This window comes from Muscardinus avellanarius (genome assembly GCF_963383645.1).
Source record: "Muscardinus avellanarius genome assembly, chromosome: 19".
Taxonomy (NCBI): Eukaryota; Metazoa; Chordata; class Mammalia; order Rodentia; family Gliridae; genus Muscardinus; species Muscardinus avellanarius.
In genome coordinates, this window is record NC_137805.1 from 47,697,688 (window position 1) to 47,769,389 (window position 71,702).

The 71,702-nt window shown below is 46.5% G+C and overlaps 2 protein-coding genes across 2 annotated transcripts; one reads left to right on the forward strand and one right to left on the reverse strand.

Moving 5' to 3' along the window:
- Positions 1–9,041: 9,041 nt before the first annotated feature.
- Positions 9,042–42,806, reverse strand: POFUT1 (protein O-fucosyltransferase 1; the record flags this gene model as incomplete). Its single annotated transcript, XM_080716874.1, has 7 exons — positions 9,042–9,230; positions 13,822–14,064; positions 17,070–17,262; positions 31,994–32,106; positions 35,018–35,200; positions 40,493–40,614; positions 42,674–42,806. 7 exons carry the CDS (start codon positions 42,804–42,806, stop codon positions 9,042–9,044), a joined length of 1,176 nt encoding a protein of 391 aa, XP_080573000.1.
- Positions 42,807–50,245: 7,439 nt separating this feature from the next.
- PLAGL2 (PLAG1 like zinc finger 2) lies at positions 50,246–57,972 on the forward strand (the record flags this gene model as incomplete). Its single annotated transcript, XM_080716106.1, has 2 exons — positions 50,246–50,505; positions 56,742–57,972. The coding sequence occupies 2 exons, from the start codon at positions 50,246–50,248 to the stop codon at positions 57,970–57,972; spliced, it is 1,491 nt and encodes a 496-aa protein (XP_080572232.1).
- Between the last annotated feature and the right edge of the window lie 13,730 nt (positions 57,973–71,702).

Sequence of the window (71,702 nt, forward strand, 5' to 3'; positions counted from 1 at the left end):
GAGAGCTTCAGCTACTTAGTGAGGCCCTCTGCAACTTGGTGAGACCCTGTTTCAAGATAAATAATAATAATAATAATAATAATAATAATAATAATAATAATAATAAATAGGGCTAGGGGTATAACTCAGAGGTAGAATACCCCTGGGTTCCATTCCCAGCACTGAAAAAAACAATATGTGGCTTTTTTTTTTTTTTTTTGGTGGTGTTTTGTTGCTGGGGATTGAACCACCCAGGGGCATTCCACCTCCAAGCTATACCTCCAGCCCTATTTTAATTTAATTTATTTTGTGGCACTACAGCCCCAGCCCAATTTTAGCTCCTTGTAAGTCCTTTTCCTCAAAAGCCTAATCCTCTGGAGGTAGGAGGAGACTCTCCTCGCCCGCTGATTTCTCCAGCAGCCAAGTGCTCAGAGCTCCAGTTTCCGTACAGCGGCTAGGAGAGGGAGGCCTCACTCTGAGCAAATACAGTATTGAAAAGCCAGGGGGAGGCATAAAGCCACCTCACAGCGCAGCGCCCTGGGCACCAGAGCCTCAGTAAAGCTTATTTATTCCCCTTTCTCTGGCAAAGCATTTGTATGCACTTTGCAATCTCCCTGGCTATTCTGTGCCAACTGATGGTTCATTGTTGAAGAAACAGCTTCAGAAGATTATGCAATTTCACAAAATAACATCGCACGATCATTATCAAGCACCTATTATGTGTCAGATACCATAGCAATATTCTTTTTAAAATTCTAACACCAACATTACAAAACAGAATGGAGTTAAGTCAGTATGCAGGTGTCACCAACTGGGGCCAGCATTAAGATACACGATTTTTGCAGGAAGGGGTGGTGCATGCCTGTAATCCCAGTACTTGGGAAGCTGACAGGAGGATCATGGGTTCGTGACCAGCTTCAGCAACGTAGCAAGACTCTCAGCAACCTAGCAAAACCCTGTTTCAAAAAGAAAATAAATAGCCGGGCGTGGTGGCGCACGCTTGTAAGACAGGAGGATCGCGCAGGTTCAAAGCCGGGCGTGCTGGCTTAGGAGACCCTGTTTCCAAAATAAAAATGTAAAAATAGGTCTGGGAGTGTAGCCCGGAGGTAGAAGGGTTTCCAGGAACCCCAGTACCAACCAACCAACCAACAAATCAATAAGCCAGGCGCAGTTTGTAATCCCAGCATTTGGGAGGCTGAGACTGGAGGATCTTGGTTCAGGGACAGCCTCAGCTACTTAGTGAGGTCATTTGCAACTCAGTGAGACCCTGTTTCAAAGTAAAGAATAAAAATTAGGGCTGGAGGTGGAGCTCGGAGGTAGATTGTCCCTGGTTTCCATCCCCAGTACTGCCAAAAAAAAAAAAAAAAAATCATTTTTATTTTTATTTTTTGGTGGTACTGGGGGTGGAATCCAGGGGCTTTTCTACCCCCAGGCTATACTCCCAGACCTATTTTATATTTTATATTTTATTTGGAAACAGGGTCTCACTAAGTAGCTGAGGCTAGCTTCAAATCTGTGCGATCCTCCTGTCTCAGCCTCCCAAGCTCTAGGATTACAAGCGTGTGCCACCACGCCTGGCTTAAAAAATTCATGTTTAAAATAGGGTTGGGTATGTAGCTCAGAGATAGAGTGCCCTTGGTTTCAATCCCCATCATCAAAAATAAATAAATGAATAATAAATTTAAGACAAATTAGGGCATAAAGAGAATAAATTTCATCTTAATACTTTAGAACCTGACTTCAGGGTTAGATGACCCTACTAAAGATTTTAATTCCATCTAACACATAACTTCACACAGACAAAGGACTCGAGTTGCACAATTGCTAGTGGCTGAGATGGAATCTGACCCAGCCTCCTAGGCTGCGGTAGAGTCGGTACATGGCGGCACCAGGACAGAGTGTTCAGATGCAGGGCTAGTCTGCTCATACTATGGAATATCGTGTGGCAGAGAAAATGAATGAAAATGAGAGAAGTGGTGAACACTTGTAATCCCAGTGTCTCAGGAGGCTGAGACAGGAGGACGGCAAGTTGAGGCCAGCCTGAGCTAAACTTAGTGAGGCTCTGCCTCAAAATAAAACAAAAAGGACTGAGGGTGTAGTTCAGTGGTGAAGGGCCCCTGCGTTTGATCCCCAGTATCAATCAATCAATCAGCCCATCAATACCATGAAGACAGTGTGAGTGCATTTCAGGTAGCTGAGGCTGACTCTGAGGTCTGCTTTCTTCACACAAGGACCAGCAGTAGCAAGTGTACAGAGGTGTGAATGTCAGCGCGGAGGCTTTGGCTAGAGAATTATTGGCAGGATTAAGGACAGACTGGAAAGAGACTGGTCTCTTCCTGCTACTGTACCTACCTCCTACATCGCCGTGGACACCCTCAGAGTTGAAGCCCCTCCCGACTCCCCAAGGGAATTAATGTCAAGCGGATCGCGGTGGTGCCAGCCTTATGTAGAGGTGGGTTTTAGTGCGGGCGGGGGCACACCCCTGGGCGCCGCCCCCAGGTCAGCTGGTCACTGCAGCGGAGGGAGGTTTCTGGGAAGCTCTTGGTCCCTCCCTTCTCACTGTTTACCTGGGGATGGTTGGCGTCCTGGGCTGATGATCAATAAAGGATTAGATGTAAAAACAAACCAAACCTGCTTGCTGGTAAATAGTGTTATTTCAAGGGAAAAGTCTCAACCCTGAAATAAATCAGGTCTCAAGCAAGAATCTGAGGATTTGCCTTCAGGCTGTGGGTTTTTTTTTTTTTTGCTGTCAACTCCACTAAGTATAAAGAGTGAGCGGGAGCCGGGCGGGGTGGCGCACGCTTGTAATGCCAGCATTCGGGAGGCTGAGACTGGAGCATCACGGTTCAGGGCCAGCCTCAGCTACTTGGTGAGGCCCTTTGCAACTCAGTGAGACCCTGTTTCAAAATAAAGAATAAAATAGGGCTGAGGATGTAGCTCAGAGGTTGAATGCCCCTGGGTTCCATCCCCAGTACCATAAAAATAAATAAATAAATAAATAAATAAATAAATAAATAAATAGCTGAGGAGAGGAAGGGAGCGTTCTTTTCAGGCCAGGGAAATATTATTATTATTGCTGCTACTGTTGTCATGCACTGAGATTCTTTGAGGTGGACAGAACAGTTTTCATTCTTTCTTTTTGGTACTGAGGATTGAACCTAGGGGCATTCTATCTCTAAGCTACACTCCCAGTCTTTTTTGAAAAATTTGAGCTGGTCTTGCTAAGTTGTGTGTGTGTGTGTGTGTGTGTGTGTGTGTGTGTGTGTGTGTGTGTGTGTGTTTTACTGGGGAAATGTGGGGGGTATTGGGGATTGAGCCCAGGGGCAGTCTACCTCTGAGCTGTGTCCCAAAACTATTTTACTTTTATTTGGAAATGGGGTCTCACTAGGTTGATGAGAGTCTCACTACTTACTGAGGCTATCCTCAAACCTGTGATCCTCCTGTCTCAGCCTCCCAAGTATTGGGATTACAGGCCTGCGACACTATGCCCACTCTGGCTCTGTGTGGGGGGGGCTGGGATGTATTGGGGATTAATCCCAGGGGTGTTCTGGGGTAGAACACCCAACTGCCCTATTTTGTATTTTGGAGCAGGGTTTTGCACACTACTGAGGCTGCCCTTCAACCTGCGATCCTCCTCTCTCAGCCTCCCAAGTACTGGGATAACAAGCATGTGCCCCTGCCATTCTTTCTTTCTTCCTCTCTCCCCTCCCTTCCACACTCCTGAAGAATCTATGATATTTCAGGGCAGTGTTTCCTAGCATTGCTTCCTTTGAACATCAGTTTCTTCATTTCTGCCTAATTCAGTAGCTACTTGGTTTTTTTGTTTTGTTTTGTTTTATATTTTTATTTGGAAACGGGGTCTAAGTTGCTGAGAGCCTCACTAAGTAGCTGAGGCTGGCTTCGAACCTGTGCGATCCTCCTGTCTCAGCCTCCCAAGTGCAGGGATTACAAGCGTGTGCCACCACGCCCGGCAAGTAGCTACTTGTTTATAAAAAATGTCTCTATTTACTTAAGTAAAAGGTTTGATATAATGGCATACCCCCCCCCCCCCGCCGCCAAGTATGTGAGAGACATCAGTTATACAGTCAGCACCGTGGAGCCAGCTCCTCACCGGGGCTGGCAGGGCCGGCCGCCGGCCGGGTGAGGCTGCAGAGGACCTCCCTACTGCTCGCTGGCGGACACAGACCCGTGTAGTTCTGGACGCCTCCCTGGAGACTCTCATTCAGCAGGCCTGGGATTATGCATTCTTGTCTTTTTTGTGTGGTGCAAGGGATCACCTTTAGGGCCCCATACTTGCCAGCAGACACTGCCGCTAGCTGAACCTCTGACCCCACAAGGTGCCGCATGTCTAACAAGCTCCCACAAGTAAGACCGCGAGGCTGCTGGTCCCGGATGCCGATGCAAGCAGGCCTGGGCTGCTGGGCACTGAGGTCACGTGTGAATGCTCGCGAAGCGCAGGTTCCTGGGCACTGCCCACCAGCCACTGGGGTGCAAAGCATTCACATTACCTGTACTCTTTTGTCGTCCTGGGGATTGAATCCAAGAGCATTCTACCTCTGAGTTATACTCCAAGCCCTACTTTATTTGAAACAGGGTCTTGCTAGATTGCTGAGAGTTTTACTACTTGCTGAGGCTGACCTCAAACCTGTGATTCTCCTGTCTCAGCTTCCCAAGTACTGGGATTACAGGTGTGCACCATCATGCTTGGCTACATTATCTTTATTTATTTATATTTATTGATTTTTCTGTGGTACTGGGGATCGAGCCCAGGGGCATTCATGTCTACCTCTGAGCTACACCTCCAGCCCTATTTTTTTTTTTTTTTTTTGCGGGTCTGGGGATGGAGCCCAGGTGAATTCGACCTCCAAGGTACATCCCCTGCCCTATTTTTTATTCTTTATTTTGAAACAGGGTCTCACTATGTTGCAGAGGGCCTCACTAAATAGCCGAGGCTGTCTGCAAACCGCGATCTTCCAGTCTCAGTCTCCCGAATGCTGGGATTACAAGCCTGAGCCACCACGCCCGGCTTCCAGCCCTACTTTTATTCTTTATTTTGAAACTAGGTCTCACTAAATTGTGGAGGCCTCAGTAGCTGACCTGCAATCCTCCTGCCTCAGCCTCCCAAATACTGGGATTACAAGCATGTACCACCACTCCCAGCTTTGGATTTTTTTATACCTTATTTTGAAACAAGGTGTAAGTTGTGGAGGGCCTCACAAGTTACTGAGGCTGGCTGAGAAGCTTCTTATCCTCCTGTCTCAGCCTCCCAAGTACTGGGATAATAATCATGCACCACCACACCTGGCTACAGTATTTATTTTTTTTGTGTGTGTGATATCAGGGATTGAACCCAGGATATTCTACCTCAAAGCTACACCCCAGCCCTATTTTTTTTCTAAAAATTAAAAGTAAAATTAAAACTAGACTGGTAAATGTTGATAATTGTTAAAACTGTGAATTCATTTTATTACTCACAATTGTTGTATATATTTGAATTTTCCATAAGTTTGAAGTCAAATCCAATGGAAATTTTATGCAATTATTTTTGTGGTGCTTGGCCCCCATTCTATTTTTTTTTTTAAGCTATCTTTTAGCTATGTCCCTAGGCGTTTGTGTGTGTGTGTGTGTGTGTGTGTGTGTGTGTGTGTGTGTGGTATTGAGTTTGGAAACCAGGGGCATTCTACCTCAGAGCTACACTCTCAGCTCTATTTTTTTAGTCTTTTGTTTGTTTGTTTGTTTGTTTTTGAAACAGGGTCTCACTTTGTTGTGAAGGTGATCCTCTGGTCTCAGCCTCCTGAATGCTGGGATTACAAGCATGTGCCACCACACCTCGCTCTCCCAGGACTTTTTATTCTTATTTATTTATTTATTTATTTATTTATTATTTAGTGGTATTGGAAATTGAACCCAGGGGTATTCTACCTCTGAGCTATACCCCAGGTCTATTTTATCTTTTATCTTGAAACAGGGCCCAAGTTATAGAGGGCCTCACTAAATTGCCAAAGCTGGCTGCAAACGTGCAATCCTCCTGTTTTAGCCTCCCAAGTACTAGGATTACAAATGTATGCAATCCTCCTGTTTTAGCCTCCCAAGTACTAGGATTACAAATGTATGATACTGTGCCTGGCTCCTTTTTATTTATTTTGAGGCAAGGTCTTGCTAAATTGCCCAGACTGGCCTCAAATCCTCCTGTCCCAGCATCCCAAATACTAGGATTACAAACTGTGTGTGTGCAGCACTGAGGATGGAACCCAGGGTGTTCTACCACCAAGCACACTCCTGCCTTATTTCTCATTCTTTATTTTGAAATAGGGTCTCACTGAGTTGCAAAGGGCCTAAGTAACTGCAATCCTCCTGTCTCAGCCTCCCAAGTACTGGAATTACAAGTGTGTGCCACCACACCTGGATACAGGCAATATTAAAGTCTTATTTATAAGAAAATGATGAGAGCCCGGTGTGGTGGCGCACGCTTGTAATCCCAGCATTTGGGAGTCTGAGACCGGAGGTTCGCAGTTCGCAGCCAGCCTCAGCTATTTAGTGAGGCCCTCTGCAACTTAGTGAGACCCTGTTTCAAAATAAAGAATAAAAAATAGGGCTGGGGGTGTAGCTTGGAGGTAGAATGCCCCTGGGTTCCATCCCCAGTACCACAAAAAAGAAAAAGAAAATTATGAACTTTGGAGCACCCCTCAATGAAATTTTATAGCTAAAAACATTTACTCAGGCTCTATAGTAAGGAAAATATATTAAGTAAAACACTCTAAACATTAAATTTCATTTATTTCATGATTAAACTATGCAAAGATTCATATCTTTAAAAACAGGCGAATTAAGCCAGGAATGGTGGCACACATTTGTAATCCCAGCATTTGGGAGGCTGAGATGGGAGGATCAAGGTTCTTAGACAGCCTCAGCTACTACTTAGCAACTCAGTGAGACACTGTTTCAAAATAAAGAATAAAAATTAGGGCTGGGGTGGTGTAGCTCAGAAGTAGAATGCCCTGGTTCCATCCCCAGTACCAAAAAATAAAAAAATAAAACTCTCCAAGGAGACTGTCAGCTTGGTATGGGCTTTCCGTTTCTTCAGTGACCTACTCCTCCCAAAACCTGGCATGGCAAACCCACAGCAGGCCCCCATGGCTAGTATCCACTAGCAGGGGCTCCACTGCCCTCAGTGGGAGTGTACTTTGTGAACTAAAGGCAGTGAGGCATGGTGGCCAGCACCTGGCTTCAGGTCAAACTCTGGCTCCCACCGGCACAGCCTGGGGAAGATGGTGAGAATCCTCCAAGCAGGCATTTTTCCTTATGCAGAAAGAAAGGGATAATTAATTCCAGGGCTGGAATGGGGCTAAACAGGAGAGTGCCCACAAAGCGCTTGACAAGCCCCGTGCCTGGTACAGGTATGTGTGCAACAAGATACAATCAAATTAATCAACAGCCACTTGTTTATCTTTGTATCTTTCAAGTTTACAATGTGCTCTTATATATATATGTGCTTTGGCTGATTTGAGCATTTTAACAACTTGTCGGTTTTATTGCCATCTTACAGGTGAGGAAGCTGGGTCAAAGAGTAAAGTGTCTGCCCACACAGCACATTTGACTCTGTCGAGGACTCCAGCACCTTCCCTTCCAGAATGTAAACTAGTATTATTGCTGATGTCAATCAGGATGGTTTGCATGGCTCACTGCAGCCCTAGACTCTTACTGCTGAGTGCACTGCTATGCACAGCAAATGAATCCAGGTATAAACCCAGCCAGAGAGCCACACTCTCACACCAACTGGTGGAGCCAAGGGATGCACAGGCTCCTGTGTCTGCTGCCCTTCCTCTGGGGGAGGCTTGAGTGCAAGTATGAACAGATAAGCCCTCTGGTATCCTGCCCGGGATTTAAAGCACTTTTTTCCCAAGCATTTCCTTCCAAAGCAGTCAAGGGAGAAGTCCCTGCGTGGAGCTCTGGGCCATTTATCCAGGACCAAAGGCCAACTAAAGTCACACTGATAAGGAATTTTAGAACTACAAAGAAAAAAAAAATCACAGGATCCAATACCATCTGGAGACCAGAGAAGCTCACAACTCTGATAGCTCACGCTTATGCTTTGGCAGAGATTACACTGAATAGGAAGAGGCAAAGGTTGATTCCAAAATGGAATTTGGTGGCTCCTGGATCCTGGGAGCCTTCGATGTGCCAGAGGCTTGGCAGATACTCCTTTTTGAATGGTTGGTGTGAGGATTCCAGCCACAGGATGAGGGACAGGGTAGAACTGGCTCTGAACATTAACCCAATGGCAAAATTCTACCATTAGGCCCTTTGAGAACAAAGGTTCCTGTCAGGTCCATAAGCCCTGATGCATTCTGAGGCCCCGATGTGGCAGCCACCAGCCATCAAGACTGAGACGAATACCACGGACGCCTGGCTTGATGGCATGTGCTCTGTGCCAGGAATATGCTATGTGAGGAGGAGCATCAAACACCCAGAACCCTGCAAAGCTGTAACTACCCTCAACGGGCAGTGTTTACAACAGAGAATATTCACACTCCGAGCCCTGGCGAGGGCCTGGGAAGTGGGAGGACAATGGTTCTTGTCAGACAGCGGAAATGGGTCCGAGGGCCACTTTGGGGGATACCTAGAAAGGCAGCCAACAGACCTAGCCCAGCCCTGGCTTCATCTACATTCAGTTAAGGTCACTTTCAGTATCTACGCTAATAGACTTCACTGATTTTTAAAAATAAGGGCAAGTTCTAGGGTGATCATGACCTTGTATCAAAACTATAAAAATCTCTTGTAAAAACCTCTCTGGACAGTCCAGTATCCCATGCTGCTCAGAGCAAGGCAGACCAAAGGAGAGAGGCTGGGATGCTCTGAAATTCCCAGCAGAAAGAACACGCAGTGGGGAGATGCTCTGATTCCGAGGAGCTTAAAAGCCCATGTCCTGGGATGGAGCACCTCCCTGACCGGGAAGTCCCTCGTCCTGTTTGCCATCTCTGGCAGACGAGTGGAATGTGCTGTGGTGGGAGCACCTCTGCCAGGCAGGACCAGCTCGGGCTGATGACATGTTCCAGCCAGGGTCAGAACTCGTCCCGCAGCGGAGGGGGACTGTCCATGCCGAAGAAGGAGGACTGCCGCCCCTGGAGGTCCCGCTCCCGCTTCACGAAGGCAGTGAAGGAGGAAACACAGTTGCCAATAAAGTGGTCAGCTTTGCCCAGGATGTACAGGTCGATCTGGGCCACCTCAGGCCTCAGGCTCACCACCTTCACCTGCAGGAGGAAGGGCAGGGTGCATCAGTGGGGTGGTTCAGGACAAGACGCAGCTTGGCTACATGCTATACTCTCAACGTTTTTCTCCTGGGCTGAGGTTATAGACAGGAGGAGGAGAGAAGATGGAGATGTGGAATGCGGTGCCTGGAGAAGTGCTGTCCAGCAACGGCTCACACCTCCCCTGAGCCCTTGTCTCTAGCTCCAAAGGCACCATTCCCATCTCTGCCTCTAATACTTTAAAATTCCAACCAGGGCTGAGGATTAGGGTCAGCTCAGTGGTACAGTATGTGCTTAGTGTGCACAAGGCCCTGAATGCAATCTCCAGCACCAAAAAAAAAACAAGAAAAGAAAATCTTGAGTGGATGCTCAGCCTCGGCTCACATTTCACCTCCCTCATATAGCTCCCTGCTGGCCCCACCAAACCTGAGGGTGCAGCAGACACTTCCTACCCATGCGGTTCTGCCGCCTCGATCCCTCCCTACAAGCCCCAAGTCCTGGCCAATCTATCTCCAAAATCCTACCCATGGAGACTTCTGAGGGCTTGTCTCTGCTTGGGCCGCCATTACCTCCCACCTGATCAACTACAACGCCTCTACCCTTGCTGCTGCTCCTGCCTCACCACAGAACAGCCAGGGGAAACCTTATTTACGCATTTTTTGGTACTGGGGGTTGAACTCAGGGGCATTCTACTCCAAGTTACACCCTGGCCTTTCTAATTTATTTTTGTTCTTTTTTATTTATTTGTTTATTCTTTTGTGGTATTGGGGACTTTTTTGGGAAGGCACTGAGGATCAAACTCAGAGGCATTTTACCTCTGAACTATACTCCCAACCTTTCCTATTTTTATTTTGAAGCAGGGTCTCGCTAAGTTGCTATAACGGGCCATGAACTTGCAATCCTTCTGACTCAGCCTCCCAAGTACTGGGATTAGAGGTATGTGCCACCATGCCTGGCTGGCACTGTGGACTGAACCCAGGGGCATTCTACCTTTAAGGTACACCCCAGCCCCATTTTATTTTTTATTTTGAAACGGGGTCTCACTAAGTTGCTGAGACTGGCCTGGAATTTCTGATCCTACTGTCTCAGTCTCCCAAGTATTGATATTATAGATGTGTTCTACCATGTCCAACTCAGGGGAAACTTCTGAGCTACCTCTATTTCTGTCCTTCATGCACCCCAAGCTGAATACCTGTAATGGTGTCACAAAAACGTGCCCCACATGGTCCCAGTTAGGCCACCTCTCACCCCTCCTTCACTCCTTGGACTCCAGCCACTACTCACCAGGCTCCCTTCCTTTCCTCCTCAGGACCTCTGAACATGATGCTTCCTCTGTCTGAGGTACATCTGACTCTTTTTTGTTCTAGTACTAAGGACTGAATCCAGGGGTGTTTTATCACTGAGATAAAACTCAGCTCTATTTATTATTTGTTTGTTTATTTATTTACTATTGTGGCACTGGGAACTGAATTCAGGGGCATTCTGCCTCTGAGCTACACCCCAGATGTTTTATATTTTATTCTGAAACAGGGCTCATTAAATTGCAGAGGGCCTCATGAATTGCTGAGGCTGGATTTGAACCTGTGATCCTCCTGTCTCAACTCCCCAAGTACTAGGATTACAAGCATACACCACCATGTCTGGCTCCTTTTTATTTTTATTATGGGATAGGGTCTCACCAAGTTGCTCAGGCTGGCTTTGAACTTGTGATCTCCCCACCTTAGCCTCCCAGGTAGTTAGGCTCACAGGTGTGGGCCAGTGTATCCAGCTGGGGTATACTTCTCTTTACCTGGTTGATTCCTGCTTATCCTTTACTTTCTAGCTCAAGGGCATCTCCGTGGGGAGGCCTCCTGCTCTGTGTCTCAGAGGACTCCACTGCTCTGCTTTGGAGCACGCCTCTCAGCTTGTAGTTTTTACTCCATCGTGGCTCTCTGATTAACATCAGGTCCTGTGCCTGACTGAGGCTAGAGCTGTGTCAGTGAGTTCCTCTGAGTTCCTCCCAGAGCCCGCCTCAATGAACACCTGCATGCCTGTGATCCCAGCACTCAGGAGGCTGAGACAGGAAGACTGCAGCTTCAAGGCCAAACTCAGCAAGTCATGAGACTCTCAGCAGCTTAGTGAGACCCTGCTTCAAAATAAAAATAAAAAGGGCTGGAAGTGTAGCTTGGAGGTAGAATGCCCTTGGGTTCAATGCCAAGTATTAAAAAAAAAATCTGGTAAAGTCAGGCATGGTGGCACACGCTTATGATCCCAGTACTTTGGAGGCTGAGACAGGAGGATCACATAGGTTCGAAGACAGCCTCGGCAACTTGGTGAGGCTCTCAGCAACTTAGTGAGACTCTGTTTCCAAATAAAATATAAAATAAAATAGTCCAGAGGTAGAATGCCTCTGGGTTCCATCCCTAGTACAAAAAAAAAAAAAAAAAATTGGTGACTGGACAAATTACTGAATGCTCCCCCTCCCCCCAAAGCTCTTGAACATAGTTCTCTGCAAAGTCTCTTCCTGGGTCTGAACTGAGGCTGGAGGGCAGGGCTACACTTTTTATCAGTGTCCCTCACTGAAAGCACTGGCCCACTTAAAGGAGCAGCAAGGCTTACTGCAGAAGGGAGGGAGGGAGGGATCTGAGCCCATGGAGAAAGGGCTGGGAGGGGAAGGCAGAAAGACTGGCAAGGACAGGAAATAGAAAACGGCAAGAAGCTCAAGGTGTAACAGACACATCAACTCTAAAGCTCACAAAAACTCCCTGGGACTCTCCACAGGCGAGATGGGTGTGGGCAGAGTGGGGCTAAAAGCGCTTTGCTGTTTCCCTGAGATTTCTGATGTAACAAAAACCATCTTCTTGCTTTTTGGATTGTAGCAAAGAAATAATACCAGTTTAATCATGGCCAAAATCCCCCAAACAATTCCACCCCCACCCTGAAACTCAACCGCGGTGTCAGGCCCACTATAATTAGCTCTGGGACCTCTGGGTAAATTTTGTCCCTTCTTGGGACTTAGGCTTCCTCAGCCCCAAGTGGCAGGGTAGGGTGAGAGGACCCTGAGGCCTCCCAGCACTGACTTTCCATTTATTAAATGGGTGGGTTGGAGCCCAGAATGTACTGACCCAGCACTTCCTCCACCAGAAGGAGCGTCCTGTTTGTGTCAAGGTGGAAGAGAAGACCCTTGACATAAAGCCAGTGCTCCCACTGCCTACTTTTGTGTGTGTGTCTCTCTGGGGATTGACCCAGGGGCACTCTACACTGAACTATATCCCCAGACTTTTTCATTTATTTTTTAAAAATTTAAAAGAGGATCTTGCTAAGTTACCACATACAGGCTTCAAATCTGCAATCCTCCTGCCTCAGCCTCCCAAATATTGGAATTACAGATGAACATGCATTATTATTTTACTGATACATTCTCATTACCTATTCTTCATTGATAGAGTAAGCATTTAAGCATATTCTGCGGATTGACCCAGGGACATTCTACATCTGAGGGGCTTGATTAATTGCTGAGGCTGACCTTGAACCTGTAATCCTCCTGTCTCAGCCTCCCAAGTACTGAGATTACAGGTATGTGCCACCATGCCAGGCTCCTTTTTATTTATTTTTTAAATTGGAACAGATTCTTGCTAAATTGCTGAGGTTGGCCTCAACCTGCAATTCTTCTGTCTCAGTCTCTCAAATACTGGGATTACAGGCCTGTGCCACCACGCCCACCTCTATTCAGTCCTATTTATTTATTTATTTATTTATTTATTTATTTATTTATTTATTTTTGGTGGTACTGGGGTTCCTGGAAGCCCTTCTACCTCCTGGCTACACTCCCAGACCTATTTTTACATTTTTATTTGGAAACAGGGTCTCCTAAGCCAGGGCGTGTGGCTGGCTTCGAACCTGCCCAATCCTCCTTTCTCTGCCTCCCAAGCGCGGGGATTACAAGCGTGCGCCACCACGCCCGGCTATTCAGTCCTATTTTATAGATGAGAAAATATGAGCAGAGAGAGGCTAAAAAGCTTTGGCCATGTTTCTCAGGGAACAGAACCCAAGACCTCTGGCTCCAGAATGTATGCTCTCACCCCTCTGCTAAACTAGATCTTTTCCCAGCGCCCACTCTTTATGTCTTCGTTCAACAAACTACACCACAGTTCTAAACACTAGTGATAGTATGGAATGTCTCCGCTCCCAAAGGTTACCAGGCTAGACATCAGGGAATCTAAGAGTGGCTTAGCCCTGGATCCTGTCTGTAAGGAGCCCACACTTCTGGGAAGAAACAAGGACATGTTTTTACACTAGTCTCGGATGACTCAGAAATGCCTCAAGAGAAGACAGAAAGTGGCTCAAGCACTCCCAGTAGGAGCACATCACTAAGCACTCCCAGTAGGAGCACATCACTAAGCACTCCCAGTAGTAGCACATAGCTACAGAGTGGCGGGAATACTGGAAAGAATCTGTGGAGACGTGCAGGGTGGGGAAGGAAGGAAGGATAGGAACTGGAGAGGGCTGTGTCCAGGCAGGAGGAGGCAGAGCACCAGCAGCACGCAGTGGGAGCAGTGGGATGGCTGGCACTTAATTTACTTTCTAGCTGCACTCCCTCTTCACCCACACATACCTTGTCTTTGAAAAGCTGCTGGATCTCAGACACATAACTCTCAGAATCAGTGGCGATGTAGACCGACTGGGCATTCAGTGCCCTCACCCAGACCTTCACGGCCCGCCTGATCTCCTTCAGGTCAGGGAGGCACATGGTCATGGTGAGGGGGGATGCCGTGCTGCGGCTGTAGCCCACACACTGCGGAGAGGCCATGAAGTGTGGGCCCGCAGTCCCATCCTTCAGCATGGTGCAGGCATTCTTCTACAGGGAAGAGGAGGGCACAGAGTTAGAGCACAGCACCTGTCCTGAACCCCAATATCAAGAAATGGTGAGAGCCGGGTGTGGTGGTGCACGCTTGTAATCCCAGCATTCGGGAGGCGGAGACCAGAGGATCGCGGTTCGCTGACAGCCTCAGCTACTTAGCAAGGACCCTCGTAACTCAGTGAGACCCTGTTTCAAAAAATATAAAAACTAAAAAAAATAGGAAGCCGGGTATGGTGGTGCATGCTTGTAATCCCCGTGCTTGGGAGGCGGAGACAGGTGGATCGTGCTGGTTCAAAGCCAGCCTCGCTGGCTTAAGAGACCCTGTTTCCAAATAAAAATATAAAATAGGTCTGGGAGTGTAGCCCAGAGGTAGAAGGGTTTCCAGGAACCCCAGTACCAACCCCCCCCCCAAAAAAAAAAAATATATATATATGAGACCAGGAGTGTAGCTCAGAGGTAGAATGCCCCTGGGTTCCATTCCCCAGTACCGCATAAATAAATAAATAAAAGGTGAGTGGAAAAGGACAAGCTACATGAGAGGAGACCAGCTAGCGTGTGTGGGTGGGGGATGGGGATTGAACCCAGGGCCTCATGCATGCTAAGCTACACCCCCAGCTCTCCAACTATATTTACTGAAAAAGCATTAAGGGAAGAGAGAAATGTATCAAAACAGTAACAGTAATTACTTCCTAGTGGTGGAATATTGGTATTGCAAAAACAATGCTTTTCTTGGTCTCTAGTATTATCTTGGATGTCCAATAGAACTGTGAACAGCAGTGGTGATAAGGGGTAGGCTTATCTGATTTCTGATTTCAGTGGAAACATTTCCATAGCTCTCCATGGAGTATGATGTTTGCTGTGGGTTCCAGAAAGATAGCCTTTATCAAGTCAAGGTGGGTCCATTCTATTCCTGGCTGGTTATAAGTTGTTATCACGAATAGGGTGTTGACTTTTATTAAACTGTTTCTTATCCTCTACTGGGACAATCATGTGATTTTTCTTCTTTGGCTATTAATATCATGACTTTTTTTTTATGGTACTGGGGATTGAACCACAGGGCATTCTAACTCCAAGCTACACTCCCAATTCTATTTTTTATTCTTTATTTTGAAACAGTGTCTCACTAAGTTGTGGAGGGCCTCACTAAGTAGCTGAGGCTGGCCACAAATTTGCACCACCCTCCTGTCTCCGTCTCCCAAGTACTGGGATTACAAGGGTGTACCACCACACCCAGCTTTATTTTTTTACTTTGAAACAGGGCCTAAATTGCTGAGGGTCTCGTTAAGTAGCTGAGGCTGGGCTTGGATCTATGATCCTCTTGTCTCAGCCTCCCAGGTCTGGGGATTATAGGCATATGCCACTATCCCCAGCTTCTTGCTAATATTTTATTTATAAACTGTGCATTTATGTTCATAAGTGAGAATGGCTATAGTTTTGAGTTGACCTTATCTGAGTTTAGTATTCGTGTTATCTTTATTAACAAATAGCATCTTACACATTTTTATGTTCTAGGAAATCACGGATAGAATCTATTCCTTGAATGTTTTGTTTTTGTTTTTTTTTTGTGTGTGTGTTTGTGTGTGGCACTAGAGACTGAACCCAGAGGCTATACCTCCAGCCTGATTTTTTTTTTTTTTTTTTTTGGTACTGGGGATGGAACTAGGGGCATTCTACCTCTGAGCTACACCCCAGCCTTATTATTTTTATCCTTTGTTTTGAAATAGGGTCTCACTAAGTTGCAGAGGGCCTAAGTGGTTGAGGCTGACTGTGAACCTGGATCCTCCTTTCTCAGCCTCCCAAGAACTGGAATTACAAGTGTGTGCAACCACGCCCAGATTCCTTGAATGTTTGGCTGAAACTACTCATAAAATATTCTGGCACTGGCTTCTTTCCTGTGTAGAGGAGGAACAGAAGAAATCCTAATGGGTAAATGTGAGATTACCCCATCAATTGACTATGAATAAATTTTTATTTACCTTCTGTATTTTTATTTTTAAATTTTCAACAATGAGTATTTCTTTTTTTTGTGTGTGGGTCTGGGCATGGAACCCAGGGGCATTCGACCTCTGAGCGACACCCCCTACCCTATTTTTTATTCTTTATTTTAAAACAGTGTCTCACTAAATTGTGGAGGGCCTCACTAAGTAGCTGAGGCTGGCCAAGAACCATGATTGTCCAGTTTCAGCCTCCCGAATGCTGGGATTACAAGTGTGTGCCACCACGCCCAGCAACAATGAGTATTTCAAATGCATCCATATGCCGTATCTCCTTATGAAAGTTAGCAGACAGCATAGACTTATGTAAGTCTATATTGGTTCTGTTATTTTCACACAGAGGATAATCTGATGAGGTTTCTGTGCCTTTAAGCAGCCTCCAAATTTTAGGGAGATGACATCTTTATTTCTTGGGAGCCCCACCCAAAATACATAGTTCATTTTTCAACAATGAGTCTACTAGCTAACCACTGAAGCTGGGAGAGAGGACTTTGAGGCTGTGATAAAGGATAAACAATCCTTTATCAGGTTGTTGCCTGGCTTGGGATTTAGCTTGATACCAGTTTATTTATGTTCAAAATGAGGATACAAGCCAGGCGTGGTGGCGCACGCTTGTAATCCCTGCGCTTGGGAGGCTGAGACAGGAGGATCGCGTAGGTTCAAAGCCAGCCTCTGCTGGCTTAAGAGACCCTGTTTCCAAATAAAATATAAAATTGGTCTGGGAGTGTAGCCTGGAGGTAGAAGCCCTCTGGGTTCCATCCCCAGTACCACCAAAAAAAAAAAAAAAAAAAAAAAAATTAGGATACAAAGCAAAGCTGTTAAAAATGAGAACTGGCCAGCAAGCGCCATAGAGTCACACCTCTGATGTGTGTTATGGTGGGAATCAGAGGACAGGATCTCACAGCTGTGGCTGAAGGAGTTCTCTCTGCCCTGGCTAGGACATGGAGTCCATCCCTGCAGGCATGGGCTTAGCTCAGCAAGTCAGCAATTGAGAGGAAGGGAAGTTACCCAGTCGGAGCCAATGCGCAGATGAATGCCCACATAGGGCCGAGTGAGGTGGGCCTGGATGTGGGCCTCCCCTGTCTTCACCATCTCGTCTGACCACACCATGTACTTCTGGAGTGACCTGTGTTCCTCCAGGACAGGGAACTGGGCTGGGGCTCCTGGCAGAGCGAGCACTGGATGATCCTTTGGAGAAAATCTAGGCATGAGAGGGAATGAGGGGAAATCAGAGAAAGGATGCACAGACAGCCTGGGCTACCCCCACGGAAAGAGATGGCATTGCACCATGCCCCAGAGACCCTGCAGAGGGGCCCTGTAACATGCAAGAAGCACAAGAGGTTGTGAAATCCCAACGGGCTGATAAGAAACCTTGGTGGTGGCAACAGGCATAACACGCAATATTGTCCCGCCGCACAGAATTTACAACTCTCTTTGTTTGTTTAACAATTAAAAATTTACAGTACAGCATTCTAGCTGACCTTTTACATATCATGCTGGCTTCCAGTGTGTGGTGCAGTAATCACTCTAGGGTGGGGTGTCTGGACCAAGCCTTTGCCCTTTTACCCACATGGTGGGACTGAGACATGCAGCTGCTTAAAGAGGCCACGGCTGGCCACACTTGCAGGGACGGAGTACACTCGATTAGATCATTCACTCAACACGTATCAAATCCTCATTGACTGCCTACCATGTGCTGGGGCCCAGGAAGAGACTGGCATGGTCTCTTGCAAAGTACACTCTTGAGACTCTTTCTCCATTTGTACAGTGTGCATTTCACAATTATTTCATATCTGTCTCTTCTGCTGGACCCAAACTCCATGCCAGCAGCATGAAACATCTTGCTTTTCCATGAATTCACAATGCACTTTTTTCTTTTCTTTTCTTTTCTTTTTTTTTTTTTGTGGTACTGGTAACTGATCCCAGGGAGCATTCTATTCTACCACTGAGCTATATTCCCAGCCCTATTTTAGTCTTTATTTATTTATTTGGTGGTACTGGGGTTGGAATCCAGAGGCTTTCTACTTCCAGGCTATACTCCCAGACCCATTTTATATTTTATTTGGAAACAGAGCCTCACTAAGTTGCTGAGAGCCTCACTAAGTAGCTGAGGCTGGCTTTGAACCTGTGCGATTCTCCTATCTCAGCCTCTCAAGTGTGGGGATTACAAGCATGCGCCACCACGCCTGTCCCTTTATTCTTTATTTTTAAACAGGGTCTCACTGAACTACAGAGGGCCTCACCCTGCAGTTGCTGAGGCTGGTCTTGAACCTGTGATCCTCCTATCTCAGCTTCCCAAGATCTGGGATTACAGGTGTACACCACCATGCCTGGCTCTTAGATGCACTTTCAAACACTAGATCTCTGTTTACTTCTTTCTCCACCAGCCAAGATTCTTTTCTAAACATTATGAAACAGGTGCAGCCATGTTGGAAGAGTTTGTCAGGCAGTTTTTTTCTTTCTTTCTTTCTTTTTTTTTTTTTTTTTGAGGGTCTGGGGATGAAACCCAGGGGCATTTATTTATTTATTTATTTATTTATTTATTTATTTATTTTGGTGGTACTGGGGTTCCTGGGAACCCTTCTACCTCCGGGCTACACTCCCAGACCTATTTTTATACTTTTTTATTTGGAAACAGGGTCTCTTAAGCCAGTGTGGCTGGCTTCGAACCTGCGCGATCCTCCTGTCTCTGCCTCCCAAGCACGGGGATTACAAGGGGGATTACAAGTGTGTGCCACCACGCCCGGCCCAGGGGCATTTGACCTCCAAGCTACATCCCCTGCCCTATTTTTTTATTCTTTATTTTCAAACAGGGTCTCACTAAGTTGCAGAGGGCCTCACTAAGTAGGGAGGCTGTCCACTAACCGCAATCCTCCTGTCTCAGCCTCCCAAATGCTGGGATTACAAGCGTGCGCCACCACGCCCGGCTCTCAGGCAGTTTCTTATAAAACTAGATGTGGAACTTACATATGACCCACCAATGGTACTGTTGGGCATTTATCCCAAGGAAATGAAAAGTTATATTCACATATAAACCTATACACCAGCTAGGCGTGGTGGTGCATGCTTGAAAACCCAGCATTTGGAGGCAGAGATAGGAGGATCACGGTTTGCAGCCAGCCTCAGCTATTTAGTGAGGCCCTTTGCAACTCAGTGAGACCCTGTTTCAAAATAAAGAATAAGCCGGGCATGGTGGCGCACGCTTGTAATCCCCGCGCTTGGGAGGCGGAGACAGGAGGATCGCGCAGGTTCAAAGCTAGCCGTGCGCTGGCTTAGGAGACCCTGTTTCCAAAATGAAAATGTAAAAATAGGTCTGGGAGTGTAGCCCCGAGGTAGAAGGGCTTCCAGGAACCCCAGTACCACCAAAAACAAAAAACAAAAAACAAAAAACAAAAAAAAATAAAGAAAGAATAAAAAATAGGGCTGGGTGTGTAGCTCAGAGGCAGAATGCCCCTGGATTCCATCCCCAGTACTGCAAAAAACAAAAATAAAAAACAAACAAAAAACCTATACACCAATGTTCATAGCTTTATTTTTAATAGCTCCTAACTAGAAACAACCCAGGTGTTGATCAACAAATAAATGATTCAACAACTGATACATCCATACCACAGAATACTACTACAATAAAAAAATAATAAACTATCAACACAGGGAACAACTTGGCTGGCTCTCAGAGGAATTATCATTTACACTGTATAATTTCATGTATATAATAATACAATGATAAAATGTAGAAGAGAAGCAGAGTAGAGATTATGGTTGCTAGGGGTTAGGGATAGTGTGTTTAGGGAGGTGAGTGATTATGAACTGCCAACACAAGGATCTTTATGATGATGGAAATTAGTCAGAATCTTTGTGATGGTGGATACATAAACCCACATGTGATCAAATTGCATAGAACTAAACATGTGCATTGTAAACACATACCTATATACACGTGCACGCACACACGCGCACACACACACACAAAGTATAAATAAGACAGGAAATCTGAGCAGATAGGTGGATTGTATCAATGTCAGTATCTTGGTTGTGATACTATACTACAGTTTTGTAAAATATTACTTTTGGGGGTAAATCAGTAAATAGTATGTGAGACCTTGCCGGGCGTGGTGGCGCACGCTTGTAATCCCCGCGCTTGGGAGGCAGAGACAGGAGGATCGCGCAGGTTCGAAGCCAGCCGCGCGCTGGCTTAGGAGACCCTGTTTCCAAATAAAAATGTAAAAATAGGTCTGGGAGTGTAGCCCGGAGGTAGAAGGGCTTCCAGGAACCCCAGTACCACACACACACACACACACACACACACACAAAAAAAAAAAATAGTATGTGAGACCTTTATAGTATTTCTTACAATTGCATACAAATCTACAACCAGCTCCGTAACAGCTTCAAGTAAAAATTATTAAATATTTCAAACCCTAAGGCAAGTACAAAAAATTAAAGTCCACATACCTATGAGTCAAATTAGCAGAAGCTAACTGGGCATGGCAGTGAACGCTTGTAATCCCAGTATTTGAGAGGCTGAGACAGGGGATCACAGGTTTGAGGACATCTTCAGCAAGTACTGAAACTCATCATCATCAATTTATGTTTCTATATAAAAGCTAAAAATAGGGTTGGGGTGTAGCTTGGAGGTAGAATGCCCCTGGGTTCAATCTCCAGTAACACACACACACACACACACACCCCAAGAAATAAGAAACCCTCACCTAAGTAAAAGCTCTCTCCTAACACTGCTTTCCTTTTACTTCCTCTTCCCAGAAAATGATGTGTTTTTACGCATGGTTACACTTACCCATCTACCTACCTACCTAAAGTTTCTGTATCAGATAATAGAGTTGATTTATTCATAATAGCCCCAAACTGGAAACAACCCAGGTGTTGATTAACAAGTAAATAGTTCAATAAATCAGTACATCCATACCATGGAATACTATTTCAATAAAAAGGAATAAACTATCAACACAGGGAACAAATTGGCTATTTCCATCTCATAAATCTGTGTTTGTTTTTTGCAATACTGGGGATTGAATGCAGGGGTGCTCTACTACTGAGTCACCACTCCAACCCTGTATTTATTTATTTGGGGGGGCAGGGTCTTGCTAAGTTGATCACAGGGCTCATGTGGCAGTGTCAGTTTCTCTCAGTTTTCTATTTTGCAGAATTAAACTGCAATTTATCTATTCCCCTCCTGTCAGCAGTGAGGCTTTTCTTTTATCCACATGACACTACTGCAATAGACACATCACTTACTCTTCACCCAACCCAAATATATCCTTCAGCAAAAGCCTTCCAAAGCTTCAGATCAGTCTTCCTCCCCAGGCCTCAGCTCCTGGGGAGGGGCTTGCTGCTCCGGGACTGTCAGCCAGTGAGGGCAGGGGCTGGAGCCGTCGTGCACTATTCTATTTCTAGCATACTCTGGTCTAAGTCCTACGCCACAGAAGCAACAAGCAAGTGTTCTTTCTATAGTCTGATAGACACTCAGCTTGTTAGATTTGAACTTTTTTTTTTTTTTTTTAATGTGGTACTGGGAGTGGAATCCAGGGGCTTTTCTCCCTCCAGGCTACACTCCCAGACATATTTTATACTTTATTTGGAAACAGGGTCTTACTAAGTTGCTGAGAGCCTCACTAAGTAGCTGAGGCTGGCTTCGAACCTGTGCAATCCTCCTGTCTGGGATTACAAGCGTGTGCCATCATGTCCAGCTGAATTTTCTGTTTATAGATACACACATGGGAATTATCTAGTGAGCCTTACTAGGTAACTAGCAATGTTCCAGTTGCACATGTGAGTTCCATGAAAGCCCTTTGAGATAGTATTACTGCTATTATTTTTATAAATGAGGAAACCAAGACACAAAGAGTCTATATAACATGCAAGGGCCATACAGCTAGGAATTGATGGAGCTGGGGTCTGAGCACAGATAGCCTGCTTCTTAACTCCTAGATCTCAATGCCATCTCCTACCCACTCAAGCATCTCAGTGGCTGAGTTAGTGGGTTAATTCTGATTCCCAACACACAGTACATATCATAAATATTTTTGAATAAGTGAATGAGATTCAGGGACCTCAAAAGATCAGATCAAACTGTCAGGGTTGGAGGAAAAATAAAGTAATATCTGAGCACATACAGGCCAGGCCTTCAACTAAGCTCCTTTCAAATGTTACCTAAAAAGAGTCTGAAGGCAAAGCAAAGAATTTTCTGATTTTCCAGGAGGATGGATCATTAGGATAAAATCAGGATTTCCACTTTCCTTGGTCTCTTGGGAAAACCCTGTAGCTGATCCTTGGTTAAGTCCAGAGTTGGAATGTCTGCCTCCTCCACCTAGACGTGGACCAGCACAGAGCTAGCCCAGTGGGACACTATCAGTTCTGATCCAATAAACAGCAAGAGACCGAGGTCTGATTTGCTCATGCGCTCGCGCGCGCGCGCGCGTTTGTGTGTGTGTGTGTGTGTTAGGAGGGATGGAATCCAGGGTCATTGTACCTCGAGCTATACCTCCAAGCCCTATTTTCAATTTTTTTTTTTTTGTGTGTGTGGGTCTGGGGATGGAACCCAGGGGCATTCGACCTCCGAGCTACACCCCCTGCCCTAATTTTTTTTCTTTATTTTGAAACCGGGTCTCACTGAGTTTCAGAGGGCCTAAGTAGCTGAGGCTGTCCGCGTACTGCGATCCTCTGGTCTCAGACTCCCGAATGCTGGGATTACAAGCTTGCGCCACCAAGCCCGGCTTTATTTTTATTTTGAAACAGGATCTCATTAGATTAATGAGAGTCCCAGTACTCTCTGAGGCTGTCCTCAAGTCTATGATTCTCCTCTCTTAGCCTCCCAAGTACTGGGATTACAAGTATGCAGCACCATGCCCGGCTTCATTTACTCTTAGCGAGGTCACAGAGTATTGTCTGAAAATAAAGTGTGGAATGGGGTTCTTGGTTGCAGAGGAAACTTTACTGGCTCAACCAGTCCTCTGACTCCACCCTTAGCCTGTCCCCTGACTGGTCCTTATCCCAGTCACTATCCAGCTGAAAGTTAGCTTTCCTGATGCTGGGCCCAGTGAGCCTTAGAGTTCTTCACCACTGACTCACATGGCCGAGATTCCCAACAGGTGCGGCTTCCTCTATCACAGTCCCCAGTGTGCACTGTGGGACCAGTAGGTGAGCATCAGGCTGAGGGCAGAGGACCCAGGGATGTGAACAAGGCAGGACTCTGCTCCCGATGCCTCAGCCACAGAGGACTGGCTCCCTCTCTTTCTTGAAGTCACAGTCTGGTTTCAGCCCTGCCAGTTGTATCACCTGTTTGTCCTCTTAGGGAGGCTGCAGTCTCGGAGAATGACAAGCCATGTGCTTAAATAATGAGAATGCTCCAACAGGATGGTCTGTAGCAAATATGCAATAAATATCTGTTAAACTAAAGCTCTACCTTTTTTTCTTTTTTCTTGGTGGTACTAGGGATTAAACCCAGGGTTGTTCTACCTCTGACCAATATCCCCAGCCCTTTTTATTTTATTTTTTATCTTGAAACAGGATCTTGCTAAGTTGCTAAAGGTTTCTCTAAATTGCTTAGGCCAGCTGGCCTCAAAGCTGCAATCCTACTATCTGAGCCTCTCATGTACAAGGCTTACCTGTACACACCAGTGTGCCTGGATTCTCCCATGACATCCATAGACTCAGAACCAGCACAACTGTGAAAGGATCTTCAGAAATCACTTGGTGGCAGTCAGGCATTGTAGCACATACTTGTAATCCCAGTACATGGGAGGCTGAGACAGGAGAATGGCAGGTTCGCAACCAGCCTCAGCTACTTAGTGAGGCCCTGTGCAAATCAGTGAGACCCTGTTTCAAAATAAAGAATTAAAAAATAGGGCCAAGGTGTAGTTCAGAGATGAATGTCCCAGGGTTAAATCCCCAGTTCAACAAAAAATAATAACAACAATAATAATAATTTGGTGGGAGCCAGGCGTGGTGGCACACGCTTGTAATCTCAGTACTTGGGAGGCTGGGACAGGAGGATGGCAGGTTCTTGGCCAGCCTCAGCAGCTTAGTGAGGCTCTTTGCAACTTAGTGAGATCCAGTTTCCAAATCAAATATAAAATAGTTCTGGGGGTATAGCCTGAAGGTAGAAGGCCCCTCAGGTCCATCCCTAGTACCACCATTTAAAAAAAAAAAAAAAAATAATAATAATAATAATTTGGTGGGGAAGAAACACCTTTTATCTCTGTCTTCTAGAATCCAGTGATCAGCTAGATACACAGCAGCCAAATAAAGGACACCTCCACCTATTTCTTGGGGCTAGGTATGGTCCATGTGCCTTAGCACTTGCCGATGAGATATAAACAAAAGGGTTATAATGAAATTGGGTGTGGTGGCGCATACCTGTAATCCCAGAATTTGAGAGGCTGAGACAGGAAGATTGCATGTTTGAGGCCAGCCTCAGCAACTTAGCAAGGCTCTCCCCAATTTAAGAGATCCTGTTTTAAATTTAAAAAATAAAACAGGTAACTGGGTGTGGTGGTGCATGCTTGTAATCCCAGAATTTGGGAGGCTGAGAATGGAGGATCATGATTGGCAGACAGCCTCAGCTGTTTAGTGAAGCTCTTTACAACTCAGTGAGACCCTGTTTCAAAATAAAGAATAAAAAATAGGGCTGGGGATATAGTTTGGAGGTAGAATGCCCCTGGGTTCCATCCCAAGTACCACAATAAATAAATAAATAAATAAATAAATAAATAAATAAATAAATAAATAAAATAGGGTTACAGGTATAGCTCAGAGGTACAATACCCCTAGGTTCAATCCCCAGTACTACACACATACACACAAAAAGAATTATAATGAATTTTTTTAACTTGAAGGTATACAAACTTTTATTATTTATTTATTTATTTAATTGTTTTTGGTGGTACTGAGGGTAGAATCCAGGGACTTTTCGACTTCTGGGCTATACTCCCAGACCTATTTTATATTTTATTTGGAAACAGGGACTCACTAAGTTGCTGAGAGCCTCACTAAGTAGCTGAGGTTGGCTTTGAACCTGCGTGATCCTCCTGTCTCAGCCTTCCAAGTGCAAGGATTACAAGTGTGCGCCACTATGCACAGCTTATTTTTTGTTTTGTTTTTTGTTTGTTTTATTTTGTTTTTTGTTTTTGTTTTTATTTTTTGTTTTAAAAAGAATTCATCTGTAGTTGGGCGTGATGGTGCATGCCTATAATACCAGTGCTTGGAGGCTGAGACAGAAAGATCACAGGTTCGAGGACAGCCTCAGCAAGTAGTGTCTCATCAACCTAGTGAGACCCTGCTTCTTCTCTTTTCTCTTAGTACTTTTTGGTGCACTGTAGTTTCACGTCATATGTAGTCCACAGTTGTGGTGACATGTGAACACAGTACTCGGTGGGCTTTCCCCCAGCTCCTACCCATTCCCACCCCTTCCCCTACAGGGTATTGAGAGTGACACTAATATTCCCACTTATGTACATAATGTCGATGGTAGCAATTCCTTCATTGATCCTCTCTGCCCCTCCCCTTCCCCTCGACCACCTCCCTGGCTCCACTGGCGTTTCTCCTCCGTTATCTGATGTCTCTTTGTTATTGTGATTATTCCCTACCTTCAGTATATGAGAAGAAACAGAGGACCCTTCACTTTCTTTGACTAGCTAATCTCACTTAGCATAATATTCTCCAAGTCCATCATTTTCCTGCAGATGACATTATTTCTTCTTCTTGATTGCTAGTGGAATTCCACTGTGTGTATATCCCATAATTTTGTAATCCATTCATCCATTGATGGACACCTTTATTGGTTCCATAATTTGGCCATTATGAACTGTGCTACTATAAACACGGATATGCATATATTACTACAATTTTCTGATTTCAGCCCCTTTGGGAAGATACTCAGGAGTGGTATAGCTAGATACAGCTATATTTTATAGATATAGCTATCATATTTAGGAAGACCCCTTAAAAAAGATGCCTGCAGTCCCAGCTACTCAAGAGGTTGAGGCAGGATGACTGCTTAGCCCATGAGTTTGAGGCCAGCCTGGACAACACAGTACAGCCCTGCCTCTCCCTCTCTCTTTTTTTTTTTTTTTTTGTGGGTTTGGTGATGGAACCCGGGGGCATTCGACCTCTGAGCTACACCCACTGCCCTATTTTTTATTCTTTATTTTGAAACTGGGTCTCACTGAGTTGCAGAGGGCCTCACTAAGTAGCTGAGGCTGTCCTTGAACCGGGATCCTCCGGTTTCAGCCTCCCAAATCCTGGCATTATAAGCGTGCGCCCCAGCATTCTTCCTCTCTTTTTTGTTTTTGTTTTTGTTATGGTACTAGGGTTTGAACTCAGAAATGTTCTACCTCTCTGAGCTACAGTTTTTATTTATTTCCTGGGAAGCAGGGTCTCACTAAGTTGCTGAGGGCATCATTGAATTGCTGAGGCTGGCCTTGAACCTGTGACCCTCTTTTCTCAGACTCTCAAATACTCAGATTACAAGCATATTGGCTATAACCCTGTCTTAAAAAAAAAATTGCTTCTGCTCCTTTTATCTCTAAGTTCCCTGGAATGTGATGGCTGGAGCTTTGCCTGTCACCTTGTCCCAGGAGGAGACAGAGGATAAAAGCCAACACTAAGACAAATGAGAGGATACTGATTCTTGCTGATACTGTGGAGGTGCCGTCCTGCTCCAGGCTGCATGCTCCAGGGCTTCTTTTACTTAGAACAGCAATGAACTCTGTGTTGCTAGTCTGCTGTTCTGTTCTGTTCTGTGTGTCCTAACTTAAGTTTGATATACTTAGACGAGTGGCCACAAAACTCCTTTTACCTTACTTGAAACTCTGATGTACAGGATTACTGTTCAAGGTGGTAGGGAGGAGAAACTGAAGCCTTTCAACCTGGCTTTTGGGGGGCCTTTCTACCCCCCACAAAGGCTGTATATGCAATTCTCAAGAACTCTGAAGACAATTCAGAAACCACTGATTTTGCTCAGTAGAGGCTGATCTTGCTCACCCCCTTCCTTTTATAGATGGAACACTAAGGCCAGAGAGGGGTTGCACTGCCTAGTCATACAGGGAGTCTAAGTACAGCTATACCCTCCAAATCTGTTCTGCCCTCCACCCCCAAGGACAATTTTTTTAGCAAGCAAGTGGCTACTGTGTGTGTGTGTGTGTGTGTGTGTGTGTGTGTGTGTGTGTGTGTACACGCGCGTGAAACTGGGGATTGAACCCAGAAACTTTCTACCTCCGAGCTACACCCCCAGCCTGATTTTATTTCTTATTTGGAAACAAGGTCTTGTTAGGTTGATGAGTCTCACTACTTGCCGAGGCTGTCCTCAAATCTTGATCCCCCTGACTCAGACTCCCAAGTACTGGGATTATAGGAGTGTGCCACCATTCTCAGGTTATTGGTTACCTTATAAAGTATTTACTATATACACGCTCACGCTTACTTTCAGCATTCATTCACAGGCTTCTTAAAGATTGCCTCACCAGGGCCTACAAAGCACTGCATGGTCTGACCCCTGCCTGCCTCTCTGATTTCATCTCCTGTGTGGCAAATTAAAGATGGTGAGCAGAGCCAAGCATTGTAGAAAGCGGCTATAGTCAGAGCTGCTCAGGAGGCTGAGGTGAGAGAATCATATGAGCCCGGCAGTTCAAAAACAGCCCGGGTATCATAGTGAGAAACTGTTCTAGAACAAAAAGCCAATGATAACAAAACATGGCCATCAAGTAAGTCTTTGGATCTCCTCCCTTAGGTGAGCTTTATGTTACCTCCAGTGGCATCTGACAGCAGGGACATTATGGAGATTACCAGGCCAGACATCAGTGAGCCTGCAATTTCTACTTCCAACTTTTGGGATGCTAGCTGAATGTTCCCTCTTAGAAACCAGCTTTTGTGCTGCAGGAAGCCCACCCCACATGGAGAGGTCCCAGCTGACCTTCCAGATAACAGCCAGCATCACTGCCAGCCGCAAGTGAGACTTGCCATGTAGCCTCGTCAAGCTTTCAGATCCCTTGGGCCCTAATGGCAGCTGACTGCAGCCATATGGAACCCCAAGACAGCTGCCCAGCCAACATAAGTGTCCATCAACAGATCAATGGCAAACAAAGTGTGGTATATTCACACAACAGACTATCATTCAGCCTTAAAAGGATGAAGATTTTGACACACTCTACAATCCTGATGAACCCTGGAGACATGCTGCTTCCATTTCTGTATGTGTAAAGCACATCTAACAATATATATCCCAGAGACTCATGGCAAGATTGAACCTGGGCCAAGCATGGTGGCACACACCTGTAATCCTCATATTTGGAGGCTGAGACAGGAGGACCACAGGTTGGAGACCAGCGTCAGCAACTTTGCCAGACCCTGTTTCAACATAAAGCATAAAATAGGCCAGGCATGGTGGCACATACTTGTAATCCCAGGATTTGGGAGGTGGAGACTGGAGGATCACGGTTTGAGGACAGCCTCAGCTACTTAGCGAGGCCCTTTGCAATCAGTGAGACCCTGTTTCGAAAAATAAAAAAACTAGCTGGGCGTGGTAGCGTACACTTGTAATCCCAGCATTCAGGAGGCTAAGACCAGAGGATCACAGTTCATGGAAAACCTCAGGTACTTAGTGAGGCCCTCTGCAACTTAGTGAGACTCTGTTTCAAACTAAAGAGTAGAAAACAGGGCAGGGGGTATAGCTCAGAGGTTCAATGTCCCTAGGTTCCATCCCCAGACCTATAAAATAAATAAATAAATAAATAAATAAATAAATATAAAAATAAAAACACTAAAAAATGGGGCTGGGGGTGTAGCATGGAGGTACAATGCCCCTGGGTTCAATCCCTGGTACCAAAAAAAAAAAAAAAAAAAAAAAAAAAAAAAAGCTGGGCATATAGTCTAGAGGTAGAATCCTCCCTGAGTTCAATCTCTAATACCAAAACAATAAGAATAAAATAAGCTGGGAGCCGGGCGTGGTGGCGCACGCTTGTAATCCTAGCATTCGGGAGGCTGAGACCTGGAGGATCGTGGTTCACGGACAGCCTTAGCTACTTAGTGAGGCCCTCCGCAACTCAGTGAGACCCGGTTTCAAAATAAAGAATAAAAAATAGGGCAGGGGGTGTAGCTCAGAGGTAGAATGCCCCTGGGTTCCATCCCCAGACCCTCAAAAAAAAAAAAAATAATAATAATAAATAAAATAAAATAAAATAAAATAAGCTGGGAATGATAGTATATGTTTGGAGGCTGAAACAGGAAATTCACAGGTTCAAAGCGAGCCTCAGCAAGTAGTGAGACTCACATCAACCTAGTGAGACCATGTTTCAAAACTTAGTGAGGCCCTTAGCAATACTCTGTTTCAAAATAAAGCCTGGCCTGGCAGCACATGCTTGTCATCCCAGCATTCGGGAGGCTGATACCAGAGGATCATGGTTTGTGGACAGCCTCAGCTACTTAGTAAGGCCCTCCGCAACTTAGTGAGACCCTGTTTCAAAATAAAGAATAAAAAATAGGGCAAGAGGTGTAGCTCGGAGGTCCAATGCCCCTGGGTTCCATCCCCACACCTGCAAAAAAAATAAAATAAATAAATAAATAAAAAATAAATAAATAAAAAGAAAGAAAGAATAGCTGGGCATGGTGGCGCACACCTGTAATCCCAGCATTCGGTAGGCAGAGACCTGAGGATCGTGCAGGTTCAAAGCCAGCCTCAACTACTTAGTGAGGCTCTCAGCAACTTAGTGAGACCCTGTTTCCAAATAAAATATAAAAGTAGGTCTGGAAGTATAGCCCAGAGGTAGTAAGCCTCTGGGTTCCACCCCCAGTACCACACACACAAAAGATTTACATACAAAGTTGGGCATGGTGACTCACACCTATAATCCCAGCTACTTAAGAGGCTTAGGCAGGAGAATCTCAAGTTCAAGGTCAGCCTTGAAAACCTAGTGAGGCTCTACCTCTAGAAAAATAAAAAGGATGGTGGCACACACTTGTAATCCTTGTACTTGGGAGGCTGAGACAAGAGGATTGCAGGTTCAAGGCCAGCCTCAGCTACTTAATGAGTCCCTCTACAACTTAGTGAGACCCTGTTTCAAAATAAAGAAACAATAAAATAGGGCTGGAGGTATAGCTTGGAGGTAGAATGCCCCTGGGTTCCATCCCCAGACCCGCAAAAAAAAAAAAAAAAAAAAAAAAAAGAAAAAAAGAAAAAGAAAAAGCAGCTGGGCGCAGTGACAAATACCCGTAATCAAGCCCAGGACTTAGAGGGCGGAGACAGAAGGATCTCAGGTCTGAGGATGGATTCAGCAACTTAGTGAGACCCTGTTTCAAAAGAAAAATTAAAAAGGGATAGGGATGTAGCTCTGTTGTAGAGCGTCCCTGAGTTCAACCCCAATACCATATAGATAAAAATAAACTATAAAATGGGATGGAGATACAGCTCAGGGGTAGAGTGCCTCGGGTTTAATCCTAGGACTGGGAGGATGTGGGGGATTTGCATACAGATCTCAGTTGCCCATGTGACATACTGCTCTATGACCTTATACAGGTTATTTAATTTTACTGAGCTCAGTTTCCTTACCTGTAAAATGAGAACTGAGAGCTGGGACGGCTTAGCACACTTGCCTAGCATGTATAAGGCTCCAGGTTCAACCTCCAGCATGCTCCCCCAGAAGAAAAGTGTTAACAGGAGTTACTTCACGAAATTCCTCATACGCTTAAATAAAGTAAGGCACATGGGTAACAGTGAACGCTAATGTACGGCTACCTACTATGTGCCGTACATTGTATGTGCTATAAATACCAAGGCAGATACCATTACTACTGTTTTCATTAAACCAAAGAGGAAATTGGGGCCAGAGCAGGATGGGGCCAGAATTGGGGCCAGAGCAGAAACTCTTCCAGAGTCCCCCAACCAAGAGGCAGGGCTGGGTCAGAGATAAAGACTGTCTTGCTAAGCCGGGTGTGATGGCGCATGCTTGTAATCTCAGCATTGGGGAGGCTAAGACAGGAGGATCACAGTTCCAGACAGCCTCAGCTACTTAGTGAGGCCCTCCGTAACTGACCCTGTTTCAAAATAAAGAATAAAAAATAGGGCAGGGGATGTAGCTCGGAGGTCGAATGCCCCTGGGTTCCATCTCCAGACCCGCAAAAAAAAAAAATAAATAAAAAATAAATAAATAAATAAAAAATAAAAGACTGTCTTGCTCCTGATCTTGTGCTTGTTTTTCTATATCAGCCTGTCTCTGCCTGCTGACTGTCAAATGCCGTGACCACACCTGATTTCAAATGCTCCTCTTACCTCCTAACTCAGTCTGACTTCTAAGCCCAGGGTTTTTCCTGCCAGGCTACAGCATCAATGGCAAGTTCACTACATGAGTTGTTATTATTGTTGTAACAAGACTGTGGCTCCCTAAAGACCAGGGCCAGGTTTTTTTCATTTTTATATATCACCTTTGGCCTCTGAGTACTATGTCTCACACATGACAGACGCTCTATAAATATTTCACAGCCTGTGCCTATGCCCTGCTAACCTATTTCTTAAATAGGGCTACTGGCACACAATTAATAAAGAACATCCAGTAATTATCAGGATGACATCACTTCTCAATCTGCACCTGAAGCTGTTCCCTAGGAATTGCTTCCAATTTTCACTTTGTGAAGAGGAAGTCAACACAGGAGTGATTCTCACGCCTAGAGGAGGAAATTGAGATGCATGTGACTGCACAATGTTCTTTTTATGACATCCCTTATCAGCCAATAAACTCTTGCTCAACCTCCTCGCAGGTCAATGTCCTGCCGTGTCAGGCGTTAAGATGGGAAGATCACACAGGATCCCAAGTTCAAGAGACAGAGTGTCTACACCTTTTGTCTCATACATCAGGGTGGGGTAGAAGGGAGAGGGTGAGCCCATGCCCCTCCCTGAACCCAGCACTACTGCCCCCTCCAAGTACCTCTGGATCCATTGTTCTTTGTAAGAGGCGCTGAAGGAAATGCCTGCAAAAAGCTCCGACTTATTGAAACTCACATGAAACTGATCCCAGAATGGGCCAAAGGGGTTTCCTTCCTGCAGAAAGAGAGTGGTGGAAGGCTTACTGAGAAGGAGAGAAATGTACTTGGGGACAGAGCCAAGGAATCATGTGTTGGGAAACCCGGGGTGCTTGGACTCAGGCTGAAGCACCATCCTAGAATCCCCCTCACCCCACCCCGGCTGGACTGTGGAGAGCGACTTGGCTTCCACTCTGTTTCCAGCAGATGTTCTCCAGTGTCCAAGGGGCCTTTCCTGCTCACATGGGCCTGCAGCACTGGTGGGGGTGGGGAGGAGGGGACCTTGGGTTTGGAACCATGGGCTAGAGCTTAAAGAGACATTTATTTATTTATTTATTTATTTATTTATTTATTTATTTATTTATTTATTTATTTATTTATTGGTGGTACTGGGGTTCCTGGAAGCCCTTCTACCTCTGGGCTACACTCCCAGACCTATTTTTACATTTTTATTTGGAAACAGGGTCTCCTAAGCCAGTGCGTGAGGCTGGCTTCAAACCTGCGCGATCCTCCTGTCTTTGCCTCCCAAGCGCGGGGATTACAAGCGTGCGCCACTACACCTGGCTTAAAGAGACTTTTAAAACTGGTTAATCCAAGGCCCTCATCTTCAATATGGAAACCAAGGCTTATAGAAGGTAAGATATGTGCTCAGCACAGCATGTGAGAGCGGTTTGGAGGCTCCAGCTGTTATTTTAATTGGATTACTGGCACATAATAAAGCACCATCTACAGTAGGGTGTGGTGGCGCATGCTTGTAATCCCAGCATTTGGGAGGCTGAGTCAGGAGGATCAGGTTTTCAAACAGCCTCAGCTACTTAGTGAGGCCCCTTGCAACTCAGTGAGACCCTGTTTCAAAAGAAAAAATAAAAAAGAGGGCTGGGAGTGTAGCTCGGAAGTAGAATGCCCCTGGGTTTCATCTTCAATAGTGCAAAACTAACTAACTAACTAACTAAATAAATAAATAAATAAATAAAGTACATCTAATAATTATCTCAAATTTCATGATTCCTTTAACCACTCTCCTCAAATTGTAGTATCCAAGTAGGGTGTGGTGGCGCACGCTTGTAATCCCAGCATTCAGGAGGCTGAGACCTGGAGAATTGCAGTTCGCAGACAGCCTCAGCTACTTAGTGAGGCCCTCTGCAACTCAGTGAGACCGGTTTCAAAATAAAGAATAAAAAATAGGGCAGGGGATGTAGCTTGGAGGTCAAATGCCCCTGGGTTCCATTCCCAGACCCGCAAAAAATAAAAAATAATAAAAAATAAAATAAAAAATAAAAAAATTATAGTATCCAATATATATCTAAATATATAAATATATATTTAGAGATTATTCCCAAACTGCCAGAAGTTTACAAATTTCATTTATTTATTTATTTATTTATTTGCAATACTGGGGATGGAACCCAGGGGCATTCTACCTCTGAGCTACACCTTCAGCCCTATTTTTTATTCTTTATTTTTAAACAGAATCTCACTGAGTTGCAAAGGGCCTCACTAAATAGCTAAGGCTGTCTGCAAACTATAATTCTCCAGTCTCAGCCTCCCAAATGCTGGGATTACAAGTATATGCCACCATGCCCAGATTTTTATTTATTTTTAATTTACAAATTTCTACTAATGAAATATAACACCTTCTCAGCTATCTGCTGAGAGACAGGAAAGTATTCAAGTCAAAAAGGTGGAACAAGCTGGGCGTGGTGGCGCACGCTTGTAATCCCAGTGCTTGGGAGGCTGAGACAGGAGGATCGCACAGGTTCAAAGCCAGCCTCAGCTACATAGTGAGGCTCTCAGCAACTTAGTGAGACTCTGTTTCCAAATAAAGTATAAAACAGGTCTGGGAGTATAGCTCAGAGGTAGAAAAGCCCCTGGGTTCCACCCCCAGTATCACCAAAAAAAAAAAAAAGGGTGTAGTCAGACTATGGCGAGGTGGCTCGGGCCTATAATCCCAGTACTTGGGAGGCTGAGACAGGAGGATCGCAGGTTCGAGGATAGCCTGAGCAATTTAGCAAGGCTCTCAGCAACTAAGACCCTGTTTCAAAATAAAAATTAAGAAAGTGCTGGAGATGTAGCTTAGAGGTAAACTGTTCCTGGGTTCCATCCCCAGTACCACTAAAATAAATAAATAAGAGGGTGGAGCTAAGTTATCTATGGCTGAATCTCAGCTCTGCCACATTTTCTCTGTGACCCTAAGCATAATTTTGGACCTCTCTGCCATACTCAATGTTCTGCCCATGCAATGGGGATATTATAAGGACTTTCTTCATGGAACAGTTGAGGATTACATGAACTAATATGCCTAAAGCTTTTAGTATGGCACCTGCCATACAGTAATACTATGTATGTATTAGTTTATTATGTGGCACTTTAAGTTTATAGGCACTGCTACATCTGGCCTTCATGACACTATGAGCAAGAGGGATCCAGGACTGGTATCTCTATTTTGCAGGTAGAAATAAAGCCCAGAGGGGCCAGTTGTGGTGGCCCACACTTGTAATCCCAGCATTCAGGAGGCTGAGACCGAAGGATCACGGTTTGCAGACAGCCTCAGGTACTTAGTGAGACCCTCTGCAACTTAGTGAGACCCTGTTTCAAAATAAAAAATAAATAATAGGGCAGAGGGTGTAGCTCAGAGGTCGAATGCCCCTAGGTTCCATCCCCAGACCCCCTCCAAAAAAAGAATAAAAAATTAGAGCTGAGGTGTCACTCAGAGGTAGAATACCCCTGAGTTCCATCTCCAGTACTGCAAAAAAAAAAAAAAAAAAAAAAAAAAGAAAAAAAGAAAGAAAGAAAGGCCCAGAGAAGCAGTCTGGACAAAGTAACACTGCCAACAAATGTCAAAAATAGACTCAAATCATTGTCCCATCACATAGATCTAGGGGCCTACCAGACACAGAATAGGCAGAAAGGTCCCAACCCGCAGGACCCACCTTCATAGGGCATGTCTTCTTATCAGGGCTTCGCTGGGCTGCCACCTCAAAGCAGTATGCCACCCGCTTCTCGGGAGGCCAGTGAGCGGGTGCCAGCGTCTCCATGAAGTCCTCTAGGCTGATGACCCGGTGGTAGGCATGGAGGGGCTCCAGCTTGAAATACTTCTGGTAGGACACATGAAGCTACAAAAAGGGGGAAAAGGAGGAGTAAAAGTCTGCCTCTAATGTCCCATTTTTTAGAGATTTACTTATTTATTTATGGTGGTACTGGGGTTCCTGGAAACCCGTCTACCTCTGGGCTACATTCCCAGATACCTATTTTTTATATTTTTATTTGGAAACAGGGTCTCTTAAGCCAGCAAGGCTGGCTTTGAATCTGTGCGATCCTCCTGTCTCCGCCTCCGAAGCACGGGGATTACAAGTGTGCGCCACCACGCCTGGAGAGATTTTATTTGTTTCTTTGTCTATTTATTTACGGCACTGGGGATGGAACCCAGGGGCATTCTACCTCCAAGCTACACCCCAGCCCTAGTTTTTATTCTTTATTTCGAAACGGTCTCATTGAGTTGCAAAGGGCCTCACTAAGTAGCTGAGGCTGTCTGTGAATCTGGATACTCCTGTCTCAGCCTCATAAATGCTGGGATTACAAACGTGTGTCACCATGCCTGGTACTAGAGATATTTATAAAAACTATATACTCCAAAACCCAAACAGTAAAGATTACAAACAAAGAAAACCTTTTTCATGGTTGCACATGCCTATAAACCAATACTCCAGAGGCTGAGAGAGGAGGATGACTGTAGGTTTGAGGCTAGCCTCAGCAATTTAGTGAGGCCCTCAGCAACTTAGTAAAACCATTTCTAAATAAAAAAATAAAATAGGACAAGGGGTGTACCTTGGATGTAGGATGCCCTTCGGTTCAATCCCCCAGTACCACAAAGAAAGAAAGTCTGTCCGCCGGGCGTGGTGGCGCACGCTTGTAATCCCCGCGCTTGGGAGGCGGAGACAGGAGGATCGCGCAGGTTCGAAGCCGGCCGCACTGGCTTAAAAGACCCTGTTTCTAAATAAAAATATAAAATAGGTCTGGGAGTGTAGCCCGGAGGTAGAAGGGTTTCCAGGAACCCCAGTACCACCAAAAAAGAAAAGAAAAAAAGAAAGAAAGAAGAAAGTCTGTCCATTCCCAAAGTATCCTGGTATGGTAGTACCCATGAATAATCTCAGCAACTGGAAGAATCACAAGTTCAAGGTCACCCTGGGAAACTTGGTGAGACCCTGTCTCAAAATAAAAAATAAAGCCCGGCATGGTGGCACATGCCTGTAATCCCAGGATTTGAGAGGTGAGACAGGAGGATCACAGATTCAAGACGAGCCTCAGCAACTTAGCAAGACTCTCAGCAACCTAGAAAGACCCTGTTTTGAAGACAAAAAAATAAAATGGGCTTGAGGTGTAGCTCAGAGTGTAGCCACTGGGTTCAATACCTAGTACCATACAAAAATATTCAACAAATAAACAAATATAAACTAATTAAAAAAGGAGGCTGAGACAGGAAGATCATAGGTTTGTGACCACTTCAGAAACTCAGAGAGGCCCTCAGCAACTTAGTGAGACCCTGTTTCAAAATAAAAAATAAAATAGGGCGGGGTATAGCTCAGAAGTAGAATGTTCCTGGGTTCAAACCTCAGTACTGCCCCCCCACAAAGGGCTATAGTTATACCTCAATGGTAGGCTGCCCCTGGGATCAATTTCCACTATCACACACATGCGAGCAAGAGCGTGCGCGCACACACACACACACACACACACACACTCACTCACACGTGATACCAAAGTCAGTTTAGGATGTAAATTAGTGGTCAGTAGTATAGCATTTGCCTAGCATGTGTGAGGCCCTGGGTTTGACCCCTGGCAGGGGGGTAGGGGGGACACCAAAGTTAGGACACAGACAAGCTGGAAGAAGATATCTGTAAACCAAAGAACAAATCTTGTTTTCAAAAATGACTACTGGAGCCAGGTGTGGTTGCACATGCTTGTAATCCCAGTACTTGGGAGGCTGAGACAGGAGGATCCAAGTTTGCAGCTAGCTTCAGCTACTCAGTGAGGCCCTCAGCTACTTAGTGAGGCCCTCAGCTACTTAGTGAGGCCCTCCGCAACTTAGTGAGACCCTGTTTCAAATTAAAGAATAAAATATAGGTCAAGGGGTATAGCTTGGAGGTTGAATGCCTCTGGGTTCCATCCCCAGACCCACACACACACAAAAAAAAAAACCAAATCAATTGCCTGTGTGGGGGGTAGCTCGAGGTATAATGTTCCTGGGTTCTATCCCCACTACCGGGAAAAAAAAAAAAAGGAATAATTAGGAGGCTATTGCAATGGTCCTTCTATTTGTTCAAGTATGCATTCAATGTGTATCCATAAGAACTTCTCATACATCTAAGTGAGAGATAGAGCACCTCAGATAGGTAGAAGATGCAAAGGAAGGCGACACAGAGGTTTAAGGTTGAGTATGAACGTAAAGGGAGATATGCAAGATTGATATACTCTAGTATAAATTGCTAACCCCTAGTTCCTGACTTGGCATCATGGTGAATGGAGGTGACATAAACAAAGGCTGGGATTGGAGATGGTGACAAAGGTTTGAGGAGAAATACGCCGAGTTCAGTTCTGACTTTGTGAATTAGTGTTATCTGTAAAACATCCAAGGAGACTCAAAGGTGGGGGAGTCTGAAACACAGGCCTATGATCAGAGATCGGTCACAGTCAAAGGAGAACAGTGAAAGCCACAAGAGCCACCAGAAACTTAGAGCAAAGCAAGTAATGAAATAACATCAGTGGCTACTGAGTGTTGACCTAGTGCCAGGTGCTGTACTTGCCACTTTACGAGGACTTGCTAGCCTAGTTCTAAGAAGCAGGGCTGTAACCATCTCCAGTTTACTTAGAAGAAATCCAAGTGTACAGAATCTAGCTGACCCATCTGAGGCCACAGAGTTCACAAGCAGAGAGTACAAACAAACATCTAAACAGTGGGCAGAGAGAGGAGCCCCATACGGCACCAGGAAGAGAATGTGGAGAGGCCAGAGCTGTAGCAGGAACGGGTGTCCTGGAAGCCAGGGAATGGGGAAGTTCAGGACGGAGAAAGGTGCCACTGGGAAGTCAGGTGAGATGAAGACTGCGAAGTGAACCCGGGATTTAGCAATTCTGTGGTCCGTGGTGACCTCAGTGAGAACAGCCACAGTGAGGAAGAAGAGCCCAAGTGGAGTAGCTTGGGTAACCGGCAGCCCACAGAAAGCAAGGAAGTAGAGACTCAATATGACAATTGACTGAAATGCAAGGAGACAGAAAGCAAGCATGCCAGAGGGAGGTGGCTGGGGAGGTGGCTGGGCAGTCAGTACTGTAAGAGTGCAGCTGGGCGTGGTGGCGCATGCTTGTAATCCCCGCGCTTGGGAGGCTGAGACAGGAGGATTGCGCAGGTTCGAAGCCAGCCTCAGCTACTTAGTGAGGCTTTCAGCAACTTAGTGAGACCTTGTTTCCAAATAAAATATAAAAAAGGTCTGGGAGTATATCCCGGAGGTAGAAAGCCTCTGGGTTCCACCTCTACCACCACCAAAAAAAAAAAAAATACTATAAGAGTGTAGCCGGGAATGGTGGGCACACTGGTAATCCTATTACTGAGGAGGCTGAGACATGAGGAACTTCTCAGTCAGCTTCAGCAACCTCATGAGGTCCTCTGCAACTTACTGAAACTTTGTTTCAAAATAAAAAATAAAATAGGGCTGGGAGTATAGCTCAGAGGTAGAATGCCCTCAGGTTCCATCCCCAGTAGCACAAAAATAAATGAATAAATAAAACTTTAATAGTGAGTGAAAAAAATTGGAACATTGATGGACCCCAGGACTCTGGACTTCCTGTGTAAAAGCCTGGGGTTGTTTGCACTGAGGAGCTCAGCTGATTCTAAAAGGAAGGCATATAACAGTATTGAAGGCATGTTACTATAGTTAACTTATATTCAATTCTCTCCAAGGGAAGTAGCGACAATTATTACCAGGCCTTTTTTTTTCTTTCTCAGTACTGGGGATACCCAGTATACTTTCTGATGTCTATTTAAAGATTTAAATCAGTTGGGTGTGGTGGTACAGTTTTTAATCCCAGAACTGGGAGGCTGAGTCAGGAGGATTGCAGGTTCGAGGACTCAGCAACTAGTGAGACTCATCAACCTAGCAAGACCTTGTTTCAAAATAAAAATAAGAAAATAAGGCTGGGGATATATGTAGCTCAGATATAGAATGCCCCTAGGTTCAATCCCCAGTATCAAAAAAATAAAATATTTAAGTCAACTCACTAAATATTAAATTCCTATTACCAGGGTCCTGGGGATTGAGTGTGAACAAACACAGACACGGGGTCATTAGAAGACACAAGGAGCTCGGCGTAGTGGTGCACACTTGTAATCCCAGTACTTGGGAGGCTGCAACAGGAGGATCGCAGGTTCGTGGCCAGCCTCAGCTACTTAGTGAGACCTCTGCAAATTAGTGAGACCTTGTTTCAAAATAAAGAATAAAAAAATAGGGCTTGGGTATAGCTTGGAGGTAGAATGCCCCTGGGTGGTTCCATCCCCAGTACCACAAAAAAGAAAAAAAGAAAACAAAAAGAAAGAAAGAGTGAGCTAGGAATTAGAAGATGCTGAGCATACCATGCTATGGGAGCCCCTTGATGAGATGTGTGGCAGCACTAGATCCAGAACGGCTTGGATTTGTGGCCTTGGGTACATTATTTATTTTATTTTATTTTATTTTATTTTATTTTATTTTATTTTGTGGTACTGGGGGTGGAACCCAGAGGCTTTCTACCTCCGGGCTATACTCCCAGACCTATTTTATATTTTATTTGGAAACAGAGTCTCACTCTAAGTTGCTGAGAGCCTCACTAAGTAGCTGAGGCTGGCTTCGATCCTCCTGTCTCAGCCTCCCAAGCGCGGGGATTACAAGCGTGCGCCACCACGCCCGGCTCTTGGGTACATTATTAATTAAGCTGTATCTGTTTCTCCTTCAAAACCAATAAGAACATCCATCACATATTGACTACTGGAATGCACAGGTGGGTCCAATCAGAATCAGAAATGAAGGTTTTAGGTTCAAGTTATAGGCTCTGGAGTCAGATAGACATGGGCTCTACTCCCCACAAGCTGTGTGACTTTGAGCAAGTTACTTAACTTCTCTTAAACTCTTTCTTCATAGGCATGAGATATGGAGAAAAATGATCTTATCCTCAAACAGTGCTCCGAACAGGGCCAGCACATAGTAGGTACTGGACGAATGTCAGTCATTGTTATTCCAGGGAAGATAGTTCTGAATAGAAAGTAAGTAGGACAAGCTTAAAGGAGAGGAAGGTGAAGCCCAGAGAAGGACTTGGAGGTCAAGCAGGAGTCAGCAAGACTGGGGAAGGATGGTCAAAGGTCAAGGTCAGTGGGAAGTACTCACGTTGGTGAAGGGAGGTTTGTGATGCTGGTACTCAATCCAAGGCGGTACAGCCAGAGTGCGGTTCAACAGCTTTGCAAAGGCCAGGGAGCCCAGGAAGTGATCAGCCTGGTTCCCAAAGCGCCCTGGAATGGGATGTTGAGAGTGGGGTGAGGCCTGAGGCATCAGGGGCATGGGGCATGCTGGGTGACAAAAAGCTGTGGATCCAGGGGTGGGGAGAGCCAGGACCCCAAGGGGAGCAAACTGGCAGCATGAGAGAAGCCAGGACTCCTGGGTCTGACATTCAGGGCCATGTAGGCCCTGCTCCTTCTGCTTTAGCCACTCCTTGCTGTCTCCCCAACAAACTACAATTCCCATTTCACCTATCATCTTTGCTCTTGCTGTTGCCTAAGCCAGGGCTGCCCTTCTCTCTCAATTTCTATACATCTGCACATGAAAGGGCAACTCTAATACCTCATTCATTAAGATCCTTTCACCAATCCCACTCAGACTCACTTTCCTTTTCTTTTTTTGTTTGTGAGGGTTGAACTCAGGGGCATTCTACCTTCAAGCTACCCCCCAGCACAATTTTATTTTAAACAGGGTCTCATTAAGTTACAAAGGGCTCACAAGGTTGCTAAGACTGGCTGTGAACCTATGATCCTCCTCAGTCTCCCAAGTACTAGAATTATAAGCCTGTACCACCATGCCCAACTCACTTTCTTGTTTCTACCTCCTCAAGTCTTGGATTTGAGTTATTTAAGTCCTTCTCATTCTTTTCCTCAAATGTTTCCTCTTGCTTCCTGGCTTTTTTTTTTTTTTTTTTTTTTTGTGGTACTAGGGGTGGAACCCAGAGGCTTTCTACCTCCGGGCTATACTCCCAGACCTTTTTTATATTTTATTTGGAAAGTAGCTGAGGCTGGCTTCGAACCTGTGTGACCCTCCTGTCTCAGCCTCCCAAGCGCGGGGATTGGGGATTACAGGCGTGCGCCACCACACCCAGCCCAGCCCTATTTTATTGTTTTATTTGAACACAGGGTCTTGCAAAGTTACTGAGAGCCTTGGTAAGTTTTTGAGGTTGCCTTTGAAACTGTGACCCATCTGCCTCAAGCCTCCAAAGTACTGGGATTACAGGGGTAATCCCACACCAGGCTGGGTGATAGGAAATAATGAGATTACTTGGAGAGAGGTCAGCAGAGTCCTCTCTGGTGTCATTTGGACCTGAAGGATAGCAAGGAGTTGCTGGGGAAGAAAAGAAGGGAAGGGCATTCCAGGAAGAATGAACTGAGTGTGTGTAAGGAAAAGAAAGGAGATAAATGTGGCTGCAGATGAAGGGTTCCCGGAGAAGGGAGTTGTGGAGATGACAAGTGGGTGACCAAATCATGCAGGGCCCTGAAGGCCACAGTCAGGAGTCTGGAAGCCACTGGAGGGGTTTAAGAAGGAATGACTTTTACAATGTTGACTCACGATGTTATTTAAATCATAATCCCAACTGGTTCTTAGAAACTTTGCCCTGATCTCTTTCATTTTCCCATATATATATTTTTAATCATCTTCTAAGAAACTATGTAGTTACTTTTGTGTGTGTGTGTGTGTGTGTGTGTGTGTGTGTGTGTGTGTGTGTATGGCACTGGGGATGGAAGAAGCAGTCTACCTCTGAGCTATGCCTCTAGCCCGATTTTATTTATTTATTTAGAGACAGTCTTAAAGTTGCTGAGGGCTTTAGTTGCTGAAACTCACCGTGAACCTGCTATCCTCCTGTCTCAGTCTCCCAAGTACTGGGATTACAAGTATGCGCCACCACACCCGGCTGCATTTAGTCATTATTATTTTTTTAAATGTTTATCTTTTAATGTCTCCCTTTGTCATTTAAAACAAGACTCTACAAGGGTATGGGGCATATCTGTCTTATTCATCTACGTATTCTCAGCCCAGAGAACAGGGCCTGACACAGAAAATATGTGTTAAATGAAATTTAGAGTCGATGGGAGCCAGCGTGGGTGAGTTGACATCAAGTCCTGCCCCACAAAACCTCTCCCAGCCTCGGTGTTCCCATCTGTCAAATGGAAGTCTGGACACTGAGGCTCTGCTTCACTCTGGGGACCTCTCCTGAACCTGTCATGGTGCCTACGGGTGCCTCCGAGGAGTGGCTTCTCTTCTCTGGGCCTCAGTTTCTCCCTGTGAGCAGGACTCAGGCAGCCTTACCCATGCAGGGGCAGTAGAGCAGGTAACCGGCCGGGTCCCAGGAGCCGGCTGGCAGCCCCGGGAAAGGCAGGAGTAGTAGCAGGAGAGACGCGCGCAGCGGCGAGGGCCGCGGCGCCCACGCGGCGGCGCCCATGTCGGCTCCGCGGCTCCGGCGCGCCCGCGGGGTGGGGGGAGGCGCGCGAGCGTCCGCCCCGCTCCCGGCGGCCCCCGCGCGCCGCCCGCGCTCCGCCCCGGCCGCTCTAGCCCGCGGGCGGGCGGGACCATAGAGAGCCCGCGGCACCGCCCCTCCACGGCCCGAGCGCCCGCTCGCGGCTCCCACAATGCACCGCACAATGGCCCGACCGCCGCCACTACCGGGGCCTGAGCGGGCCTGGCGGAGCCCGAGCGCGGCCCGGCCCGCAGCGCGGGGCCCGGAGCGCGGTGAGTGCGGGCGAGGGCCCCGGGGGACGGCGGGGAGCGGGCGGGAGGCCGGCTCGCCGCGCCCGCACGCCGGCACCCGGAGCGGCGGCGCCCCTCTTCGTGGGCCCCTCTGCGCGGCCGCCCACACCCCCGGCCGGGGCCCCCTCAGTGCCCAGCCGGCCCCAGACGGGCCCCAGGGGGACGGAAACTGTCCGCGGACTTCATACGTGTGTCCCGGGGGCCGAAGAAGCCCCACTGACCCCTTCCCTGGAGACCTGGCGACGCAGCCCCGAGGGTCCGCGACTCGCGACCCCCAGACTCCCTGGAGACCCAGATAACGCGCTGCCGACCTTACCAGGGACCCGGGTCTGGGGGACGCAGATAAGCTGCACCTGCTCCCTCCCTCCGACACGCCTACCCCGACCCACAGAACCCCCTTTTTCCTGCTCCAAATAGTCCGTTGTTTTTTTTTTTTTTTTCCTGTTTTCATTTTCCAGACGTACATAACCCCCCATTGAAGCTTCTCTCAGATACCTGGATCTGGAGAATCCAAATAAGCTTTTCTTGTAGTTCCCTCCTTTTTTAGTGAAGAACTTTATAGACATTTTCCACAGGGGTACTCGTTTTGAGATTGTTTGGAAATTCGGAGAATTCGCTTCTATCTTCAACTCCCAGATCCCTCCTCCAACCCTTAGAATCCCCCTATCTCTTTGGGGAATCCCTTAGAGACCTTGATAACTTGCTCATGATTCTTACTAGTTGTTTCTTCTCATCCTAGAGACCCCTTCCCCAGCTCTCAGACTTAATTCCTGAGTTCTGTTTCTCCTTCCCACACGTCTCCTCCCATGTCTTGGGGGTAATATAACATTTCCCACCACACGGTGTGGGTGGTGGAGAAGCTGGTCTGGGAGCCAGGCTGTTCCCTGTGAATCCAGCCTCATGCTGTGGCCCAACTTGGTGGGAGAGCGGTGTGGGGGAAGTTGGTGCTTTCACCTGAAAGTGTAGCTTGTCTCCTGGCATGTGTGTTTTTCCACCTGTGAGCCTGGGGCTGTGATAGCGTCTGGCCTTGGGTTTCTAACCCTCCCCTACCAAGGTGAGGCCACCAGATTAGGGGCTGGGGTATCTAATCAAGCCCCCCCCCCCAAGAAAATGAGGCTGTAGTGACTTGCAGCCATTTGCTCAAGGACTCCCCAGGAGCGGGGCGCTCTGGAATCCTGAGGAAGTAGGGAATCAAAGGGACTCCAAAGAAGGCCCAGCTACACTGACAGAACTCACAGCCAGAGAGCAAATCCAACCCCTGTAAATCCTGTTTGATGTTTCTTAGAATGATGCAAGTCATTGAGACTCTCCAGCCTCCCTGTAATTTAATTCTCCCACCACCCTGGAGAGAGAGAGAGAGAGAGAGAGAGAGAGAGAGAGAGAGAGAGAGAGAGAGAGAGAGAGAGAGAGAAAGAGTGTATGTGAGAGTGTGGGGGCAGCTATTCCCATTCTTTCTTTTCCTTCACTGTTCTCCAACTAACTAGCGTGCCTTTTGAGTTTGTTTCTTCTGGTGGCCAGGTCGGGACCAGGATTTTTGCTCTCTCAAATTCTATTTATAATTCCCAGTTACTATTTTGGGTTCTTCTTTAAAGGAAGATTCTGTCCACCCCAAGGACCATTCCAGTACCCCAGTGTTTCCTCCTCGGCAGGTGTTGAATTGAGTTCTTCAGATCCCCAAGTAGCTCTTGGGCCAGAGGGATAAAAGCTATTTTAGGGTAGTCACTGAAGTGGAGCTGTTAATCCTCTGTGGGTCTTTTTAGTTAAGAACACTCAGATTAACCCTTTCCTTGCTGGACAGGGCTGGAGGGGTGGGGAGCTATCTCTCAGTGGTATTTGTGAAGGGAGTTGGGAGAATTGGAGTGTGGCTGTTGAAGGTGGGAACAGGCAATTTAATACAAAGATAAAGATAATAGCTCCTTTTTGTTGGGCACTTATAGCACAATGCTGAGCCCTTTGCATACCTGACTAAAATAATCCTTACAACAAGCTTGTGAGGTAAGTATTTTTAGCCTTACAGATGAGGAAACTGGCTAATAATGGAGAAAGAATGTAGTTTCTATAGAGATGATGTAACACCATAAAAACTATAGTTTCATCAGAGGGCAGTAGGCATCATGGCACACACCAGAGGACAGACAGGCAGAAACTGTGTGTTTCCATTTCAGCTTCCAAAGGCTACACAGTTTTGAGCAAGCATTCCTACCTATTTGGAGGTATGAAGCCATAATAATAGAAGAGAGTATAATAAAGGTATAATAAAGTGGCTGTCCTGGTGAAAGAGAACTCTGGCCCAGGGTTTGGTTAGAGGGGATGTGTTGAGGGTTAGTTGTGAGGGAAAAGAGGAAGGCTGCATTTTGAGATGTTGGGAAGGGAAGGAAACATACTCTGAGGCTTGAGAAGTAACACTAAAGGGGAAAAAAAGAAGTACTAGTCAGGCGCATACCGAGCGGACAGATGCAACTTGGACCTCTGAGAGGGCACTGCATGTATTCAGCATGTTTCATATTACTTTCAAGTGTATTATTTCACTTACTCCTCTAGGAAAATCTTGTAAGGAGAGTAATCTCTATTTTAGAAATTAAGGGAAGTGAGGTTCAGAGAAATAAAATAGACTGCCTGTGGTTTCACAGTAAGTGGCAGCTCTTCTGATAGCAAGTCCAAGGTTCTTTCCAGACTACCTCTCCCTTCAGATCAGAAGCCAGAAGAGTCTTGGGCTGAAAATATACCGAGTTATACCAGTAACTGGGAGGGATTGTGTTTGTTTTATGGGAACAGGTTCTGTCAGCTTCTCTGTACTTGTTACGGTTAGAATGTGAGACCAGAAGAGCAGCTTTGAAAGAGAAGCAGAATTCTTTCACAGGTTTGTGGAGGAAGAATTCTAAAGGAACAGGCCTGATTATGCGAAACAAACCCAGGAATCTTTCTGGATCAGAGGACTTTGCAGACAAAAGACAGATTGATGACTAGATCTCCAGAAGGGTTCCTGGGTAACTACAGCAGCTGTGGTTATCCAACAGTCTGCTGGTGATAGTAGGTTAGGACTTTGCTATGCCATTTATTTATTTATTTGTTTGTTTGTTTGGTGGTACTGGAGTGGAACCCAGAGGCTTTCTACCTCTGAGACCTATTTTATATTTTATTTGGAAACAGGGTCTCACTAAGTTGCTGAGAGCCTCACTAAGTAGCTGAGGCTGGCTTTGAACCTGTGCGATCCTCCTGTCTCAGCCTCCCAAGCGCGGGGATTACAAGCGGGCGCCACCACGCTCTGCTTTTGCTATGCCTTTTAAAAGGTGTAGGGAAGTCAGATCAGGGTGGTGGATCATTTCTTTAGTCATGTCCCCAGTAACTGCAAGACAAGTGCACGGTTCTCAAGCCTTCCTCCTTTGCTTCTATCAGTACAACCTCATGAGTTTTTCTCAGCCATCACCAGCTCTTTCCTAGAAACCCATTACTCACTCTTTCAGTAGCAGCACATTAAACTGCTTGTCTTGTTTGTGCATGTTCAAGAGAATAGATGAGGTGGATGTGTGGGAGGTGGGGATGTGCAGTTCTCTTTCTGAGTTTGTGTGGAATTTCCATGGCTAGGCTCCCCTCTCATACCAACCAAAGCAGTGTCACTTGCTTTTCTCTGGCTGCCATTCCCACATTTCCAGAGGCTGAACCACATAATTTCAGATAGAAAGGGAGAGCAGAACTTGACCTTTGAAGGTAGGGGAAATTCCCTCCAGAATAGACACGCACACTCTACTCAGTTCTAAGGTGCTTAAGTAATCGCTGGTGTTATAAACAGGTAATTCTACCCTTGTGAAGGAGGAAAGGACTTAAACAATGAAGGGTAGACATCAGAGCCTTTGAGGTTTAGAGTGAAGCAGGTAAATAGGCCGTGATGACTCTTAAGACTCAAGTGGGTCCAGTTTTTAGTGTGGCCTACCCAGGCCCTAGCACATGATTCATGCAAAATGCAGCCACCTTTGCGCAGATCTTTCTAGGCAGATCTCTGCTCGTGATGGGGAAATGTTGATCATATTACACTGCAGTGTTTTCTTCAATAAGAGGAATGATTCCTGAACAGGATGTAGCTCATGTTAATGATGAGCAAAGCTCTCTGGGGCATGAACCCGCTGATACTATCATCTCGTTCATGGCCAGTCTGTTGGATGAATGGTCACTGTAAGCAGCAGGTGCTAATGAGCTGAGTAAGCATTCTGTGGCCACAGCCAGTGTGTGCATTTGGAGCCCTCCCCAGAGTCTTGTGGACAATCCCTAGACACCCCCTTTGCTCTCTTCACATAGCTTCATGACCAGATCTTGGTGTTATCTCTTAAAAGGGAGTCTCCCCATTGTAGCAGGCTACATTGCAGCTGGTGGTGTGTGTTGAGCGAGTAAATGTGGGTCTGTTGTCCCCTTTTTGAGAGCCAGTATGGCAACACCCATCCTTTTCTTCTGAGCTGCTGTGAGGAAAGGAGTTGTGTTGCTGCTGTTCCCCTTGTACTCTCACTTTAACAATAAGAGTCAGACTTCAGAATTTTGGTTCTCTACTTTCAAAGGACTCTGAACCCACTATGAAGGAGAACTTAAGCTCCTGATATTGAACTTGCATTCAGTGACTGATTATTCATCTAAAAGAAAGTTGGGATTCCTGTTCTATTTATTTTTTATTTTTTATTTTATTTTATTTTTTGCAGTACTGGGGATGGAACCCAGGGGCATTCCTTTGAGCTACACCCCCAGCCCTATTTTTTATTCTTTATTTTTTGGTGGTACTGGGGTTCCTGGAAACCCTTTTACCTCCAGGCTACATACACTCCCAAATCTATTTTATTTTTGGAAACAGGGTCTCTTATGCCAACTCGGCTGGCTTCGAACCTGAGCCATCCTCCTGTCTCTGCGCGCGGGGATTACAAGCGTGCACCACCACACCCATCTTTATTCTTTATTTTGAAACAGGTTCTCACTGAGTTGCAAAGAGCCTCACTAAGTAGCTGAAGCTGTCCTTGAACCTAGATCCTCCTATCTCTGCCTCCCAAATGCTGGACTTACAAGCGTGTGTGCCACCACACCCGGTTTGGGATTCCTATTCTAGATGTTATGTATATGAGATGAAAGAGATATGATAGGAGACCAAAGAATCAGAATCAGGTGGAAAAAACAAAATTGTGTGTGTGTGTGTTTTGTTGGGGTTTGAAGTTGGGCATTCTGCCTCTGAGGTAAAACCCCAAACTGACTTAATTTTGGAAACCGGTCTCACTAAATTGCTGAGAGCCTTGCTAAGTTGCTGAGGCTGGCTTCAAACCTGCAATCCTCAGGTCTCAGCCTCCTAAGTACTGGGATTACAGGTGTGCAGCACCATGCCCAGCTGAGAAGACTAAATTCTAATGCAAGTATGTTACCTGCTGCTAATAGAGAAGTGCATGTGTGCCCTGAGAGTCTATTAGAAGACTAAATTCTAATGCAAGTATGTTACCTGCTGCTAATAGAGAAATGCATGTGTGCCCTGAGAGTCTATAAGAGTGGTCACTCAGTACGTTGGGATGTTGGGCTTAGAGACGAGAGAGATAAAAGGTGGTGTAGTCCGGGCATGGTGACACACATTTGTAATCCCAGCACTTGGGAGGCTGAGACAGGAGGATCTGGGTTCTCAGCCACCCTCGGCTACTTAGTGAGGCCCTCTGCAACTTACTGAGACCTTCTTTCAAAAATAGAGAATAAGCCAGGCATGGTGGCGCATGCTTGTAATCCCTGCGCTTGGGAGGCTGAGACAGGAGGATCGCGTAGGTTCGAAGCCAGCCTCAGCTACATAATGAGGCTCTCAGCAACTTAGCGAGACCCTGTTTCCAAATAAAATATAAAATAGGTCTGGGAGTATAGCCCGGAGGTAGAAAGTACCACCAAAAAAAAAAAAAAAGAGAGAGAGAGAGAATAAAAGCCTGGCTCAGTGGTACACACTTTTAATCCCAGCATTTGGGAAGCTGAGATGAGGAGCTCATCCTCATCTTAGCTACTTAGTAAGGCCCTTTGCAACTCAGTAAGATCCTGTTTCAAAATAAAGAATAAAAAATAGGGCTGCAGATGTAGCTTGGAGGTAGAATTCCCCTGGGTTCCATCCGTAGTACCTCAAAAAGAGAGAATAAAAAATTGGGCTGGGGTGTAGCTCATAGGTAGAATGGCACTGGGATCAATCCCCAGCACCCCCAACACCCCCCCCCAAAAAAAAAGAAGAAGAAGAAAGAAAGATGGAGGCCAGGATGGGACCAGTACTGGTTTAGGGAAGCAACTAAGAGTTTGTTGTTGTGCTGCTAAGCACATTGGCCCAGGACTGACTCTCAGGATATACATTTTCTAAGTAAAGGCTTCTTTGTTGCCTTTTGGGCATTTTATTGCTCCTAACACTCTCTGAAGAGGAGAACTGTAGAAAGTACTGGATGAGGGGGAGGTAGAGTAAAGAGGAGGAGCAATTGCTATCTTCAGGTTTAGTGGATTTAAAAATAAAGTACGACCAGGCATAGTGGCGCACATTTGTAATCCCTGAGCTTGGGAGGCAGAGACAGGAGGATTGCGCAGGTTCGAAGCCAGCCTCAGCTGGTTTAAGAAGACCCTGTTTCCAAATAAAATGTAAAATAGGTCTGTAGAAGGGTTCCATCCCCAGTACCCCAAAATTTTTTTTAAAAAAGTATGAAAGAAAGTTTTAGTTCCTCAGATTATGCTGTTTCTTATTAGTTTAGATGGTACCAGTGATAATAGTTATCACCGACCACTTAACTAGATGCCTAGCTGTCTGCCGAATGCTTATTTCATGTTATTTAATATATTCATAATCTTATTTAGTCCTCCAAACATTCTTACGATTTTTGGAGATTGTTATGCCCATTTTATAAATGAGGAAACAACTCAGGGAAGTAATTTAATAGAAGTCACACAGCTTCTAAGTGGGAGGGCTGGGATTGGAATGTGATCTGTGTGCCTCCAGAGCCCATGTTCTCATAGTGTTGGGCTTCCTAACACCAGGTGTTCTGATGTTTCAGGTGAAGCGATTGTTTTCTGAAGGCTGCGTTGGAGGCTGTGACAGCGGAGAGCCAGTGTGGAGTTGATGGGGAGGCTTTCTGAATAACATGGCCCTTCGCCATTAGTCTTGCCATGACTACATTTTTCACCAGCGTCCCTCCTTGGATTCAAGATGCAAAGCAGGAGGAGGAAGTGGGCTGGAAACTAGTTCCCAGGCCTCGGGGCCGGGAGGCGGAGAGTCAAGTGAAGTGCCAATGTGAAATATCGGGGACACCCTTCACAAATGGGGAGAAGCTGAGGCCTCACAGCCTCCCCCATTCAGAGCAAAGACCATATAGCTGTCCGCAGCTGCACTGTGGCAAGGCTTTTGCCTCCAAATACAAGCTGTATAGGTAGGTGATGTTCCCACACCTCTTCTTGCCTTGAGGTTCCCAAAGCCAGAGAAACACTACTTTGTGTAGGGCTTTATCTCTGGCCGAAGAGTGAAGGTTAATTTGTCTTGCATGTATACTTTGTACTCTAACCATTTGAAGTTACTCACTAAAAATGAATGTTGATATTTTTGACTCAGACACCAGAATCTGATGAGTGCAGTATCAGGCAACCATGAACAAATTAGACTGAAGGTTGCTTTCCATACTCCTCTCTCCATTCCTCTCAGATAAACTATCAGAATCTTATCAAGAAGTCAGTCTTAGAAGTTTAGAAGAAAAAGGAGACCCTCTGTCCAGACTGCATTTTTTACAGTGGAGGCTCAGAGCAGAGATGGAACTTACCCAAGATCACATAGTTTCTTAGGTTCTACAGTGCCTCTTACTGAATTAGCCTACTTGTTGATTCAGATGATTACTCAGATGATTAGTTCTGTTTCTGTAGAATCCCTGGTGTTCTCTGAGTCAGCTACTTTTCTGAAACCTGTAAGCTCAAGAACCCCTACTTAAAGTGAAATAGAGAGCTGGGCGTGGTGCCGCTGCCTGTAATCCCTGTACTTGTGAGGCTGAGATGAGAGGATCGCAGGTTCGAGGACAGCCTCAGCAAGTAGTGAGACTCATCAACATAGTGAGACCTTGTTTCCAAATAAATAAAATTGGGCTGGGAATGTAGCTTGAAAGTAGAATGCCTCTGGGTTCAACCCCCAGTACTACACACACACACACAAAGTGAAATAGAATGTGGAAGCTTTGGTCAAAGCATACATAACGGAGCTGCTTTGGTGGGGAAGCCATTTTCATTTTATCCATGCCTTTCTTTCAGAGGAATCATGAATTTGCCATTTACAAATGAGATAAACCAGCCTGATGCATAGTCTTCTGACCATCTGTCTATTATTTGTTGAGCACCTTCTGTGTGCCAGGCACAGTGCTCCTTGCTAGGGACAGAACAGCAAGACAGATGAGAATACAGCCCCTCATTGATTGTACCATCCTAATAATGGTGGTACATGCCTGTAATCCCAGTACTGGGGAGGCTGAGAGTAGAGGATCATAGGTTGGAGGCCAACCTCAGCAAATTAACAAGACCCTATTTCAAAATAAAAAGTAAGAAGGGCTAGAGGTGTAATTCTACTCGGAGGTAGAATACCCCTGAGTTCAATCCCAAAAGATAAAAAATTGAGAATGAGCCAGGCATTGATGGCACACGCCTGTCATCCCAGTGCTTGGCAGACTGAGACAGAAGGATTGCAGGTTCACAGGCAGCCTCAGCTACTTAGTGAGGCCCTGTTTCAAAATAAAGAATAAAAAGTAGGGTTGGGGGTGTAGCTCGAGGGTAGAATGCCTCTGGGTTCCATCTCCAGTACTGCAAAAAAAAAAAAAAAAAAATGATGGAGGTAGACAGCAAATGAGTGAGTCCCACAGAAGCCTCGGTTCCTCTTCTGGAAAACAGTCCATAGGAAGGAGCTAAGATTGGCAGCAGTAGTATGAAAACCAGGATTGCCCTGGGGACCGATCTGTGGTCCACAGGAATGTTTTGATTCTCTGTGTGTCTGTCTATATCTTGGGGCATCTTTAGTTAGGATCATCTTCTTAGACTATTTATTTATTTATTTATGTAGTACTGGGGGTGGAACCCAGGGGCATTCTACCTCTGAACTACACCCTCAGCCCTATTTTTTATTTATTTTGAAACAGGATCTCACTGAGTTGCAAGAGGCCTCAGTAAGTAGCAGAGGCTGGCCTCGAACCGCAGTCCTCCTGTCTCAGCCTTCCAAATGCTGGGATTACAAGGATGTGCCACCACATCCAGCTCCTATTTCTAATTTTGAAACAGGGTCTCACTGAGTTGCAAAGGGCCTCACTAAGTAGCTGAGGCTGGCTTTGAACCTGTGCGCCATCACACCTGGTTTCTTAGACTTTTTTTTTTTTTTTTTTTTTTTTTTTTTGCGGGTCTGGATATGGAACCCAGGGGCATTCGACCTCTGAGCTATACCCTCTGCCCTATTTTTTTTATTCTTTATTTTGAAACCGGGTCTCACTGAGTTGCAGAGGGCCTCACTAAGTAGCTAAGGCTGTCCGCGAACCGCGATCCTCTGGTCTCAGCCTCCCAAATGCTGGAATTACAAGAGTGCACCACCACGCCCGGCTTTCTTAGCTTTTCTTAATGATGGGTACCAGTGGGAGACTACAGGATAGGTCCTGCTGCAGGAGGCCAGAACCTTGGCACAATTCACTTGTGGCTTTAGGTGAGTTACTAAACCTCTTGGGCCTTAAGTTTCCTCATCTACAAAATGAAGGAAATAGACTGGATCACTCAGGACCTCCCTCTAAGGTGTCATCCTGTCAGCTGTGTAATAGGAGGTTGATAGCAACCCACACAGGCTGAGTATGTACGCATAGCCTGAGCACAGTGCTCCAGGTAGAAAGGGTCACTGGGTGCTGTCCTAGGGACAACCGTGGCCAGGCTGGGTCTCAAGAAGGTCTGTGTTTAAATCTATTCTCGAGCTTGGTGTGGTGGCGCACACTTGTAATCCCAGCGCTTGGGAGGCTGACACAGCAGAATCGCACAGGTTCAAAGTCAGCCTCAGCTACTTAGTGAGGCCCTGTTTCCAAATAAAATATAAAGTAGGTCTGGGAGTATAGCCCGGAGGTAGAAAAGCCCCTGGGTTCCACCCCCCAGTACTAAAAAAAATAAAAAAATCTATTCTCTGCCATATACTGGGGGCAGGGCTTCCCAGGGCGTTAGGTTTCTCACCTGGAAAACAAAGTTAACTATACAGCTCACTTGGTCTGACAAATGGTGGGCCCTCAACGTCTTCCTAAATTGCGTATGAAGCCAGGTATGATGGTGCACGCCTGTAATCCCACTACGTGGTAGGTAAGCTGAGATAGGAGGATTGCAGGTTTGAGGACAGCCTCAGCAAGTAGTGAAGTAGGGAGAATCTCATCAACCTATTGAGACTGTTTAAAAAAAAAAATAGGACTAGCGGTGTAGCTCAAAGGAAGAATGTCTGGAATTTGTTAAATCTCTGGAACCACAAAAAAATAAGTAGGTGGAATATGAATGTATATGGAGTTGTGAGTTGTAATTTCTGAACTCAGCAGTTTACCAGCTAGATGAGAGCAGGTACACTAAGGTGCCATATCAAACTAGTAACGCAGCCAGTAGAATTAGATTTTTGCGTATCTTTCTTGAGATATTCAAATATGTATTCTCTTTTCTTTTATTCAAAAGGGATCATATTACATACCATATTGAACTTTCTTTTATAAATTTGTCCTGTATATCTTAGGAACTTGTTCTAGATCAGGAAGTTTAGGTATATTTTATTTTTCCTTTATTGTGTCCTTTAAAATTCTTTGAATACTGTGTGTGTTTGTGTGTGTGTGTGTGTGTGTGTGTTATTGGGGATTGAACTTGGGAGCATTTTACCTAGACCTATTTTTTATTTTGAAATAAGGTCTCACTAGGTTGATAAGAGACTCACAGCTTTGCTGGGGCTGTCCTCGAATCTGTGATCTCCCTGTCTCAGCCTCCTAAGTACTGAGTTTACAAGATGTGCCAGCATGCCCAGCTGATTAGTGTGTGGTACTGAAAAATTGAACCCACGGGCATTTTACCTTTGAGCTACACCCCCAGCCCTGTTTTTTATTCTGAAATACAGGGTCTCACTAGGTTGCTGAGGCTGGCCATGAACCTGTGACCCTCTGTTTCAGCCTCCCAAGTACTGGGATTATAAGCATGCACCACCATGCCTGACTGAATACACTTATTTTGTGGCACTAGAGATTGACCCCAGGGGCATTCTACATCTGTGCTACATCCCCAGCTCTATTTTATTTTTATTTTGAAATGAAGTCTCACTAGGTTGATGAAAGTCTCACTGTTTAGCCGGGTGTGGCGACACATGTTTGTAATCCCAGTACTTGGGAGGCTGAGACAGGAGTAACGCAAGTTCTCAGCCAACCTCAGCTACTGAGTTAGGCCCTCTGCAATTTAGTTAGACTCTGTTCCAAAATAAATAATAAAAATAGGGCTGGAAGTATAGCTCAGAAGTAGAATGCTCCTGGGTTCCATCCCCAAGTCCCCCCCCAAAAAAATTTGCTCTCAAACCTGCAATCCTAAGCCGGGCATGGTGGCGCATGCTTGTAATCCTGGTACTTGGGAGGCTGAGACAGGAGGATAGCTCAGATTTGAAGCTAGCCTCAGCCACTTAAGTGAGGCTCTCAGGAACTTAGACCATTTCCAAATAAAATATACAATAGGTCGAGGCTGTAGCCTGGAGGTAGAAGGCCCCTGGGTTCCATCCCCAGTACCACAATAAAATAAAATAAATAAAGTAAAAAAATTAAAATCCTGCAATCCTCCTGTCTCAGCCTCCCAAGTGTGCACCACCACACCCAGATTTTAATATAATTTTTTTTTTCGGTACGAAGAATGGAACCCAGGGGCATTTGATCTTTGAGCTACACCACTTGCCTATTTTTTATTCTTTGAGACAGGGTCTCACTGAGTTGCAGAGGACCTCACTAAGTAGTTGAGGCTGTCTGCGAACTGGGATCCTCCAGTCTTAGACTCTCAAATGCTGGGATTACAAGCGTGCGCCACTACACCCGTCTTGAATATAATTTTTTGAAGAGGAAACATTGACATAATTCAAAATTCAGAAGGTATACTGTGAAAATTCTCCATCATATCCATCTGTAAATTCCCATAAGCTTCTAATTTCTGGGGCTTAGGGGTGTTCTACCTCTTAAGTTGCTGAGAGCTAAATTGTTGAGAGCTTTGCTAATTGCTGAGGCTGGATTTTTTTTTTTTTTTTTTTTTTTTTTTTTGCGGGTCTGGGGATGGAACCCAGGGGCATTCGACCTCCGAACTACACCCCCTGCCCTAATTTTCATTCTTTATTTTGAAACCGGGTCTCACTGAGTTGCAGAGGGCCTCACTAAGTAGCTGAGGCTGTCTGCGAACCGCGATCCTCTGGTCTCAGCCTCCCGAATGCTGGGATTACAAGCATGTGCCACCATGCCTGGCTTGCTGAGGCTGGATTTGAATCTGTGATCCTATTGTCCCAGCCTCCCAAGTACTGGAATTGCAGATGTGTATCGCCATACCCAGCTGCATTTTATTTTTATTCGGAAACAGTCTCACTAAGTTGAGGAGGGCCTTGAACCTGTGATTCTCTTATCTCAGCCTCTCAGTTTCTGGGATCACAGGCATGTGCCACCACACTTGGCTCCATAGGCTACTAATGAAACAGCATCTTGTTAACGTTGCTGAACATCTTCCTAAGTTGCCGAGGCTGGCCTCAAACCTGTCACTAACCATCGAAGGAGATTTTTCCCTAAAGGTAAATATAAAGTTGCCTCATTTTTTAAATAGTTGAGTCATTTTATAGACTCAGCATATATATATATATATATATATATATATATATATATATATATATATATATATATATATTTTTTTTTTTTTTTTTTTTTTTTTTTTTTTGGTAGTACTGGGGATGGAACTCAAGGGCATGCTACCTCCAAGCTATACCCCCAGCTCTATTTTTTATTCTTTATTTTGAAACAGGGTCTCACTGAGTTGCAGAGGGATTCATGAAGTAGCTGAGGCTGTCTGCGAACTGCGATCCTCCTGTCTCAGCCTCCCAAATGCTGGGATTACAAATGTGCACCACCATGCCTGGGTTAGACTTAGCCTAATTTATATAACCAGTTTCCTATTGATAGATTTGGTGTTCAGGTTGTTTCTGACAATTTTGCTATTATAACCAGTGCTGCAAAGAATAGCAGTACGTATATGATTTGCAGTCATATTTATAGATACAGTTGCCATGGTGTTGTGTTGCATGGCTTTACCATAGTTTTTGTTTTTGTCTTTTTTTTGTGGTACTGAGGATGGAACCCACAGGCATTCTACCTCCAAGCAACACCTCCAGCCCTATTTTTCAATTCTTTATTTTGAAACAGGGTCTCACTGAGTTGCAAAGGGCCTCACTAAGTAGTAGCGGGTCTGTCTTCAAACCACAATCCTCTTGTGTAATCCCAAGTGCTGGGATTACAAGCATCCGCCACCATGCCTGGCTTAACCTTAGTTTTTATAGCTAGTTTCCTTTTAGGTTGGTCATCTAGTCAGCCCTTGTGATCTCTTTCTGCTTTCTCCCCTATCCTTCATCCCTAATTCCCAGGCACATGGCCACCCACTCAGCCCAGAAACCCCACCAGTGCATGTACTGTGATAAGATGTTTCACCGTAAGGACCACCTGCGCAACCACTTGCAGACCCATGACCCCAACAAAGAGGCCCTCCACTGCTCTGAGTGTGGTAAGAATTATAATACGAAGCTGGGCTACCGTCGCCACCTGGCCATGCATGCTGCCAGCAGCGGTGACCTCAGCTGCAAGGTGTGCCTGCAGACCTTTGAGAGTACCCAGGCACTGCTAGAGCACCTGAAGGTTCACTCACGCCGGGTAGCAGGTGGTGCCAAGGAGAAGAAGCACCCCTGTGACCATTGCGACCGGCGGTTTTATACTCGCAAGGATGTGCGACGGCACCTAGTGGTTCACACGGGCCGTAAGGACTTTCTGTGCCAGTACTGTGCACAGCGATTCGGCCGCAAAGACCATCTGACCCGTCATGTCAAGAAGAGCCACTCACAGGAGCTGCTCAAGATCAAGACAGAGCCAGTGGACATGTTAGGCCTACTCAGCTGCAGCTCCACAGTCAGCGTGAAGGAAGAGCTGAGCCCTGTGCTGTGCATGGCCTCTCGGGATGTGATGGGGGCCAAGGCCTTCCCTGGCATGTTACCCATGGGGATGTATGGTGCCCACATCCCTACCATGCCCAGCACAGGCGTGCCACACTCCCTGGTGCATAACCCGCTGCCTATGGGTATGAGCTACCCTCTAGAATCTTCACCTATCTCTTCCCCAGCTCAGCTCCCTCCAAAATACCAGCTTGGATCTACCTCATACTTGCCCGACAAATTGCCCAAAGTGGAGGTGGATAGTTTCCTGGCGGAGCTTCCTGGAAGCCTGTCTCTCTCATCCACCGAACCCCAGCCCGCCTCACCTCAGCCGGCGGCAGCTGCGGCCCTCCTAGATGAAGCACTGCTCGCCAAGAGCCCCGCCAACCTCTCTGAGGCCCTCTGCGCTGCTAATGTGGACTTCTCCCACTTGCTGGGCTTTCTTCCACTCAATCTGCCCCCTTGTACCCCTCCTGGGGCCACAGGAGGCTTGGTCATGGGCTACTCCCAGGCTGAGGCACAGCCCCTGCTCACCACTTTGCAAGCTCAGCCTCAGGATTCCCCAGGGGCTGGGGGACCACTGAACTTTGGGCCTCTGCACTCTTTGCCTCCTGTCTTCACCTCTGGCCTGAGTACCACCACCCTGCCTCGTTTCCACCAAGCATTCCAGTAGGCCCCAGAAGCCCTCAGCTCAGTCTCTGGCTCTGTCAGGGAGCTTTACTACCCTCTCCATGTGTCTCATATGATGGCAGCTGAGCTTTCAGAGCTGGGTTCAAAAAGCAAAAATTCCAATGTCTATGGAGCACTTGGTTTGTGGGTTCAGGAGCTATTCCAGGAGGAGCCTTGAGCCCCAGCACCGTGAAAAGATCTCCTACCATAGGACTTTCAGGTATTTTTCTTTTCTTTTTTTTTTTTTTTAATCTAAATTGGGAGCCACACTTAGCCTTCTCTCTCCCAAGTGTCAGAATCTCCATCTCTTTGAAAAGGGAAGCCTTTTGGAGACACAGAGGGTTTCACCTTGGATGACCTCAAGAGAAATAGCCCAAGAAGCCCGCCTTCTGGTCCTCGCCTGCAGACCCCACAGCTTGTAATTGGTCAGGCCCTGCGGTGGAAGGCCACTTGACTCAGTTGCTTGCTTCCCATCAGCGAGCAAGAGAGAGGGCCTCTTTCTCTCCGACCACCCCAGCCCCACTGTACCAACAGCTCTGTTTTAGTCAGTGTTGTCCAGCAACGGTACCGTTTACACAATTGCCTCAGACACACCATTTCACCTCCTTTGCCACACTGTTAGCCTTAGAATGATTGCAGTGGACACTGTTTACATACCACAAATCCATTCCCACCAGTCCATTTCAGTTGGCACCAGCCTGAACCACTTGGTACCTGGTGTTAACTGGAGCCCTGTTTACAAGGCGGAGTTGGGTCTTGCTGACTTCTCTTCACTTGAGGTCACATTTTTCCCCTGTGGGGAAGTAAACTGACTTTGGACTGCTTCAGTCTGCCATCTTCATGACTGTGTCTGTTCCTGCCTTCCTGGGCAGTGTCCACAGGAGACAGGCAAGAAGATTGGAGCAGCTTTCTCACAGGTCCTCAATTCTGTTTTTCTGCAAGTATGTCATGGCCCCTTCATCCTCCTCTTGAACCAGAGAGGGGAAGAAATGAAAGCCACATCTACCGCCTCCTCATTCCCTCTCCCACCAACATCATGAGTTGTCATTTGTCTTCGAAAGAAGGGACTTTGGGTTCTAAGTTGGTGTGGATTGCGGAGGAGAAGAAACGAGCCCCTCATTTGTCTCCCTCATGCCTGTCCTTTCTTCAGGAAGTTGTGGAATTGTTGGAAGAAGAATTTTTAAGAAGTTAGGACTGGACAGATAGTTGAGTCCTAATCTATATAATCATTGTTGCCTCCCATACCAAAATTTTTCTTATCCAGTGTCCCTTCTGTCTCCTCCACTTTGCAGTCCCCATGGACTAGGGCCACTGTATAGGCTTCTCTGTCTCCTCTATCAGGGAACTTCCACTTTCTCATGATCCCCTCAGTTTAGCCCCTAGTACCTAGCAAAGTTTCTTATGAGAAGTAGATTAGTTCTTTTGGTCTGTGGGCCTCCCTGCTACAGACAGCACCTCCCTTACACAAAACCCAGCCATACCCCAGACCCCTGCTTCATCTCAGTTCTTCATGGGCTCTTGCTCATGCATGGAAGGGAGGCAGCTCAGGGACCACCATTGTGGGACCCCCTGGAGACACCTCCTCTCTGGTTCAGAAACACACTTCTACCTCTTTACTGTTAACCTCTACAGATGCAGCCAGCAGTTTCCGGGCATTTCTGTCAGTGAGTGCCTGTTGCTGGCTTCTCCACTAGGGTTTCAGGACAAACTACCTAAGAACTGCCTCACCCTCCTACTGGGCCTCCTGCCCTCTCCGTCTAGACTTTGAGTCATCATGACCTGTGCAGGTCCAAGACCCAGGCTTTTGCTTCAGCCCAGGCCAGTATTCCTTGTTTGAGGTGAAAGCCGTAAATTTTGGCTTCGTGGCCCTTGATTGGAAGCAATGTGGAGTGAATAAGCATATTTTGATTTAGGCAAAGTACCTTGGGATACCTTTTAAAAAACAAAACCAGATATAAAAGTGTCTGGCAAAATTTGCATCAGATAGGTGATTTGCTTCTAAAAATTAATTTCAGTGGGTCCTAGGGACTAATTAAGGTTTATTTTTAAAAATGTCTACCTTGGTACGCAGCCATCTCTTGCATGCTGTGCATGTTATTGGGACTGGTATTACAGGAAATGGTATGTGAGAATCAAGAGGGACTTGTGCTGCCATTGTCCTTGTAACTGGTCTTCACTAGACCCAACAACCTTTTGCCCTTGCTGCCACCTTCTTGGCGCCCTTAGTTTCTAGAGGCCCTAGCCGTAGAGGACAAGCCCTCGGCTGGTTGAAGAGTCTTGTCCTCTCTGCCAGCCCTTTCCTGTTCCTTCTTTGAACTCTTTCCTCGCTGAGTGATGCTGGGAAACTCCTAGGACAGGAAGAGCACATTTTTAAAACTTGTACTAGGGCCTTACTTCCGCCTCCTGCCTTTTCTCTTTGCCTTCCCTTATTCTCCTCTCTCTTCCGGTCTCCTTTTCTCTTCTCTCCATAACCTCACCACCACCAGGATTTTTCCTGTAACTGTGAACTTTTCTGGTGAGAGGAACATTATCTGCCTTCACCTTTTTTGGACCATAGCCACCCTGCTGTTTCTTAAGCTTCCTTCTACCTATTCCCCCCTCCCCCAAAAAAGCCTTTTTGGCCTGGCTCTTCAAAGGATAATAGCTTTATCTTGTACTCAGTACCCAAACTCACTTCATTATCCCTGCCGAGGCCACGAAAGCCTGTGCGGCATGTGCCCAGGACAGGAGCCATGACATGGCACAGACCAATCAGGGACCAGAAAACAAGGAGTGATGTCTTCGTTCCCTGCCACCTCGTTCAAGCTCTCAGCAATGAGCTGACCTATGCAGGGCGCAGGCACCCCCACCCTGCATAGTAGCTGGTCAGGGCCGAGGGTAGTCCTGGGGGCCCAGTGCCGGCATGCCCTGGTGTCAGCTCAGAGGGTCTCAGCCTCTCAGTGTGAATGGGGTGGGAGGCAGGGAAAGTTGCTCCAATGAGTCCCCTCCCCCAGCCTCTTAAAAGTGGCATTTTGTTAATGAAACCCAGGAAGCAGGTGTGATTCTTTTTTGCTCGTAGATATTGTCCTAAGTTGAGATTCTCCTACTGCCCTACACTTTCCTTAGTAGCCCTTTAAATTTCCCTTCCTTTTTGGTAGCTGTTTTCTCCATCACCTCTCAACCTTCCTCTTATCTAGGAGCTGTTTTTAAGCACGATTTTTTTTTAACAGGTTATATTGTACAGGATCAATATTTTGCTTTTTAACAAGGATATTTATGTAATAAGAAACTTTGCCTTAGGCAGGTGTTGGCCAGAAAAGTCTAGATTCCTCTGGGACCCCACCCTGGCCTCTCCTGGAGCTCTGAACCTGCTGTGGAAGGAACCGGCCATGACCTTCACCATGGAGAGTAGGAGGGCGAAGGAGAGTTGTTCACTGTGGTGATCTAGTGCCTCCATGGAGGGGTGTGGAAGTATTCCAGGCCAGGTGCTTCTGGTGCTGGCTGACTTCCTTCACTGGCTCCCATACATGCCTCTCCATCTGCGCACTCGGCACTTGGAGTCCTGAACACACTTCTCATGCTCTTCCCTCCCTCCCAGTGGTCGAGGCTTTGGAGCCGCTCTTTCTTAATGCCAGATTATTTAAAGAGAGAAAAATACAAGACAAAAACCTTCTAGCACTTTGTAAACACAGTGAATAACCTCTTGGAGTATTTTTGGCTTTATATAAAACAAGGTTTTTAATTGTAAAATATAAGTGCCATTAGAAAATGCACAGGGCATATCTTTGTTAAAGTAGATTTTTCAATGTTTTACATAATTACATTTTCCAAAAAAAGTTTTTATAATGAAGTTGTTTATTAAAAACTTCTGAATGATATTTGTGGCAGTTGTCAATCTAATTGGGAGAATGTCGGAGAACTTGGAATGGATGGGGAAGAACTGGAGTCTCCAGGCATCTGGAGCATCCAGAGGTGGTGATGAGTGTAGGGCAGACATTACGTTAACGCAGCTTTGCACTCTGATAGGGACGATCTTAATGGCATGTCTTTCAGGTAAGTGGTCATCATTCTGTCAGTTAATCTTGGATGCAAGGGTCAGAAAACAAATTGGTTTAAAAAGTGAAATTCCTATATCTCTGCCATATCTTACAGAATTGTGACTTCATTCTGAGGCCCTACAAAGTAGGATGATCCCCTTTGTATGAGTGGGGTTCTGCCATGATTCTGGACTTGTCATTGACAGTGCTTACCAGGAAGAAAATCTTTTTTCAGGCTCTCAGGAGGGAGATGCCCCAGTAAGCCCCAGCAAGCATCCTGTCTTATTTGCTTTGGTGGTGGTCTGTACTTTTTCTAAAGCAGTCACTATCTGTTCTCAAAGTAAAACTGTTCTTGTTGCTTCTCAAAGTTCTAGTTGTTTCTAAGTAAAGCCAGGGAACTATTGGGATGAAAAATGTATGCTTGTCCAAGAAAAGTCTACCATAGTTACCCACTGCCCATGGTGCACAGCTGGTGATTGATAGAGCTAGGACCTGGCCTTGCCCATACCAGTGCCCCTCTGCTGTGGAGGGGCTGGCGGGGCCCCACCCTATGCCGAGGTCCTTTGTCAGTGGCTTGGTTTCCTGTGGTTTAGAGCCAAGAAGCGTGAGTCAGTTCAAGTCCACTGTGTTAGCTTTTCCTGCCATGACAAAATGCCTAAGAAAATCACCTTAGAGGAAAAAAGGTTTATTTTGGTTCACAGGGGTTTTTTTTTGTTTGTTTTTGTTTTTTGGTGGTACTGGGGGTGGAACCCAGAGGCTTTCTACCTCTGGGCTATACTCCCAGACCTATTTTCTATTTTTATTTGGAGACAGGGTCTCATTAAGTTGCTGAGGCTGGCTTTGAACCCGTGCGATCCTCCTGTCTCAGCCTCCCCAGCGTGGGATTACAAGTGTGCGTGACCACGCCCGGCTAGGTTCAGTTTTGGAGGTTTCATTCCATGGTCGGCCCCATTGTTTCTGGGCCTTGTGGTGAGGCCGACCATGCTTACCACGGTGGAGAGGACCAGGTACGGAACTGCTTACCTCTTGGTGTTGGGAAGCAGCGGGAACTGGGGTAAAGGTGCCCTTCCAGGGCATGCCCCCAATGATGACCTTCCAGCAACGTCCCGCTTTCTTTTTTTTTTTTTTTTGGTGGTACTGGGGATGGAATCCAGAGGCTTTCTACCTCCGGACTATACTCCCAGACATATTTTTTTATATTTTATTTGGAAACAGGCTCTTAAGTTATTGAGAGCCTCACTAAGTAGCTGAGGCTGGCTTCGAACCTGTGCGATCCTCCCGTCTCAGCCTCCCAAGCGCAGAGATTACAAGTGTGCACCACCATACCATGCCCGGCACAGTGTCCCGCTTTCTACAGTTCTTTTGATTATGAACCCATCAACAGTCTAACCCATTAATGAGATATCAGAGCCCTTAAGATGCAAAAGCCCCACCTCTGGACTTTGCTGCATTGAGGTCCAACTTGCCAGCACAGTCTTTGGGGGGGACATTCCAGACCCAAATCTTAATTCCAGCCCAAGAGACTGTGAGGACATTAGCAGGTAATGATATGCAGGTGTTCACTGTACCAGGCAGTGGGCTGACCATCTATTTCTTTACTTGACACTTGGCAAATGTTCATTGTCCACCCCAATGGGTAGGGAACCTGAGGAAGTCTCCCTGGCCCTCTAGGTGGTGTATGCCTTGGATAGGTCCTGGGGCTCAGAAGAGGGAGCTGTTGTGTCCATTGGGCAGGGAGAGGATGAAGGCTTTCTGGAGGAAGTGTGGGTGACTTTCAGAAAAAGATGGCATGAAGTATACTGACCTCCGTTGGCCACAGATCTGGGCGCCAAGACTACAGGAGTACAGGTATATTTCCGAAATCATGGACTGCAGGAGCTGGTCTATCCAGGATCTAATTCTACTCAAGTACAGACCCTGCACTTCAGACTAGAGTCCACCTCTGAAATCGCTGGTACCTGGGCCCAAGGCAGAGTGAAGCAAGGTCTACCTGGTCCCGTGCATGGGAACCAGGCAGTTGCCAATTTCTTCCTGGTGTGCAGCAGATTAAAGCTTTCCCTTCAAATTTTCCCTTGCGCCTTGTTCTTCCACCCTTCCCTGGTGCACATTTGGACGGAGCACCTTTGCATACCTGACAGTCACCGTCATCTTTGGCCCTATTCTGGTTGGTCTTTGCCAGGGAACCCTCCGGGGCTCTACCTGCACCCAATTCACCCTGCGCAGGTGTCCCAAAGCGCAGTGCAGTGTGAGAGCTGACAAGAGGAGTGAGCAGTCATCACTGGGCGCGGTGACTGTCAGGGTTATAGCCACAGGGGGGTTGGATGTGACTGTGGGTGCTGCTCCAGCTGCCCCTGGTAGGTCTGTCTACCTTGCACTCATTCCCACCGCCACTGACAGCAACCATCTGCAGCCAGTTATACTTGGTGCCTGTGGTCGGGTCTCCACTGGACGTCACCTTACCCCTCTGCCAGTTCTCTATGCCCCTTGTTGCCCCAGCTGTGGAGCGACCCTAGCAAGTCACATCTAGTAGGGGGTGCACGGGGTGGAAGGAGCCCCAGAGGAGAAAAGGGAAGGAGGGGGGAGAGGAGGGGGAGGGAGGAGAGGGGGAAGGGGAGGCGCAGCAGTGCAGCAGGGTGTGCACCTGAAAACCTGTGGTGCAGAGGGGTGGGCAGCTCTCTGGGAACCGGGGGGGGGGGGGAGGCGGCGGAGGAAGGGATGACTGGAGAGGGTGCCCTGTTTAGGGAGTAGGAGGCGGAGAAACAGCAGGTGCGGGAGAAGCTGGAGGTGGGCATCCTGGAGCTTGGAGGCCTGATTGTGGACTCACTGGAGGAACCTGCGGGAGCCAGCCAATGGGGCTTAAGCGGCTTGAGCACAGGTATGGGGGAGTGCGCCGGCTGCACCTAGCCCACAGGAGCTTCAGCATCCAGCTTGTTCCCAGCTTTTGAATCACTGCCTTCCTGAACCACCCACAGCTGTCAGCCATGATCAGCCCCCAAGGTGAAGACATGCTCTGCACCTGATGCGCCTGGAGGTGAGGGAACCTACGCATGCCACGGTAGGCTGCAAGTTCAAGTTCCACTTTTGGAGCAGTCCCTACTTCCAAAACAAGGTGGTGATGAGGGAGCGTGAGTGCGGGCCCTCAGCAGGGTGGTGCCAGGAGCCCCAGCCTTGGTGCATAGGACCCGGGACACTATGTAGTTTCTTCGCCTGGCTCTCTCAGGGTGGCTGTTTGCTGGGGGACAGGCCCCACAGCACCAGGTGAGGAGGCCTAGCGAGGTGGCCCACTGAGGCCCCACCTGGGCCCTATGGGTCTCAGTCTGGATGAGTCCTCCCCCAGGACCAGGCACGTAAGTAAGACCCCTTCCTGCCTCCTGTGGACCTGTGTTCAGGTTCTTGGGTGCTGAGTGAACTCAGTTCCAACACAGCGGCCTTTGTGGCCAGTTTCTGTTTCCACGTGGCCTTCATGCTGCTATGTCACAGCATCGTGCGACTCACGTGCCTATGCATTTACACCAGTGCCCAGTGCTATGGACTGGCACTGCCACATCGTCATGGCCGGCACCTCTCTAACCTGGTTGGGCACAGGCACCCATGAGGCATCACAAGGGCTTGTGCCTCTGAGGCCCGGTGCTTCAGAGCACAGTGCTGGGTTACGCCTCGTGCCGTTCACCCTCTAAGAGTCGGCTGTGCCCATGGTCTCGCATACCAGTTGTGGCGAGCCGAGTCTCAATACCCCAGGTAGAGCTGCTATATTTCATGCTGGCTGCCAAACAGACTTGAACGTTTTGTGGCCAAAGAGCCACAGGCCAGGCTACCCCCAAAGGGACTGTTGGGCATCTGGCAGAATGGGCAGCCAGGAAACTGGGCATGGGTGAGGTCTAGACCATGAAACAGTGGGCAAGCATTCTTTGTGATTACACTGCTCTTCCTGCCCGGGCTGGGCCGTCACAGCCCACTGTTGGCTTGTAAAAGCCTATGCTCTGCCCCACTGATGCTCGGCCATTACCTTTCTGATAAGTTTTGCCTAGGCCACCATCAGCCCTGTGGCCTGCTCCCAGGCCTACAGGATTCTCAAAAACTGCCTGTGGACCTCAGCGGGCCACCTGCCAACGCACAGGAGAGCTCCGGATCCCTCAGGAACTCTGCCATGTGCTCAAGGCAGGGCAAAGATAGGATCCCTCCAGGAGCTGACTTTCCTGAGCCCTGTTACTGGACCCATAGAGTCCACACCCTTCCCCCCACCCATTTTTAGGCTGCTGGGTTGCAGGTACCCGGGAAACAGCTTCTGGCTATCAACACTGGCCCATATCTGTTTTCCTTAAAGTGATTGGCTGAGAAACAATAAGTAAAGCAGCAAGGTTTGGGCAAATAGCTAAGGAGACAGACTTTTTCTTTCTTTCTTTCTTTTTTTTTTTTTTTTTTTTTTCAGTACTGGGGATGGAACCCAGGGGTATTCTACCTCCAAGTGACATCTCCAGTCCTATTTTTATTCTTTATTTTTAATTTTTTTGTGGTGCTGGGGGTGGAACCCAGGGGGCTTTCTACCTCCAGGCTATACTCCCAGACCTATTTTTTAGACTTTATTTGGAAACAGGGTCTCACTATGTTCTGAGAGCCTAAGTAGCTGAGGCTGGCTTCAAACCTGCGCGATCTTCCTGTCTCAGCCTCCCAAGTGTGGGGATTACAAGCGTGTGCCACCATGCCTGCCTTTATTCTTTATTTTGAAACAGGGTCTCACTGAGTTGCAAAGGGCCTAAGTAGCTGAGGCTGTCCATGAACCGTGATCCTCCAGTCTCAGCCTCCCAAATGCTAATGTTACAAATGTGTGCCACTATTCCTGGCAACAGACTTTCTTGAATTTGCCTCCTTGTCTCTAGAAAAAGGAGAGCTTGTCCTCTAGGCTGCTGGAGCTCGCTTTGCCCCTGTTCCCTTGCCCCACCCCACTGAGCAAGGCCTGGAGTCTTCAAAGGGGGACAGGGCTACTGAACAGAGACCAGGAAGTTCCCAGGGGAAGGGATAGTTAATCATTTCATTTTATGTTCTATTTTTAGAGGAACTTTAGCCCCAACCCTTCTCCCTCCTCCAGTTTCTTGAAGGTACAAGAGCTGAGCTGCCCTCTCCTCTGTGTCCCCTCTGGACATGTAAACTATCTTGTTTCATTTGATGGGTGGGTGGTAAGCACACCCAGGCCCCTTGCCACAGAAGCCCTTGTCCTTTGCTCCCTAGGACCTAGGAACACCAAATAGTGGGGAGGGAGTGCAAGGACCCAGAATCAGCTGGAAAGGTAAGGTAGCCGAGAGCCTGCAGGGTGGGGCGGGCGAGTTTCCTGATTTTTGCTAACTTTCTTGATTCACCAATATGTTTTGTAAATTAGAGTAACAGACCACTGAAACTTAGAGGTTTTCTCCTGCCCTTGGTATGACCTTGTGCGTATGCTGTAGGCTTTTTGCTTGTACGTAGGATCTTATGCATCCCCTTCTCTGAGCCCTCTGGGAAATTTGAGCTGTTCAGGCTTGCTATTTTATTTCTTTTTTATTTGCTGTATTGGAGATGGACCCCAGAGGCATTCTACCTGAGCTATACCCCCAGCCCTATTTTTATTATTTATTTATTTATTTATTTATTTATTTATTTATTTATTTATTTATTTGCGGTACTGGGAATAAAACCCAAGGGCATTCTAACTTTGAGCCATACCCCGATACCTATTTTTTTATTCTTTATTTTGAAACCGGGCCTCACTACGTAGCTGAGGCTGTCCATTGAAGAACTGCAATCTTCCTGTTTCAGCCTCCAAATGCTGGGATTACAAGCATGCGCCACCACACCCAGCTCTACACTGGCAATTTTACAAATGTTCCCAACTAAATGAAACAAGCAGCCAGGCGTGGTGATGCACGCTTGTAATCCCAGCATTTGGGAGACTGAGACAGGAGGATTGCGGACAGTCTCAGCTACTTAGTGAGGCCCTTTGCAACTGAGTCCCTGTTTCAAAATAAAGAATAAAAGTAGGGCTGGGAGTGTAGCTCAGAGGTAGAATGCCCCTGGGTTCCATCCCTGGTACCCCAAGAAAAAAAAGAAAAAAAAAGCCAGCCTAATTGTTCTAGGCTACTTAGAAATTTTTGTTATTCATGTTTGTTATCAAATTGTTGTGGCCTGATAGTCTAACCCTGTTCTTGGAAGTAGTTGAATAAGCCAGACCTGTACTCTCAGTGCTTGAGAGGTTAAGACAGGAGGGTCACAGGTTCAAGACCAGCCTCAACAACCTAGGAAGATCCTGTTTCAAAATAAAACAAAACAAACAAATAAATATAAAGACTTGGAGTGTAGCTGAGGTAGAATGCCTCTGGATTCAATCTCCAGCACCCCCGCCCCACAGAGGTAGTTGAATAGGTGGGTTTGCAGGATTTAGCACTGGAGGCTGTTCCCATGCTCTGTGAAGATAACCTCCAGAGAGAAATCTGTAATGATGTTCTTCATTCTTTGCCCTGGTGCCATGTTGTAATTGGCATCACTGTAACTGAAGTCACTGCTTCCAAATATTCCTAGGGTGGCTTTGTCCAATCAGAAGATGATTTGTGGTACTTCTGTCTTGTATATGCATGATGGAAACACAAAAACCCTTTTGTCTGGGGAAAATAGTAACTTAGATCATATTACTCCCCCATCCAAACCCCCTTTGACAAACAGGGGTCCCAGATCCTATTGCGACTGATAAGGCCCTGCCTCTTCTGGTCCTTGGCATCTCCCCTCTCTCTGATCTCTCTCCTCTGCCCACGCTGGCCTCTGCTGCCCCTTAAATACATCAGACATGCTCAGCCTTGGGGTTTCTGCGTGTGCTTTTCCCTCTGGGATTTTCTTCCTGCAGATACATCTCCAGCTTCCTCCATTCATTCAGGTTTCAGACATCATTGTTTCCCAGAGGTTTTCCTGCCAGCCCTCCATGATTTTCTCATCATTTGTATCTCTGATCTGATCTTGCTTTATTTTTTTCTCTTTCATATGAGTCAGAGCAGGCATTCATTCATCTGCTGCTTTACCTCATGGGTTTGTGTCCAGCACCCCACAGTTATCTGTGTGAGTGAATGACCTTCCAAACGTGTTGGCGTGCTGTGAAAGGCTCTGAAGAGATCAAGAACAAAGCATGCAGCTGGGCATGGTGGCGCACACTTGTAACCCTAGTACTTGGGAGGCTGAGACAGGAGGATCACAGGTTCGAAGCCAGCCTCAGCAATTTAGCAAGGCTCACGGCAACTTAGAACCTGTTTCCAAATTAAAAAAAAAAAAAAATAGGGCTAGAAGATGTAGCTAGAAGGTAGAATGCCCCTGGATTCAATCCCCAGCAACGCACATACACGCACACCAGGTGTGGTGGTGCACATCTGTAATCCCAGTATTTAGGAGGCGGAGGCAACAGGAACATAGGTTTAAGGCCAGCCTCAGCAACCTAGTGAGACCCTCTTTCAAAACAAAAAAATAGAGGCCTGAGAGTATAGTTTAAAAATGCCCCTGGAGCCAGGCGTGGGTGCACACGCTTGTAATCCCGCGCTTGGGAGGCTGAGACAGGAGGATCACACAGGTTCGAAGCCAGCCTCAGCTACTTAGTGAGGCTCTCAGCAACTTAGTGAGACCCTGTTTCCAAGTAAAGTATAAAAATAGGTCTGGGAGCATAGCCTGGAGGTAGAAAGCCCCTGGGTTCCACCCCCAGTACCACCAAAAAAAAAAAAAAAAAAAAAATGCCCCTGGGTTCAATTCCCAGTACCAAAAAAAAAAATTGAAGAGTGACTGGAGCAGGGAGTTGCCGGCAGAGGGAAGAGCGTGAGCCAGAAGCAGCCCTGGAGCGAGGGGCACGCTGCAGGTCAGGGCACCGCACAATGCCTGACTCCAGAGAGAGGAAAGGCGAGACCATGGGTTAAGGCCACCTCTGAAAGCAGGAACTGGGAAGCAGCAGGCCACTCTGGTGTGAAGGTTCATGCTGGAGGAGAATGCAGGTCTTCAGTTTGAACCTTGCCAGTCCCTCCAGGCTGCAGCTCTCCCACAGAGCCCCCATGATTGCCCAGCCTGCAATCATCTCTGTTACCTCACAAGTATAGCTTAAACCCAGAATCTGGGGCCCTGGGGTCAGGCTGGGCAGTGCCTTCTGGGTTTCCCTTGAGCCAGACACCTGGCTCTGATGATCTGGAGGGAATCAGGGAAGACCTCCACATGTCCTGGCCATCCTGGAAGCTGGTGTCCCAGTGGTTTTCCTGACCTGTGCCTCATGATTGACACTCTAAATTTGGGCCTAACTACATCCTGAGTGTTCTCAGCTCCTAGACAATTAGACTTCAGTAAAATGGGTTCTTATCTGCTCTTTCTGCTGCGTGGCCAGGGGCATGCTTTTGGCACACTGTAGCAATAGCATATCCTCCACCATACTCTGGGACACGAGTCTCATCTGAGAACCCACTCTTGCTTATACACACACCTAGCATCCCTCTTTACTGGGCACTGGGGCATGAAATGACTGTTCTGGTCCCTGCCTTCAGTGACCTCAAAGGCCCAATCAGCAAGATAAAGCCAGGTGCACAGTGGGGCATGCTTGTAATTCCAGTACTTGGGAGGCTGAGACAGGAGGATTGAAACTTTGAGGCCAGCCTCAGCAACCTAGGGAGATGTTGATTCACAACAAAGAAGGATTAGGGTGTAGCTTGGAGGTATAATTATCCTAGGTTCAATTCCCAGTCCACTGCAAAGGGCAGGGACGGGGTGTAGTTCAGTGTTGGAGCACCCTCACTTCAACCCACAGTGCCACAAAAACATCTGGCCATGTCTGCCTGTGTTCCAGTTCCCTCTGATTGCTCTAATCTCACACAAGAAAAGCCAACCAGGCAGGTCGTGGTGGCATATACCTGTAATCCTAGTACTTGAGAGGCCGAGACAAGAGATTCGCAGGTTCAAGGCCCGCCTCAGCAATTTTAGCAAGACCCTGCTTCAAAATAAAAACTAAAAAAGGCTGGGAGTTTAGCTTGGAGGTTGAAGGCTCAATCTCAGCACCAAAAAGAGAAAAGAGCCAAAGAAAAGCCAACTTACTCCACTCAGCTTGCAAAACCCCGGCGACTCCAGCTCCAGTCGCTTCTGCATTGCTTTCGAGCTGTAGCAGCCCCTGGCTCTTCAGGCCTCCTGTTCCCTCTGCCTGACGCCTTCTCCAGGTAATCTGCAGGGCTGGCTCCTCATTTCATTAAGGGTTCTTAGCTCGTATGTGCCTTACAGCATTTGGGAAAGCATTTCATTCTTTTTTTTTTTTTTTTTTTTTTGCGGAACTGGGGATGGAACCCAGGGGGGCATTCTACTTCTGAGCTACACCCCCAGCCCTATTTTTAACTCTTTATTTTGAAAGAGGGTCTCACTAAGTTGCAGAGGGCCTAAGTAGCTGAGGCTGTCTGTGAACCGCGATCCTCCTGTCTCTGCCTCAAGAATGTTGGGATTATAAGCGTGAGCCACCATGGCCGGCTAACATTTCACTTATTCAGGGAAGCCTTTGTGACCACTTCACTGGAACTCAGTCACTGTTCCTTTTCTCTGATTTGGGCTTTGTTTTAATACTTATACCACTGGATACTATCTTGTTTTTTTTTTTTTTTTTTTTTGTGGGTCTGGGAATGGAACCCAGAGGCATTCTACCTCCAAGCTACATCCCCTGCCCTATTTTTTTTTAAAATTATTTTGAGACAGGGTG